This window comes from Phoenix dactylifera, unplaced genomic scaffold (genome assembly GCF_009389715.1).
Source record: "Phoenix dactylifera cultivar Barhee BC4 unplaced genomic scaffold, palm_55x_up_171113_PBpolish2nd_filt_p 000860F, whole genome shotgun sequence".
Taxonomy (NCBI): Eukaryota; Viridiplantae; Streptophyta; class Magnoliopsida; order Arecales; family Arecaceae; genus Phoenix; species Phoenix dactylifera.
The window spans coordinates 37,352-95,260 of record NW_024068223.1 but is presented as its reverse complement, the minus strand read 5'-3'; the positions used below and the strand labels follow the sequence as shown (position 1 = coordinate 95,260).

Below are 57,909 nucleotides of genomic sequence, written 5' to 3'. Positions count from 1 at the left end.
CTTCATGATCCTCCTCCTCATGCGACACTTCTTCTTCATCCTCAGCTTCAACTACATGGACTGGCCGTCGCCTCGGACACTCGTTAGACCGATGCCCAACCTCCTGACATCTGTAACATTTTATAGGCATGGGTCTCTCGTAGGGGTTGCCATTACCTTTTGGGGCCGCCTGCTGCCTGCTGAAATTTCCGGCTCCTCTCGATGTGGATATCGGTGGTGGTTGACTAGAGGTGGCCGCCCCTTCAACAGTCTTCGGCTTTGCTATGGTGGAGCGCGAGGATGATGCTCTATTCATGGGCTGAAATTGGTGTGCCTTTCGTGTCGCCTGCGCCTCGAGTTTTAAGGCCAAACTTGTGGCTTCCGTCAGACTCCACACCGGATATAAATCCACCTGATCTCTGATGGCTGGCTTCAACCCACCAATGTACCTTGCCACTTGCTGATTTTCTGTTTCTGACAAGTTGTTGCGGGCATTGAGGCGGTTGAATTCATCAGTGTATTCGGTCACCGTCCGAGGGCCCTGTCGGCAATTTTGGTATTGATGGTAGAGCGCTTGCTCGTAGTCAGGTGGGAGGAAACGGCCACGCAAATGTTGCTTCATCTTGCGCCAGGTGGTGATCTGCATCTTCCCTTGCCGTAGACGGTTATGTTGCAGTTGATCCCACCATGCAGATGCTCCACCCTTTAATTTATACGCGACCAACTTCACTTTCTTCTGATCTGGGATCTCCATATAATCAAAAAATTTTTCTACTTCGGCCAACCAGTCCAAAAATCCCTCAATGTGGAGATTGCCGTTGAATGCAGGGAGGTCTACTTTCAATCTGAAATCAGGGGAGCCCCTGTCACGAGCGCCACAAGGGAACCTATTTCTCATGGGTTCCATATTTCTCCCTCCTGCATAGGCCCTGTTCATCCGTGGATATGGCTCCTGCACTTCGTCAGCGATTGCATCTTCATCAGGGGGCCAAGCGTCAAAAGCCAAATCTCCACGGTTAAGTCCTCGGTCGAACCCATCACGCCTGCGGCCCACATGACCTTGATTTCCCCAGGGTCGTTGCCCACGGAACTCAGTGGCTTCGCTGAAGACGTCGTCCCCAACCTGGGCTCGCCGGTGGTCGAATGCCTCCGGCCGGTTCCTCCGCGGGCGCTGCCCCTCGCCGCCGTCGTTAGCCGCTCCCCCGTCGGGAAGGCCTCGCTCGAAGGGTCCTCCGGCCCGTTCGCCCCCAACGGAACCGAAGAAGTCACCTGGATGCAGTCGCGGTCCACCAAACGCCCTGTGGACCGCTTCCTCTTCTTCCTCGTCGGACGTCTCCGGAAGAATCCGTTGCCGACGTCGGTGGGGTGGATCCCGTGCCGGCACCGGTGGACCGTGAGGGAGATCCTCACGGGCTTGCAGTCGCTCCCGGTTGATGTCGACGCGCATGCTTTGAAGGGCTTGTTGGATGTCACGGACGGCTCCTTCCAAGCCGCGGACGGCCGCCCACAACGCCGGCATCCCACGATCTTCATCACCGGGAGGAGCACTCGCCACACCGCCATCTGCCATCGAACCAGGGAAAGCCTCGCTCTGATACCAAATGATGCGGGAAGCGTGGGGAAGATGAAGACCCCTGTTCTGCGGCTGAATCCACAACCAAACAGAGGGGAAAACAGGGAGAAGTTGGGCTCAAACAGAGCTTTGTGTTTTTCTTTCAATTCCTGGAAAACAATGAAGAAGAAGGAGGCGGCGCTCCTTCACGACCTTTTATACATAACCACCCCCTAAATCCCTAATCACAATCCTAATCAAACAGACTCCTAATACAACTTAACTCAAACCCTAAACAAGCTTAATTGGAAATTAACTTGATTAAACAAGGACTCAGTTAGACTCAACCTTAACCAGAAATTAAAAAAACAAATCACCTAATCAAAGCTCCATGCTGGGTTTCATAATGGTCCTGCTCTTTTGATTAAAATAAAGGGTTAGGGCCTTACCTCAAGTTAGAAACTAGAGTGTAGAACTAGGTGAGCTTCTTCTTTTTCGGATGATTGTAGCCCCATACAAAACTAGGGTTTGAATATGAAAATAGATTCGTATATAAAGATATATAAGGCCAGCTAGATGACAATGCCCAATTATTCGAATCAGTTAGTCCAACATGACTCGATCGATCTAATTAAGAAATATATATCCAATTAATAAAAAGATAATAAATCAGGGGTTATTGATTATGGGTTCAATGGTAGATGACAATAGTCGAGTGCATACCAGATAAGGTCGACTAGGTAGCAGTGTCCAACGATCCGGGTCAGTCCGCTCTGGCCAATCAAATTAGTCAATTCATGAAACAAGAATCAGACCATGGTATAGGTAACATAATAAAAACTAATGATGATAGAGTCCAACGGTACTTGGCAATAGTTGGGATAAGGCTAGTGTAACAGGTGGTCGCAATAACACTGGTCCAAGACCCTCTACTGGGGTCAACCTGGGTCCACAATAAAAATATCTGGAACCCTCCCGCTAAGTCCATAGAACCATGCAAAGAGAGAGAAACAAAGAAAGAGAAACAAAGAGAGAAAGAAAGAGAGACGAGAAGAGAGAGAAACCTCTCTTCTCTTATTCACGAGGAGAGGAGTTCATTTTCCCTTTTGCCTTCAATCAGAACTAAGGTAGCGAGGTTGGCCCAGCCCCCGATGGCAGCGGTGGCCACCAGCGGCTCCCAGCTGTAGTCATCATCGGCAACGGTGGCTGGCCAACACAAGGAAGAGAGAGGAAGAAAGCGAAGCAAGGGGTGATCAATATTGACCTAGCCCATGGATGATTTCACAGATCAACTGCCACACGTACTTAGTGGTCCTAGGCGGCGGCAAAACTCGGCCAAACCTGGCAGCCGACGGCGGCAAAGCTCGGTGGAAGAAGACCAAAATAGGGGTGCCCTATTTTGGATGAAATTCCGATGATTGCTAGCTTAAATCAAAGTGAACGAAGGCCAAAACACCAGAGAAGAAACAGAAGAAGATGAAGGACTCTTACCTCGGTCCAGTGAGGTTCTGGCGACGTTCGGTGGTCTTGATTTCCAGCAAACACAATAATGGGCAACCGCGAGCTCAACAGAAAGAGGAAAAAGAACGAGAGAGAGAAAAGGAAGATTGTTCGAGGCGGAGGCTTTGGAGGGAGAGAGCTCTCACCCTGAGGTCTCGGCAAGTCTAGAACTCCGACTCCTAGTCAGAAATGCTGGAGGACAAGAAGAAGACTTCAACCAGAGTCTCTTCTCTGCATTGTGCCACATGCATGATTTGCCTTGGGCCTAGCCTATTCGGCCTGCCCACAAGGCCAAAGGTTGGGTTGCTGTATTTTTTCCTCTTAAAATAATTTTGTCCTCGAAATTAATTTATTAAAACTCAACTTTGAAAGTACTCAACTATCATGTCATCCTTGAGCTCTCAAGTAGTCTCTTTCTCAGAGTGCATGCTCACAAGATTTTGACATAAAGAATCATGACGTACAAACTTATGGCATCTTAAAACTTGATCTTTTCCATCTACAATACATAGCATGTTCTTTTGATTCCTTCAAAAGAAGACTAACATCCCAACCTTTGATTAAAACACCATAATCCTTTGCCCAAGAAATTAATTGCTCTTGATAACTTTTCACATAGAAATCAAAATCGACCAATTCTACTCTTAACAAAAATAGAAGAAGGCTTGAGTATTAGACTCACTTCATGATCTACAGCTTTCTTTCTTCTCTTGCTATGCTAATGATTTAACGATTAAACTTTTATTCCAAGAAAACCTTATGCCCTTTCAAATAGATAGATTAATAATGTTAGAGCTAGGAGTAGGAGATCCGTGTCAAAACATTCCGAGTCCAAGCTGAACATTAGAACCATCAATCCATTAATGCTAAATTTGAAATGCCCAAAATTTTTCTAAGAGTTGCCAATAATAGAAGAACCTACTAGTGAAAATTGCAGGGCTACCTTCAGTAGCCAAAGAATCACAATATTCTCCTTCCTTAGGTCTTCCTACCATAATACCTTTTGGATCAAAGAATCAATATTTCTAACCAGTTTTAAAATAACTCAAACCACCACACTTCCGCTACGCACTTTGATTTGACCCAACAAATACTCTAAAGCTGCTAAATGATTTCTAACCAAAAAATTACTTTGTTTCAGGACTAAAAAAAATCCAAATTTCAAAATTTTAAGTAGAACTAGAGCAGAACCTCTAGATAAACTTGTCCTCAATTTATGTAAAGTATACTTAACATAACTAATCCTCAAGCCATTAGTCAAGTTTAAGGTCATTGCATAGTTTTCACAATCTTTTTAGAACCCAAATTATCTAGGTTTTTAAGTGGATTAACATTGGATTCCCTTAGCAATTTGATTAGACAATCTAGATTTATCTTTTTTCCAAAAGAATTTACTCTAAATTCATCTTTGAGCCAATATCACTATAAACAAAATTAATTCTATTAACCTCCAAAATTTTCTTCATCAAGATCTTAATGTCTATCATTAATGCTATATGTGATAACTCATGTAAGCATTTCTATCAATATGACATTTTACAAGTGGCTCTATCAACAACGACAAAAAATCCTTACTTAAATCATAAACCTTTAAGTTTAATTTGACACATCAATAGTCTCCAATAATTATGAGAACGGCCTAGTAGCCTAATCCAAATATGAAAATTCAACTTACTAGAATTCTCCACCAAGATGCATATTCTATGGCCTTAAAAATAAAACTAAATCCACTAATAGAAATACACCTCTCTCTCGTCTCTACCTTTCTCTCTCATTTTTCTCTTTTTCCTTCCTCTCGTACTCTTCTCTTTTCTCTCTCTAATCGATCCAAGTGATTGGTAGAAGGGATTTGAGGGATCTAGTGATAGACCTTTGTTGGACACTTACCGAAGGTCTAAGATGCTCATATCAACTATGTGATTTTTTTTTTTACAATTGGATTTATTTCTATAAGAGAGAAGTCATCTGCACAAGAAGGCTTTAAGCAAGGTACACCATGCCCTGGTTTGTAGATCAAAGTATGGTATTTGTTGGGGGGAAAAATAGACCACCCCACACGTACAATTAAAGCACCCAAATCTGACAACAAGCCTGAGCTCACCATACAGGCCGAGCTCATCATGCAGGCCGAGCTCAGAGAGCCGAGCCGAGCTCATCATGCAGGCCGAGCTCAGAAGCTGCCGAGCTCATCCAGGCCGAGCTCATCCAGGCTGCCGAGCTCAGAAGGCTAAGGCCCAGAAGGCCGAGCACAGAAGCTGCCGAGCTCATCCAGGCCGAGCTCATCTAGGCCGCCGAGCACAGAAGGCCGAACCAGAAGGCTGCCGAGCACAGGAGGCTGCCGAGCTCAGAAGGCCGAGCATAGCAGGCCGAGCACAGAAGGCCGAGCACAGCAGGCCGAGACCAAAAGGCTGAGCTGACCTCAGAAGGCCGACCTCGTCGTCTATATGCTGCGGCCATCCCCTGCAGCAGCCTCACCGCACCATGCTTTACTTGCCGGCCACGCCACGACATATTAATCAGGAACCATACCCTGCTACGACTGTCAACGCCTCACCATTCTCAAGAATGTACTGCACTGCGCGCCACAAGCAAGCTCTGGCTACACGCCATCTCCTCCCATGATGGAAACGGGCCATCCACGGTAACCCATTAATTCGTCTAGTCACATCACAGGTAACCCTGCCACTCTCCCTATAAAAGGGGAGCTTCTCCCTCTAAAAAGGGGGCTGGAGGCTTCTTCCTCCCAAGGGAGGCTTCGGACTTGGAAATACAGTCCCTCTCTCTTCTCCAAAATTAAGCCCCCCTCTGACTTAGGCATCGGAGGGCCGGCGCCGGAAAGCCCGGCCACCGGCTTCTTGCAGGTTCCCCCGGAAGGAGCCGCACGCCGACGATCCACTGCCTGCCGTTCTCGCTCACAGGCCACCTCCCGGAGGACGCCGCCAGACGACGAACCGCCGTCCGCCGATTCTCTCACCGGAGCTCCTCCTCCTCGGTTCGCGGCCGCCCCCGGGTCCAATTTCCAGCAACAGTTGGCGCTAGAGGAAGGGCCCGAGTTGTGGCCATGAAACTAAGGAGCAGAGGAGTCTCTGATACCTCCCGGCATCATGCTCCAAGCTCCGGGCGCTCAGTCCAGAATCCACCACCAAGACCTCCGGCAGATCAAGCTCCACAAGTCCAACCCGAGCACTTCGACGCGCTAGTGCAGCAAGTCCAAGCGCTAGCCATTGCAGCCCAAAGCCTGCAACAAGTGGAGGCTCCTCCTGTGCCGCCTCCACGGGTTCATGTTAAGCAGAGGAAGAAACTTTCTCCCGAGCTATCTCGAATCAGGCATGGCTCCCGCTACAACGACGTACGTGGGGGCAACTAGTGAGAAGTAGTAGCCCAAGTCTCACATCAACGAGTTGGAGGGAAAGAGAAATAAAAGCTGAGGTCTGGAGAAGGAGAGTTATGTACTCCCTCCTCATGGGTGTAAGTCCTTACGACGGCGCTCGTGACGTTGCTCTCCTTCAGAGCGTCGCCATCACCGAAGCCCCGGCCGTGCACAGACGGCTGCCGAGCTCATCCAGGCCGAGCTCATGCAGGCCGAGCCGAGCTCGTCATCCACATGCTGCAGCCACGACCTGCAGCAGTCTCATCCAGGCCGAGCTCATGCAGGCCGAGCTCAGAAGGCCGAGACCAGAAGGCTGCTAAGCTCATAAGCCCGAGCTCAGAAGCCCGAGTGCAGAACACCCCTCCCAGAAAATCGAGCCAAAGAAGGCCGGTGCTGAGCCAAGTCCTGAGGGACTTCGAAGCTCGAGAGCCATCAAAATATCTCCAAAAGGTACAGGATGCCACTTTGGCTTCAAATAATTTTAATATTTCATCTATTTTCAGGTCGGAGAATCCAAAAAATGACCTACGGGTATCCCTATCTCCAACGTCGCCCCGCTCCGAATAAGGGCGCACGATCGCCAACGAAATCCATCTCCTGCATGCATCTCCAATGATGCCCCGACTAAGTTCGGGATGCCCCGACTAAGTTCGGGATGCCCCGAGTGTCGACAGTGCGTGCCCAGACCCCTCGACACTTCGGGAAGACGGGGTAGTACCTTCGCGGCCCTCCGTGGCGCTCAACACCAACAACGGGGTAGTACCTTCGCGGCCCCCGTAGCGCCTCCTCGACTAAGGTCGAGATGCCCCGAGTGTCGACAGTGCGTGCCCAGACCCCTCGACACTTCGGAAAGACGGGGTAGTACCTTCGCGGCCCTCCGTGGCGCTCAACACCAACAACGGGGTAGTACCTTCGCGGCCCCCCGTAGCGCCTCCTCGACTAAGGTCGAGATGCCCCGAGTGTCGATAGTGCGTGCCCAGACCCCTCGACACTTCGGGAAGACGGGGTAGTACCTTCGCGGCCCTCCGTGGCGCTCAACACCAACAACGGGGTAGTACCTTCGCGGCCCCCCGTAGCGCCTCCTCGACTAAGGTCGAGATGCCCCGAGTGTCGACAGTGCGTGCCCAGACCCCTCGACACTTCGGGAAGACGGGGTAGTACCTTCGCGGCCCCCCGTAGCGCCTCCTCGACTAAGGTCGAGATGCCCCGACGAGTCGACAGTGAGCCCGAGCTCCCTCGACCTCGGGATGACGGGGTAGTACCTTTGCGGCCCCCCGAAACGTTCGTGATTGACAACAAAGCACCCTCAAAATGTTCGTGGATAACAACAAAGCAACGCCCACACAGATCTCCAATGCTGGGAGAAGTGCGACGCGGAAGATCTGCCGCATCGTCTCGACGTTCTCGAGAGCTGAGTCGACCACAAGCCAAAGAAGGCTGCTGAGTCGACCTGAAGCACTTGACTCCAACTGCATGAGAGGTACACCCTACTTGGCATGCACATCTCCATATATATTTGGCTATGTCACAGGATGATCAACGACTGGACTACTTCCTTCGTCCGAGCCAAAAAGCAGCTCGAACCCGGAAGTCGGGGGGTAGTGTTGGGGGGAAAAATAGACCACCCCACACGTACAATTAAAGCACCCAAATCTGACAACAAGCCTGAGCTCACCATACAGGCCGAGCTCATCATGCAGGCCGAGCTCAGAGAGCCGAGCCGAGCTCATCATGCAGGCCGAGCTCAGAAGCTGCCGAGCTCATCCAGGCCGAGCTCATCCAGGCTGCCGAGCTCAGAAGGCTAAGGCCCAGAAGGCCGAGCACAGAAGCTGCCGAGCTCATCCAGGCCGAGCTCATCTAGGCCGCCGAGCACAGAAGGCCGAACCAGAAGGCTGCCGAGCACAGGAGGCTGCCGAGCTCAGAAGGCCGAGCATAGCAGGCCGAGCACAGAAGGCCGAGCACAGCAGGCCGAGACCAAAAGGCTGAGCTGACCTCAGAAGGCCGACCTCGTCGTCTATATGCTGCGGCCATCCCCTGCAGCAGCCTCACCGCACCATGCTTTACTTGCCGGCCACGCCACGACATATTAATCAGGAACCATACCCTGCTACGACTGTCAACGCCTCACCATTCTCAAGAATGTACTGCACTGCGCGCCACAAGCAAGCTCTGGCTACACGCCATCTCCTCCCATGATGGAAACGGGCCATCCACGGTAACCCATTAATTCGTCTAGTCACATCACAGGTAACCCTGCCACTCTCCCTATAAAAGGGGAGCTTCTCCCTCTAAAAAGGGGGCTGGAGGCTTCTTCCTCCCAAGGGAGGCTTCGGACTTGGAAATACAGTCCCTCTCTCTTCTCCAAAATTAAGCCCCCCTCTGACTTAGGCATCGGAGGGCCGGCGCCGGAAAGCCCGGCCACCGGCTTCTTGCAGGTTCCCCCGGAAGGAGCCGCACGCCGACGATCCACCGCCTGCCGTTCTCGCTCACAGGCCACCTCCCGGAGGACGCCGCCAGACGACGAACCGCCGTCCGCCGATTCTCTCACCGGAGCTCCTCCTCCTCGGTTCGCGGCCGCCCCCGGGTCCAATTTCCAGCAACAGTATTATACCATTGTGTTGTGCCTATCTTCAGCAAATATAAGAATCCTTATACTTGATCATCAGTATATACTTGTTTATTGATTTGTATACTGGATTTGTATCGTGAGATTTGTATCGATGGAATTGATTTTGCATGAGATAATATGGGTTTTTATATAATGTTCGGTATGAGCATATTTATGTGTTTATTATGTGTGAGTATCCACTATTGAAGATATGGCTATATGAACTATGTTTCTATTTATCTTGAAATTGAAAGAAGTACACTGATTAATTAGAACTGTTTTGATAAGAATAATATATAATAATCAGATAGATAAAAAGTAGTTTGGACTGACCTTGTCATGTATTCCACGAGTTTACGCATGGGATAGCCTCCCCGTAGTTATGCATGGGATGGCCACCACGAGCTTATACGTGGGATAGCTGCCACGGGCTTACACATCATGGAATAGGGCATAATCTTGGTTAGTCCAAAGTCAGAAAATAAAGTATTATGGAATCTGAAATTAATAAGATATGAATTATTGCTGAATAAACAGTTTAACTTGTTGGTATTTATGATATATATTTATTTTGATAAGACGGATATTGATGGCTTATGCAATGTTGTTTTGAACGAGTTTTATGGATATTGTTTTGGTATTTATTTCATTCAATATTATTTATCTGATTATCTTTATCATAAATTTAGTTTATTTATATTGGTGTGGCGATTAGAAATTCTTACTGGGTTGAAAAACACATATCCATTTGTTGCAACTTTATTCTAAAGTCACAAGATGCGTAGTTTCGGATGGGTTAGACATGAAGTTCAAGAATCATAGTTATTAGTTAGTTACTTTATTTTCTGATACTAATAGATAGTTAAAAATTTTGTAATTGAATAAGTTAGGTTATTTGATCACGGTGGATTTATTTAATTTGATTTTTTGATTATTAACTGTTAATTTAAATTTTTGGTGTTATTGGATTTTGTTCATCTTATAGGCTTTGCATGATCCATAGGGCACTATCTTAGGAGTTATGTGGCCGTGTCACATGATTGACCTAGGAGATTGATTCGGAGCGTGACACTTTTAGACTCCATTATTATATTTTATAGTAAAGATAATGTGTTTTTTGCTTTTGTTATATGCTTGTCCTTCAATTTTCAAGATGTTAAAATGGATCTAGATGAAACGGGGTATTTAGGGCTAAAAAAAAAGATTTGAGATTCAAAAAGGTAGAAAGAAGGAGAAAATACAGCATACATAGATTTATGCGGTTTGGTCAAAGGCCTTCATCCATGGGTGAGAATGGAGTAGAGATTCTACTATAATAAAAAAAAGGAAAGCAGAGCTACCTCTTAGCAAAATCTAAATCTCAATGCACCCCGAGGGTCTTTTTTTATTTATTTTTTGGGCTAACATATTCCAATTTGCTATTTGACATCCATAATGCAATAATGTTTATGCTAGCATTTAACTAATTGTCTGTTCAAGGCTAGGCTAGTTTATTCTACAACCAATCCCATATATCATTCTTATCATAAATCTACAAATTGTGGAAACCTAAATATAAATTTATGTAAAACCTTTTTCAAGAATATAACTCTACTCCCCATTCATTCCTCAAGAATCCAATCCATCTTGTGTTACATGTGAATATCTTAATCTACAATCCACACCTAACATATTGTTGGGCACTCGACAACCATGATGGAGAACTCTTTAATTGCATAAACCAATGCTGCCGGCGAAAGAGGCCGGGGAAAGCCACTGTAGGAACCCTCTCCAAATGCAATGTTTTTTATGATAGTTTTGCAGGCCTTTTTCCTTATCTCTCCTCTTCCCAAATTCTTTATATAATGGAGGGAAAAAAAAAAAACCTAACTAGTTATTTGCACATTCTCAAATTATTCATAATTTTTAGCTATCCAAGATCTACTGAATGATGCATGAATTTGGATATCAATCATTCATAACTTACTGAAACAATAGTCAAGATCTAGAAACTAATGATGCAATATGTTGTGGAGGGGTAATAGATTGTGATAATATCTATTTTTGTTGCTATTGTCATGCTTTTTACATGAATAAATAGTCAATCTTTTAACCATAAAAATATTCCAAAACTTATGGCAACTTTTCACCATTTTCTCTTTTTTTTCCAAAAATAATTGTGTATCTTTATCCCTAGCCGATTGTTGGTGAATGTGGAATTTATCAATATGCATCATATCACAAGTTTCATTAGTTTTAATTATCAAATAACTCAAAAGAAAAACAATAATCTCTGAATTGTAAAACAAATGATGTATGAGGAAGAAGCTATTGAACACAAACTAGCTAGATTGTTTGAGGATGAGGCCCAACATGGTCCACCAAGAAGTGGCTCGATCCATAGGGGCCCAACATATATATGGGGCTCATTTAGGTTAACGAACAGAATTCAAATTCTTCAAAGTACATGCCTGCAAAAGCTGTGAATATAATAACATGAAGACTCAAATGGATTGTTCTAAATTGGGGGAAAAGGATGCCTGCCATTATTTGTCTTTCTTTAATTTTGTTGCGGAGGTCTTAATGTGTTAGGTTGAAACCTTAAAGTCCAGACCTGCATAGCTAGCCCAATCAATTTGCTCTTGCAAGCCCTAACCATACAGTCCAAATGCATCCCTCTCAAACTGTAAAATGTAATGTGTTTTCTGGGATTCTATTAGCTTCAATAATGACAATTTACTTAACATGATTTGCATGTTAGCACTATATATAATTTAACTTCTATTTAACAATATTTTTTTTGGCTGATTGAACAGTCTCAAATTTCATATGCCTTGCCAGTACCGGATCACATACCGGTGCCATACTAGCACAGTGTCTGTACGGTATGGTGCAGAGTTTTTTTAACATATCGAGTATCGGTACGCTTCTTATACCAAGTACTGGTATCGAATCGATATAGTACGGTATGACCCATACCATCCGGTTTAGGCTAGTACGGCATATCTTGAGATGGACAAACCACCACACAAGAGTTTAAGACTGCAAATTGTTGATACAAATCTGGCATCCGAAGCAGCTAGCTAGCTGTTTCTAGGAGCAATAGATGAGATGTTGGAATATGACTGTGATAAGTTAATCAGGTTCTTACAAAAGGTAGAATGGGATGGACTTTGCCACATGGTTTCTAAGAACTAGTGAACATGTATGTGCAAATGGCGCATCGATCTTCCATAGTTAAAGTCATTCAAAGTAAATCAGTAAGTGCAAACCAGTTAGGGCAACTGGCCTGCCTTCATGAATCCTTCCTTCTTCTCCAACTTGTAAGGATCTCCACCCTGGGCAATCTCTCCTCTCCAGATGCTTCAAGATTGACCCAAGTCCCTCTCCAAGTGAGGAATCAATAAGTTCTTGCTGCAGAAGGCTGTACCATTACAACAAGTTCTCCATCAATTCATTCACAATTTGTTTACATTTCTAGTTTCAACATATTCAACTTAGCAAACTATTACTTGCAAACTCATCTCATATACCGGAACTCTCTACACTGCTGAGCTATACACCAATTAATGCTTTTGACCTTCATAGTTTTTCCCATTACTTGCAAAGCATGGAACACCCTACAGGGGCTATGGATCCTCTGCAGTGCGAAACTGTAGAGTGCTATGCAGTCCTCGATGGTCGCCATCAGATGATGGACAACAATCAGACAAGATGGTCCATGAGCATGCACTGGTGTCATAGACGGCGTGCAATATTTGATAACCGTCTATCGTCTGATAGCAGCCATCAAGCGCTGCATAGCATGCACGGCAGAGGATCCTGTTTGCCGGTATCAACCCCCGTTGATCTAGTGTACCAATTTTTTTCCTTCAATGGAACCAGCAATATATCATTTTGGCATATCATTAACCACTGCATCTGATGCTGGCAGTAGATGATGTCCTTGGCAAGATAGAGATGGCTAGATTACGGGAAGGGTAAATGTATCAAGGAATGGGACAGTTGCAATACCTTAGCCATTATCCAAAGCCTTGCAAGAAGAACCGTATATATATGCTATAGCTTTTTAGTTAAATCTGAATTTCCATTCGTCTATTAGTTTTATTTTCAGCTTTACCCATTTAATTTTGGTCGAATGCTTTTATTAAAGACATTCTCTTCTCTGTTTCAACCCTTCCAAGTTGAGCATCTGGAAGTGCCAAAATCAAAATCATTTCCTGATCTCTTCCAGTAATATAATTCCAAGAAATAAGCTACCATTGGAGTATCCACAATCCCTGTACAATGAAAAATTAACTAAAGGTTACACAGAAATGATCCTCAAGACTTGATATGAGTTCTGAGTGAATAATGACACATTAGGTGATCTCCAAAATCTTATATATTTGAGACTTGTATAGGTATCTTAATTAGAGGCATATCGAGGGAAATGATTCATCCGTGCATAGGTAATTCATCCTCCGTAAGTATATTAACCAAAATTCGCCATCTCGGTATCGGATTTCATACCAGTGCTGCTGCCATACTAGCATAGTATCAGTATTTTTTTCTCGGTACGCCATCCATACTGGTATCAGTACGGTACGGTATGCTTCGTATCGTCTGGTTCGGACTGGTACGGTATACCATGATATTAACAAAGATTGTATGCCTAAAAATGACAGATCATTAGAGATGTATTGAGGGAAATGATTCATCAGTACATGTAAGTATATTAATACTGATCATATGCCTAAAAAAGAGGTGCTCATACACATACATGAACAATGAATGAAAAAGTGGAAACCTAAAACTAAGCTGAACTTTTCATTAATAAAAAAAACCATATGAATTAAATGGACCTGTGCATGTGCTAAGCAAACAGGTGACAAACTTTGGGCCCAAGTCCCATGGGAGCATCCCAATCTTTCTTCTCAACAAGTAACGGTCCATTTCCTTTTTAAACCTGAACTTCTAATTGCTTTTCATGATATACCACTCTGCTAAATAACAGAGACTTTAGCTATACTACACATACCAAGATCATAGAATTGCTTCTCCACTTCCCAGTAATAAGATGCTACATAATCTGTGCTGACTCTTGTGCTCTGCAGTTACCAATGGAAATAAGTAAGAATAAAAATGTTGTCCAAAGATTTTTATTTAATTAAACTCATCTTAATGAAGAATTCTAGACCTGCTCCAATAACAAGCTCTTAGGGAAGAGATGCCAACTATCTTAGATATGGATGGATTAAACCTTCCAACTTAATGTTTGATGAGGGTATCCATCACAACCTTCAGATTGAGGACAGAATGAACCAGTGAACAAACTACAATATCCTTGCTACAGTTGGGTCAAAAAGGTACTGCTCATCCAAAAGGCAGAAGGCTCTGAAGAAACTATTAAGGTATAAAGCAAAATCATAATAATTTGCACTGCCCCTCAAAAAATACACCACAAACAATCATATGGGAGGAAAAGGCACAGACCATACGATTGTTTCATTCCATGTAAAAGGAAAAGCAATCCGTAATGAACTTTCCTTTGAAATACTGAGATCTGTCAGAAGAACAAATCCCTTAGGTCTGTGCCATATCATAAAATTATAAGTATACTGGACAAAGATATCAAGGGAAATAACAAATGAAACAGGACAAAACTACCAACTTTCTTTCATATCAGTTTCCAAATATGTATGAAAGAAATGCTAAGGAATTCGGCTAGTAACACGCATATCACGCATTAAATTATACAGAAGCTATAAATTTACATACAGAAAGTGGTGAATTTCCAAATAATCTTTGCAGGAAAAATCCAGATCTAACTCTCAACAAAACATAAAAGATAATAGTTTAAAAAAAGAAAAGAAGCAAAGCCACGTCTAATATTATAGAAGAGATACTCAAGTCATGCATGAAAATGTACAAGAACCTACCAGTCGTGGGAAAGATGATGAAAAAAAAAACCTTAATTACAATTAAATATTTTATATGGAATATGAAGTCTAAAGGATTCACTTTGGAGATATAATAATGCCAAATTTATCCTTTGGATGGAGCCTTTTCAAATGGAAAATTCTACTCATCTTATGCTGAAAATTTTACTCCAAAAAGAAAAGGAAGAGTGATTCAATTTATAAGTTCTTGAAGAAGAAGCAGAAGAATACCTTTTTTTTAAAAAAAATAAACATTTTTTGAAGTGAAACTTAAAGGAAAAGGAAAAGAAAGCAAATTTAACATGATATTTACCTAAACATTATATGCTATCATTGAGTTCTATTTAACAAAGCTTTCAGTACAATTTCAGTTTCAACACCCCTGTCAGCCGAAGGGTAGCCAGCTCTCGAGGTCTGCGCCAAGGTGATCCCCTTTCCCCTTACGTGGTTGAATTTGGCTTAGGGGTGACCACGTCGGAGGAAGCCGAGAAGACGCTGGCCAGGATGGAGAAAGAGGGCCACCTCCTGTGCTCTAGGGTATCTGCACAAAGCCTTGGCCGGAAATTCCGGCGAAGGCCCTCCGATGGCTAAGTTAGAGTTGATTTAGAGTTTTTGGCCCCAAAAGTCCCTTGAGTACCTTTTCATGGCCTCTTTTATAGTCCTCACAAGGGTACTTAGGTGGCGAAGGTATGGTCCATCCTCATCATGGGAGGAGATGCTCTTGGCCAAGTGGCATGTGGCCAAAGGCTTGCTTGAGGCACATGGTTTGGGCAGTCCTTGTGCATGGAATGGTGTTGATGGGTGTGGCAGGATATGGCCCTTGGCAGCAAGCATGGTTGGGGCAGCAAGGCATGGTCCTTGGTTGACATGTCTTAGCATGGCCAGCAAGCAAAGTACGGTGCGGTGACGTTGTTACAGGCCATGGCTACAGCATGACTCATGGGGAGGGGCTGACTAGGCTGGAATGTTCGGTCACATGTGCGGGCATGGGTGCGCGCACGGGTGTAACTGCGGGCAAGGTTGGGCAAGCTTGGAGGCCGCAGCACATGTTTGGCGAGGTCGGCTTGGCCTTCAACGGGGGCTGAGGTCAGTTTGGCCTCTGGCCGAGGTCGGCCTAGCTCTTAGCGAGATCGAGGCTTGTTCAGCTCTGACGTTTACTCGGCAGAAATTGGGTGGTTTCATGCTAGAGCAGAACGGTCCATTTTGCCTCCCATCAACTCTCATATGCCAGATGACTTGTATGTATATGCCTTTGTGCTTTTATCGTTGTTCTAGTTTTTTGTCGTTGGGTAAGAAGATGGGCCAACCACCACACAACAATTTCTGACCTCTAAAATGGGCACCCGAAGCAGCTAGCTGTTAACAGAAGAGAGAGGGCAGAGTAAAATTATAATCTGTAAGTTTTTTTTGGATCCTTGCAAGGAATAGGAATGGGATTCGGGCCAGCGATCGGGTCAGAAACGGATTGGATTAGATGCAGATTAGATAAAAAATTCATCAACCCAAATCCGATTTGTTTATTAAATAGGTCAAAATTTCAAATCTAAATTCAACCTATTTATTAAACAGTTAATCTGATTTGACCTACATAATCCATTTATTAAATAGATTAAATAGGTTAAATGAGTTAAACAAATTTTAAACAATAACAATTGATTTAAACAGATTAAATAGATTAAGCGGATTGGATTAAACAGATCAAAATTAGATTAAGCAGGTTTTAAACAAGTTAAACATGTTTTCAACAGGTTAAATATTTTGGGTCATAACTTGATCTAATTATTAAACAGGTTAAAACGGATCAAAAATTTAAATTTGAATCCAACCCATTTAATAAACAGGTTTAGATAGATTTACCCATTTATGACCTAAATCCGTTTATGTCAAACCCAAACCAGTAGGCCGTTCACGGATCGGATTGACGGATCAGATCATAAATTGTCACCTCTAAATTAAAATAACATATATATTATTAAAATTACTTCTATAAAAAATTAATATATTTAATTCTTACTAAATATTCTAATTAAATGCTCTATTAAAGATGTGAGATGTGCAATAAGTTGGTGTCTTCAAATTTATTATACCATCAAATGATAGCAACTCAGCAGCTTTTCCATGTTTGATGGGCATTAATGCTGAATACTGCAGAATAGATCATTGTAACAACTACATGACCCCACGCCCATCCATCTGTTTATGACAGTGAAATCCCAGTTTATCGTTTGGTTGCCTCTCAAGAATCCACCAGAACTACTGAAAACTATCGGATTATCTTGCTTCCTTGCTACTTCTATAGCAGTTTTTCTGCCAATTGCCATCTTTTTACTTCATCAGTCCGCAGTACATCTCAATGCATATTGTATAAATATATCCAATATGAACATCTAAGGGCTTCAACTTCCTTCTGGAAGAACATTAAAGGGCTTCGATGCTAGCAAATAATTTGATGTTGTATAAATACACACAAATGTTTTTTTTTTTTTTTTTGCTTCTTTTCCCACAAACTAAAAGAATACAATTGTACAACACCAAATCTTTGTTCTTGTAAAATTACAACTATATACAAGTACATGACACTTTACACACCAGACAAACTGGGATTTCCCATTAAAGCTTTAACTAAATCAAAACATAACCCACAAACAAAGTAGAGAATGTACCATCAATGCCCTCTTTTCTAGTCAGATCTTAGGCCCCAAAGCACCCGAGGAGCTTCTTCGGAGCAAGCCCTGTGGCACGGTATTTTGCAGCCATTTCCTCTGCCTTCAAGATCTCCTCGCCCCGCTTGGCCTCAACAAAAGCTTTCTTCTCTTCTGCTACTTTGTGAAGCATGGCCACCTTGTTTTTCATTTTTTCTGCATATTCTGCCTTCTTTTTTTCTAATGCTTCCTGTTCACATATTAAAGAAGTATTGGATGCAAGCTCTCTACAGCAGTAGGTAATACAAGTTACATCACCATGCAGATGCTGCAGACCAATTTAAGTTCTTAGATCCATTATGTTTTCTTACCATAGGAAGAAACATACTAGAAACCACGCTGGAGCAAGTTTTTTTTTTTTTGGCTTCTTCATCAGATGTCATTTCTTGATGACAATTTAAAATCTTTGATAGTAATGAAGCATCTAGGTCCAATATTTTTGGAGCAAGACCTAGGTCCACCAATATCACATTCATGTTTAAGACCAGAATTTAGTCGACACTGGATGAGCAATAACATGAGTCAAAGGACGAATGGACACGAGGTGCAATCATAATTCATTTAGTCATGGTCTACATTCGAGGTCATAGTGAGGCATGTCCCTCCAAGTTAACATGAAAAAAGATGCCCTTAAATTTTGAGCACACCAATGGGACCTTGAGAACCAGAACAACCAAACAGAAATCCGAAGCCATGTATTCAGCTTGGCCCATGCGTTTTGAGACTTAGGAATGGCTTCAAGATTGAATGATAAGGATTCCTACTTAAAAGCATGATAATTTTAGGCATGCAGAGATTCAAGCTTTTTCCTGTGAAACGTTTGGTGCATAAAAATTACATTTTTTGAAGGCATTTAATAGATTTTCCAAGCAAAAATAATCAGCCATTTTTCGGAGAGTGATCTAAAGTATTCTTTCTAAAAAAAAAGAATGATTTGAAGTAAGGCTCGCCGTACCGGTACCGAACTCCGTACCAGTGCCACACTAGCATAGCATCGGTATGGTACAGTACGAATTTTTTTTTGGCATACCGAGGGTCAGTACGCCACCTGTACTGGTATCGGTATTGAATTGGTACGCCCAGTACTGTTCGGTTCGGTACGGTACATCATATCCTGATCAGCAGTATAGAAGTAACACTTGCAAAATGCTGAAGATTTTTCTCTAAACCAAGTGTCAACCTTGTTTTGGCAAAGCTGCCATTTTGACTTTACTCTATTTGACTTAAATCCGTTTCTGATACTGTCCACAAACACGTTAGAACACCCAGTATTATTCCATTGTTTCCAGTTCTCTGGGTTCCTCGTTTCTCATCCACTCCATCTTCAAAATGGAGTAAATATTAAGAGACGATTTGGAAATACAACTAATGCTTTCTTTTAACAAGAAAGAAACAAATATTGATTCAACTACTTGGCATCACTTCTAAAATTAATGCCTTCTTGGGGTCAATTTATTTGGCTGACTTGTAGTTAAGTCTGTTTTGTTGTTTTTTCTGCCACTGTTAATTTCTCTGGTGACTACGACTATTTATAAGTTGGGTGGACTGGAAATACAAAGGCTTGAAAGTTTTCTTGTAGGACAGACTGAATGAGAAATCAGTTACCTCTTTTGCTTTCAGCTCAGCTTCCATAGCTGCCTTAGTTGAGTTCTCCCATGCAGTAATAGATGACATCTTTTTAGCAGCCCTGTTTGACATTGTCAGGAAGCCAGATTATAATTTCCAACCTGATATATATTTTGAATAACGATCAATAGTAAAGGCAACAATTGATGTTTCCACAATCATCCACCAATATGAAGAGGTAATGCACTGTTCTAGAAAAACCCTACACCAGTATCATACAAACTTGACAAAATTTTCATCAACCTAGTCTTGAGACAGATGGAAAGCTAAGTGTTGGACAATTAGCTGAAGAAAGAATGAATCTTGGTGGGGAAACCACAAATATTATCACAATTTCATGGCATATGGATTAGCAAATAAAGAAATTCAGTTCTGCAAATATCAGTTTCTAACCATTTGTCACATTATATGTGATAGAAGAGATGGAATTTAATGTGCTTCGTGAATTTTAGCCAGAAATCTGACGAAATATCTAATTCTACATGTAGTGGCTCTAAGCACGGTTCTCAATCATTACTTAACATTGTCTAACCTATTGTATGATACTTATTGATCACTGTGCTTGGAAACATGTTAAACACCACAAGATAACTTTTTTAGCCTATTTTTTAAGGAAAAAATCCTTAGCATAATTAACTAGGCTAGACAGATTCCCATAACTGGCTTCTATTGTATGATACTTTTTATCCCTGTGCTCCGAGACAAATTAAACACCAGAAGATCATTTTCTTTTATCACTATTAGCATGCAGCAAGTGCAAGGATCTCTCTCGGGAACAAGTAGAAATATGCACATTTTCTTTTTTTTCCATATGTAAATATATTTTTTTCTCCTTGTGCTATTGATGGTTTCATCTTGAACTCCTCTCCTGCTTCTTGCTTAACAAACTGCTTGAGAGGCTTGTGAAACCTAGTATGCACTGAACTCGCAGCCATGGCACTTGGAAAATCCAAGAGTCCAGCATGCTGTGCACTCTTAGCGGGAAGGCCCAGAGTCTAACAAGTGTGATGGAGTCCAGGCTTTCCCATTATATAAGTAGAGGTTTTTTGAGAAAAAATTCTTTAGCCTAATTAACTATACAAGTTTCCATAACCGGATTGGCTTTATGAATCTTTATTCACTAATTTATAAGGGCCTCATCCACCAGCACAAACATTTTCACATCCTTGTTCATCAAGGTGGCATGAGGTTGTCCCTCCTCTATAGTTGTTTCAAGACTGATCTTCTAAGTCCTGCTCCCAGTGAGGAATCTTTAACTTCTTGTTACTATACCTTTTTTTTTTTTTAGGGGAGAAATGAAAACCACCCAATTTATTGAAGAAAAAGTATTTACAAGAGAAGATAGAAGGAATGGAAAAAAAAGAGAAAATGGCAAAGCAAGAATAAACTACCTAAGGAAGGATCACTAATATTGAAGCCCACAACTTAGAATGAGCTTGCTGAATCTTAGATTGCCAAGGCAAGCTGGATCTTTGAAAATACGCAAAGTTTGTATAGTAAATGACTAAGCCGATTTGTTGTTTCTTCATAAATTTTTCTTGCTGTGCAGACAATGATATAGCTAATATTACTATATTAGCTTGTCCCAAGCCAATCTGATGGATATGTTAATTCTTTTCTTTCTCCAAAAGGTCTGTAATGTAAAGAAGGTGGATAACTTCTAAATATCATAACCCTTTCTATCAAGGTCCGCCATACCGATACCGATCGGTATACCGGTGACGGCCCGGACCGATCTTGTACCGATTCCGTACCGGTTCCGTACCGGTTCGTACCGGTCTGTACCGGCTCCAGACCGGACCGGTATGGCAGACCATGCTTTCGATGCTCTTACAGACTTGCTTAGCAAAAAGCAGTATAGTAGTAAAGGACTGATAGTTTTCCGCTGGTCTTCCACAAAAGTTCTCCACCAATTCATCCACAATTGGTTTACATTTTCCTGAATGTTGCATCCACACTAGTTCCTAGTTTGAACACACAGAACTTAACAAGCTCTTTTTTGTGATACTCATTCCATATACTGCCAAACTATCTGAATTAACATCATTGGTCTTTACAGTTTTTTCCATTAGTTGCAAAGCATGCTAGAAGCATGGAACACCCTAATCAAACTCTTCCATATCAACCAACAAAACTAAACCTATGTTCATGTCATTGGCCCATGGCATACCCTTCTTTTCTGAAAATAATCTGCAGTATGTCATTTTCAAATATCATCAAGCACTGCATCTCCTTGAAGCTGGCAGTAGACGTTGTCCCTGACACAACAGAGAGGGCTAACTTACAGGAAGGGCAACTGTAGTAAGGAATGGGATGGGTTGGTGGAGAGAGGTGGGACTCACTAGCATTTAGTGGGGGAGAGAAAAGAGTACAGAGCATTTTTAAAACAGGATGGAACTATTTTAGTTGGAGGTCAAGGTCTGGCCTGGCCAGCCTGTTAACTTTTTGGAATGGGATGCTTACTCTCAATTTCATCCAAAACCAGCATAGCACAGTAGCTAACCTAATATGACAAACTGGCATAAATCATAACCAAGACATTCTGCATTCCTGCTAATAGCAACTTTGTCAATATTTCATAATGCTATTTGGAAAGGCTAAAGTGTAGCTATAGTGTAGCCTTTTATCTATTGATTTAATTCGTAAGAAGTTAATGAAGCTATAGTATAGCTATTTTATAAAGACTTACAAGAAGCATCGCATATATGTTACACCTTTTGGTTATCTAGATTTCCAACGAAAGAGGCATCTGTTGTTCGATGCTGAACAAGTCAATGGAGAATATTTTATAACCACTTGAAAGGTAAAATATTAATAACTTACTTATTTTCAGCTTTAGCCTTTTCATTTTCCTCCCATGCCCTTATTAAAGACATTCTCTTCTCTGTTTCAACCCTTGCAAGTTGAGCATCTGAAAGTGCCAAAATTAGATGTACTTTCCTGTTCTTTTTTATGTATATAATACACAACAAATAAACTAGAAATTCAATTTAATATTTCTCAAATAGTTACCTCTCTCAGTCGAACCCCCCGTGCTTTTCTCTGTCAAAACATCTGCAACCTCTATACAAAGAAAAATTATTCAAAGTTTACAGATATGATCCTTACAAGTTTGAAGTGGGTTATGTCGCTAAAATGTATTATAGAGTGACGCATTGATAATTGCATATTAGGTGATCTCAAATATCTAATATTCTGAAGTCTCGTATAGTTATGCTGATTAAAGGCATCTTCAGGGAAATGATCAACTGGTACATAAGTAACCCATCACCCTACAATTATATTAAGACAGATCATATGCAGAAAGAATGAGTACACATACAGACATGCAAGGACAATATTTGTAGACACAAAACCACATACATTAAATGGTAAAACTAGAAATTTATACTATTCATTGGTAAAAATTCATCTCTCTCTCTCTCTCTCTCTCTCTCTCTCTCACACACACACACACACACACAGAGTAGGTGGAAAACAAACCTGGGTTTGAACCAGGGACCTCCCCTTAGTGCATGTGCTAAGGAAAGGTGTTCCAACTATTGGACCCAAGACCGAGGCAGCTTGCCCATCTTTCTTCACAAAATATAACGGTCCATTTCCTTTATCACCTAAAGCTGATTCTTCCCACATTTTCATATCCAAAAATTATAAAGTAAATAGTATAAAAAGTGAAATCCATTGACCACTTTTTCTTAAATGAATGGTTCAAGAATAAAAACTACCGTAATAGGCCTCGAAATATAGATTGCAATTTTAAACCTGGACTCTTAATTGCTTTTCATGATATACCACTCTATTATGGACTTCAGTTATGCTGTGCAAAGTCTGTGTTGACTCTCATGCAGAGAATTCTCTTCATATGCCCATGGAAATAGCTAAGAAAGAATATCAAATAAAAGTCTTGTTCAGAGATTTTATTTAATTAGACTCATCTCAGAGGTGGATGAATTAACATCTTCCAACATAATGATCGATGAGCGTATCACAACCTTTAGATCGGGGACTAAATAAACTAATAAACAAAGTAAAATATCCTTGTTGATCATATGCACAGTTTCGTCAAAAAGGAACTTCTCATGCAAAAAGCAGAAGGCTCTGAACAAACTATAAATCTATAAAGCAAACACAATCATAATAGTTTGCACTATCCCTCAAAATATACCATATACAATCATATGTAATGAAAAGGAGACAATATGATTCTTTCATCCTACGTAAAAGTAAAAGCAAGAAGTTTCCTTAGACTACCAAAGAAATTACAAGAAAGAAACTCTTCTTACTTAAATTAAAAACTGAAATCTGACAGAAGAACAAATCCCTCAGCTCACAGAATATCACTAAATTGAAACAGGACAAAACTAACAATCGATTTTCATATCAATTTACAGATCCGAAAGAAATTCTAAAGAAATCGTGTAGCAATACACATATCACGCATCAAATTATCCAGATTCTACACAGAAAATGGTGAATTTAGAAACAAGCTTTGCAGAAAGAATCCAGATCTAACTCCCACTAAAACATCACCAGGAATTTAAGATAATAAAAATAACAAAGGAAACAGCGAAGCCGCACCTAATGTTCTAAAGGAGTTACTCAAGTCAGGCATGAAAGTGTACCAGAACCTACCAGTGGTAGGGAAGAAGGGGGGAAATAAGCCTCAACAACATTTAATATCTAAAGAATACAATCAAGCGACATAATAATGTCAAAATTATCCTCTGGATGAAGGCCTTCTGATATGGAAAATTCTATTCATCTTTTTTGGAAGGAAAATAGAAAGATCTACTCAGATTGTGGTTAAGATTTTAATCAATTCATAAGTTCTTGAATAAGAGTCCTTTACCCAATTATATAAAAGAATACCTTTTAAAGAAAAAAAAAGAGCAAATTTTCGAGTAAAGCAGAAAGGAAAAAAGAAAATTTAATTCCAGGCCTCAACTAACATTATCCCCATGAAAAAAAAAGGACAAATTATCAGAAAGCGGAGCAAACAGCTTCTTCAGACTGTCACCCGACGAATAATTTAAAACAACGTTTCTCTAACACAACAACAACAACAAAAAAAAGTAGAAATTTCACCAAAATTCACAGAATTTTCCAAAACTAAAGCTTCACTCAAAAACCACATGCAAACGCGCGCGCGCGCACACACAGAGAGGAGAAGTCATACTCTCGACGACGGCCAGAGCCTTGGAATCGTCAGGCTTCTCCTCCGACGGCGGCGGGATCACCACCTTCTCCTCAGCAACGTCCTTGGTGGGTTCCGGCGGCGGAGCGGTCACTGACGAGCCCTCTACCGCCACCTTCTTCGACTCCTCTTTCGCCATCCCTCCTCCTTTAACACCACCAACTAAACCAAACACCGACAGCTAGAGCTCGCTCCGACTCCACCAAACCAAGCAAGCACACGAACAGCACCACCCGGAGTCCTCCAACCGCCGCTAAATAGAGAGAGAAGTTGCGTTGGCTCTTCGCCGGCCGAAAGATTTAAAGAAAAATCTTTAACGGATTCTAACGCTTTTCTAAATTAACTTATTATTTTTATTCGTATCTAAAGCAAGATTTTTTTATAAAAAATATATACATATATATAATATATAAAGGAAAAGATTATAGGTAGAATTATGCAACTGTCCGCATGGGGTCCTGAGGACCACGTTGGAGCTGCTGGATTTATGGATTCACATGCCTCCGCCACCAAATGTCGATCTGGACCACGCAATCGATGGACCCCAGCGGCTATGATTTGAACGTTCTTTTCTACGATTTGATGGACAAGTCCAGCGAACGTTGTGCGATCGCTAGGGTGGCATTCACGATGAGATCTCCATATTGGTCGGCTGCGATCGGTGGACCACCGAGTCCATAGCTTCAGTTGCGTACGGAAGCGTCCGGGCCGTTTGATGCTGATCAGAAGGTGGTATTGGACTCATGATGTTGTAAGCTTTTGTTGAGATTTTATCGGTGACGTAGCAATCCACGTGGGCGTTGTCACCTTATCCGATTTTTTTTTTTTATGAGACGAAAGCCAGATTCCTACCACGACGCGGGTTGGTGAGCCACTTGAATCTCGTGGCTCCTGTCCTTCGGAGCCCAACTAAGGATACCAAAGCGCCACACCTGCAACGCGTCATGTTCCCATTTGTTCCTTTCTAGAATTCCACCAATTACTGCATGCCATATGGCATGGAGACCTTGCTCGGTTGTTGTGTGTTGGGCTTGGCAGAGTGCAAGGTGGGGTCGGGTAATAAGTGCGGGGGCGGTGAGTTAGGCGCAGGATGACCGGGGGCGCCGAGTAAGGGTGAACGGCCGTTAGGGGTCTCTTCCGACAAACGGCGGTGGCGGGGTCGCTTGCATGAAACGTACAGTTTGCCAGCTAATCTTTCGCTTGGACTGGGGTTAATTAACGGGTCCGTTAGTGCTGGTGGTTTTGGAATCCGGACAGGTTGTAAGGAGTTTGCTTACAAGCCATCGGCTTGATGGACGTGTGGCCCAAGGTATCTCTCCAAATGGTAATTAAAAAAAAAAGAAATGGAGAAAAGATCCGTAGCGGCATATGGGCGGTAGATCTTCGACTCGTCAGTAGTGTGCATCGAGCTTCGAGCTGTCTGAAAAGGTATCTCCTTTGCAAGGTGGATACTGGACGCAGACCGAGACTCCTCGAGAGAGACTCGGCCACGGTGATCGAGTAAATCCGGAATCAAGACCGCTTTAGTCAAGGATCGATAAATTATTGAGAGAGTGCACATTCCATTAGGCTATGCACGTATATCGAAAGATGAACAATGCAGTAGACTGGGTAGCTTTTTTTACGGCTTACTATTCTAGAGGCTTCGTCTAGGCAGACTATGGACCGATGTCAGATTTTTTATATAGTATTTTATTTTCTGATTTTATTAGCCGTATTTGCATATCCCTTGTTTGAGCTACTGTACCAAAAAAGGAAAAAAAAAAAAAATAGAAGGGTCAGCTGTCAACTGGATGGCTCAGCTTCCGTGCACAAACGATTTTGAGTGCAACATTTAACACCCCACTTAGGTCTCTAGCGTGTAGTGCTAAGCCACTTACGTCTGTGTTTTTATTTAATTTATTATTTATAATTTTATTCCTTCCAATGAAGTTTACGTTAGTTAGCAAGTGGTTGGTCGCCTAAATGTTAATGAAAAATCAAGAAACTCCACAAGTCAGAGATTGGCTCTCTAAGATTATATTGGAGGAGAGTTTCGGGACAAATTAAGAGAAAAAGAAAAAATTATAGGTATGAAGCTGCTATATTAGATAACACGAGCATCAAGTTTTCAAATCATAGAAAATTATAAGATCAAGATTGGAGTCTTAGATAGCATTTCCTATAAGATTTCACCGTAAACATAGCTAATTTTTTTGCATAAAAATCTTAGGTCGACGTGACCAACTTCGATATTTATTGAATCCTCTAAAATTTAGGGAGCAAGGTTGAGTATCAAGTTTGCTAATCATGATCAACAGCAAACATGAGAATTAAGTTTTGCTGTTTTACAATCTTTGTGAAATACTCGAACGGCTATGTTTGGCAAAGAAAATAGACTATTGTATATAAAATTTTAATTAATTGACTAATAATAATAATAATAATAATAATAATAATAATAATAATAATAGTAGGAAAGTAATTATAAAGAAGATAGTGCTGAACAGTATACCGCAGACGAGCACCAAACATGATGGCGACATGTGCACTATTGAGCAGGTGTGATGGGACCCTTGCTCTCTCTTCGGAAGGTTATTGCTTGGATTTAGGTTTTACATTGCTTTTGATGAAGGAAGTGCAAAAGACTACAAGATTTTTTTTTTTTGGCTAATGAAGTGAGAAGTGAAAAGCCTCATTTTTTGAGAAATAATATCTATAATTTTCAAATTTGATATTTTAATATTATGAGGTTTCGTATAGATATAGATATATATATTTAATCTTATGTCGGTAATGCACTGGATGAATCTTAAGTACTTGTGCAGAACCGAAGAGCATAAATAATACCTTTCGACTATTTTTTTTAGATAAGATCTTGGGGTGTAACAATGGTAACAGACGAATCTATATTATATCTATGTGGACTAGAGAACACTACAGTATGAATATATTGGGATTGGCCAAAAGTCGACTATGTTGCTTATGATTAGATTTAAATGACTTTCAATCCTTAGTTTGATGAGAACGCTAAAGCTTAAACGGAAAGAATATATAAGAATCCGTGCAGACATATTTTTAGTCCACATCGACTATGTGTTATGTGCTATGTAAATTTTGAGTATTTATATAGGATCAAAAAATTCAAATAATATCTTCCAACTAATTTTTTTAAACAATCGTAAAGTGATAATTTTGGAAAGAACAATGTATCTTATTGATTTCTCAAAAGAACACAATCGAGATGTTGTGGTTTGCTTCAGGCAGCATGAGCTAATATGGATATGTACTTGCAATTTTATTATGATTGAATTGGTTTTCAAAGTTTTTCTCACGCTCTATTGTCCGTTTATATGATAGTTGCTTTGGCGTTTTGCATTAATTGTTCATCAATGAAGTGGGACTATGTGATTTAAGAGCCCCTTTCATATTTGATGATTTGGCAGAACCAAGTTGGCTTTCATGTCAACACGTCAAGTGGATTAAATGGAACAATGGATAAGTATTTCATGACTCTTTTTTAAGTAGCCCTCGCATCTAATATGTGCAAGAACCCATAAATCAAGGAGGATTTTGTTTTCTCAAGGCCCACCCACAACATTTTCCAAACAAGAGTTAGGTAAATTTTGGGAAGAAAAAAAAACATTTTAAGAGGATTGGCCTCATGTTCTAACACCCAAATGCCACATTTTTAGTACCACATACACTTGATCTTAGCCCATGCTATGTATGTGATTATTTTCATGACATTCTTAGCAGTTGCGATGCACATAAGAGACTAATATGTTAATTTTTTATTTATAGAATTCAATATATATGCTTCTAATTTTTGGAGGTAAACTTATTTAATATAGAAGTAATTGTAGCAATGTGGAAACATGTAAACCAATAAATAGATGGCGATAATACGTGGAGTTTTGGTTTCATGGTATAATAGATATACAAATACTTTTAATGGAGATACCACCTTATTTGCCTAATTCCTCTTTTTGACTAGGTAGTTTAAAATAAAGTAATAATTAATAACAACAATTGCTGTTAGTGAATAAAAAAGTAGCAAAATAATGGCTTTATTTTGGGAAAACCACTATTCAAACATTATATATATTATTTTGATTACCGCTTCTCTCTCCCTCTATGTAATAGAATTTGTATTATTCTCATTATCAGTATAAATTACCACATGTTTGGCTTTTTTTGAATGAATTTCATGATCTTCCGTCGATTTTTTCTCATTTTCTTCCTCCTATTCTTCAATTTATATGACCATCTAGAACCTTTTTACTGGTTTCTTCTATTCTAGTAGATCTATTTCTAGTTGTTGTTTGATTATTTGGATCAATTGTAATTATATCGAATATAAATTTCAAAAACTTTGCTCAACTTTCTGAATCAATTTTTCTTAAAATTAATTAATTATTTTATATATAGTCAAAAAAAGAACACCATCACTCCCATTGTGTAATGGCTAATAGAGCATAATAAATTAAATAATGTTCATCATTTGAGTATTCATTATCCCTTTGTATGTTACATATAAAAAGAGGCTTTCTAAAGTGCTATATCATCCATTATTATGATCTTACAGTGGTCATTATCTTTAAACAATCAGGACCCATGTGTCTACGAAAAGATTGCACGATTGGGTTTTGAGACATTTAGATATACTAAGTGCTTTGGAAAAAAACAAAGAAAAAAATAAGAAGCTAATACCAATAAGGTGGTAGCCCAGTGGGAGCGTGACCTTACTTCCAATCAAGTGGTTCCAAGTTCGAAACGCACGGATGTCGATTAAATTGTGGAGACCGGATGCTCCTTGCTCGAACACGGCCCTTGGAAGGGCGTATGCTCTGCTGATAGCCTTAGTGGTGTCAGGTGTGACGTACTCACATGTGGTTTCGTGCCGGAGCCCAAAAAGATAATCGAGCCGGGCCCACGAGTGGAAAGGGTATGAGTAAAACCGGCCGGGGTGCCCAACACATGATCATTTCTGCCCGCATCGAACATTCTCCTGGCGGGATAGGGACCAATGGGGGCTATTACGCGGGGGTTGGGCTTGTCCCTTCCTCCACCCTTTTCTTTTTTTTTAAGCAAAAAAAAAAAGAAGAGAAGCTAATGTCTAGTTTTTTGTTTTTTTTTTTAAAAGGAAAAGAAAAGGGAACAAGCCAATGTAGACCTAAACAGCATCTGGTTTTCACAAGACTGTAGGCCCTAGCTCTAGGGGCATGAACAGTCGGAAAACAACGCCCTTGCCTTCGCTTTGCCGTTTCTAAAGCCTGGCTTTGCATTATATTCGGAATACGGAATCCAAAGTTTTTTTAATGTCGGTAGCCCAACTTTTACTTTTGTCCTCTCTCTTCCCATCCTTCTCTTTGCTGTAGTTTTTCTTTGGCATCTCCATCCTGGCTTAGGTAAGTTGTCTTGGGAGTTAAATTTCAGCTACTAGTCCCATTCAGAGTATGTTCAAGCTGAGACCACAATCTTTGGCTGGTCTTCTATGTAGGTTGGCTTTCTTTTGTCTATGTGTGTCTATGGTATATAATGCCACTGAAAATTGGCCTGACCAAAATGTCGAGCTGGCTGAGTTACTAAAATGCTCGGATGATCAGTTGCTCAGACTGTAATAGTCGGTTGAAGATCACGATGTATGTTCAAGATGGCAATATGGTGGCAGCTAAGAAAATATAAATATATAAATAAATCTACCTCATCCTATCAGCTTAAGCTATTGGGACAAATGGTGATTTCAACATGGTATCAGAGCAGAGGTTCTAAGTTTGAACCCTGTCTTTGCACTCTTTAACCCCATTATTAAAAAAATTTCACATGTTGGGCTCACTCTTTAAAAAGAAAGTCCGGCCCACATGTGAGGGGAGTGTAAGAAAACATAAATATATAAATAAATCTACCTCATCCTATCAGCTTAAGCTTTTGGGACAAATGGTAATTTCAGCAGCGGCTATGTTAGGATGGCGAGGGCTCTAATAGTGGTCGCTCCCAATGTGGTATTAGGAGGACAAGATCATGCTTGAACTTTCATTCTGATGCCGACTCTGATCTGAAACAGCAAAGACAAAAAAGTCTTCTTGTCGGAGAGTATCCGGCGGAAGATCCTCCAATGCTAAAGTCAAACAGATTTTTACGGAACAACGAAGATGTTGTAAAAACCGCAGAGTGACAGCACAAGGGCATAAGAGGACTTACTTAGAGAGCCCCCTAGGAAAAGTTTATATAGACGAGGATCAGTGCTCGTCGCCGAAGAGTTCCATAGTGCTGAACAATTGTGTTTGGTAACCGATTGCATGTTCGGAAGATCATGCATGGGCATTTCGCTCATGCATCATGCTCCGCACATCTCATTCATTCGTCATATGGTTATGAAAATTATTTGCGATCATGGTTGAGATATTGCCAGCTAGGGAGAGTTTAAAATTTAAAGGACTCTCCGTACGTCTTTAGAGTCGGCCACATGGCGAGCTTTGATTAATTAGTTGGAGACTTCATAGAAAGTTCTGATTGGTTGACGTACCATGATATATTATACATGAATGTATAAATATATTTATAGAAATCAGAAAATAAAATATTCAACAGGAAGATTTGTTGCAGAGTCTTGTAATATAGCCTCAATGTGGTTAATATTATATGAGTTGGCTTAAAAATGCTCCACCTTGGATCTACCTATTTTTATTATTATCATCACCCTCTCCTTGTCCAATCATCTTTTTTTATATCAGACAAGAGTTAGGTTCAAGATTCCACCAACTAAGAGACCCTTTCAAAGATTCGATCTTCTGAGATTTTGCACAATGGGTAGATGAAGTGAAGCCGTCTCCGCTTGAATTCGAAAAAGACATTGGATATTAGATATTGGCAGGTGTTAGAAACTGATGCACAAACTCAACTAATTGGTAGTAGAACCAAACAAAGGAGAATAGTAGTGGGTGACCAACACCGGAAGAATTAAGAATTCAAATTCGTGCTGCTCTATATAGATTATGGATCGGGTCTGTTTTGATATCATTTATAACAATTTATAATCTCATCCAAAATAGTTATCCAAAAGATATTTTTTAAGTTTTTTGGTGCTGTATAAGTACTCAAGATCTCCTCAATGAATAACCGATGTGATATTAGTTCAACTCTCTGTCGGAACAAAGAAAGCAACTTAATAACTGTATGCGGCAAATTGCACATAAGACATTTGGATTTTGGGAACATGCAATTAATCTACACACTGCTGCTTTCTTTGTGGGGCCTCATGACCCAACCTAGCCCAGGGGCGCCTAGCCTCTTGATGCGACAAAATTGGTTAAACATTTGACCTAGCAAGAATTGTACACATCTGTGTCATTGGAGTCATGCATCTCACCTAGCTATCTTGTTATTAGAAAAGTGTGCCTAGGCTTCACGTCTGTTAAGCTACCAACATTGGTTAATTGGGCATGGGAGAGGAAGCCATCTATCCAAAATTTATCAAAAGTTCAAAAAAAAATCAGAAAAAAAACATGTCCCTCTTCGTGTCCATATCATTGCTTCTTTTTTTTTTTTTGGTAAAAAATAGGAGGGGAGGGGGAGGGGCAGAACTCCACCCATGTAGGGGCCCCCACTGAGCCCCTCTTCCACTGAAAAATATTCGATGTGGGTCGCAAGTTTCTGTGTGCCCTCTCCAACCGGTGAAAAACCCCACTGGGCCATCCACGCATGGGGCATGCGGTCTCCCGATTTAATCGACGCCCGTGCATTTCGAACCTGGACAACTCGGATAGATTCTAAGCCCCTTTACCACTAGGCTACCACCTTGGTGGCGTATCATTGCTTTTTCAATATCCCATTAAATTTAGATAAATAAAAGGACTATATTTCTAGTATAATGCTCTTCCAAATGGCTATACTTTATTGTGAAACAGCGACAAGGAGTAGATAAGATCATGAGTACATATAAGAAACTTTGGAAGAGAATCATTATAGTTATACCAAAGATACATAAATTAGTTGATGCAATCATGGAGATCTATGTTAAATAGCATAGGACCTAAAATGTTCTATAAACAATTAACCATGTAATAATTGGAGAGTTTTATAGATTCAATATTCCACTGCCAAATGGTATCTGTGATTTGCTGAGCTTACCACCATTTTTTTTTCTATATTTTCTTTTAAAGTGTTCATTGCTGGCCCAAATTGTAAGACTGCTTTCAAATCTACACTAAAGTAGCACTTTTAAAAAAATATTGTGATTAAGTTAGATAAGAGATTCTCCTTGTTTCCATGCTCTTTGAACGGTAGGTAGACTACTTTATGGCTGTAGGAAGATACGTGTTTTATTTAAGTACTTATTTCTCGTTCTAAGAAAAAGTATGTTCGCTTATTCTAAGAAAAAATCTTATTTTTGAGTTTTAAGGGTCCCATATAGTATGAGTGCAGCCTTTTTCTTTGTTCGATGGACCTCACCAGGCGTCGACCGGATTGTATCTTTCGCGCGCGAAATCATCGTTGATCACCTACCCCACAGATCTTAAAGCACTTTGAAGTCTCAACACAAATCTCAAAGGGGGAACCTAATGATCAACGTATGTTCTTTTTCTTTTTCTTTTAGTGAGGCTTTTTGTGCTCCTTTGAACTCGCAACTCCTCACCATGCCAAGAAAAAAAGATGCTTGAATGTTTATAGAAACATAGGACACCCAAATTCATAGAGGCAACGTATGTTCTTATTAAAATATTTTACAGTATGTATGTATATATGTGTGTACGTGCACGCTTTTCACCAACTTTGAAGATGTTTATACGATTGTTTTCTAAAAACAGACTCCATACACAAGAAGGTTAGAAAAAAAAAAGACCGATCAATTAGCTGAATTATTATTATTATTATTATTATTATTATTATTTGCAGACGAAAAGACTAATAGTGCAATATTCACATGTGAGTTAATTTGCATGAAGAATCTGATGGTCCTTGAATAAGCTGTTGAAGAATAAAGGTCGCTGTAAGAAGTTACCTCCACTAATTTGGACTTCTTGATAAAGCAAACAGTGTAATGAAGAGTCTGAGGTATATATTATTCTGAGACCAACTTTCATTAGGAATCAAAGGACATAGACTACGTCGTTCTACATAGGATCTTTTCTTAATTTTTCAGAATGGAAGGTTTTCATAATGAATTCTCCTGTGGAACTTGGCTCTCCCATCTCGTTCAAACAAAATCATATTATTTATCCAGTAATGAATGCTCTGTTTTAAATGAAACAAGTTCAACAGTTGACAATTGGCATAGTAACAATGAAGGGAGGGAGGAAAAGAAAGTAATCCATGTCATCTCTTCTATGGTTGCATCATCATGATGGTGGATCTATTTCTATTTTATACCACCTTGGATCATTCTAGCATGCAAGCTGAGGCTTTGATGGAGGTAGGTACAATGTGAAATCATCCATGCATATCGAAGGATTTGAGGGTTTATAATGATTAAGGCCATAAGGTTGTTGTTTTGATAACACTAACAAATCTATAAAATTATATTTCATGTGATGTTGGTGGGCTTCCTAGGAAGACTCCAAGTTATCGTAAACAAGAAATCACAATAAAATCTAAAAGTTACTCAACATGAAAGCGCATGAATAACATGGAAGAAACTAGGATCAGCATTCAAAAACTATTGCCTAAAAAGAGGTCCATGACCGAAGCCTGTAGCGCCGAACCCTTAACCTAATTTCTTATGGTTTTTTTTTTTGTTTTATGTTGGTCTAGCATTTTTCTTTGATGATATGCCTAAAATTAACAAGTCATGTTTAGAATTCTAGCAAGCATGAAATAGAATGTAGCATGTGTCCAAGATTTGCGCATACATATTGAGGGCCTCTCATAAAGATAATGCTCATGTTCTTCGTTCTCATCTTTCAGCACATTTTAGTACAGGAGAGTACTCCATCCCTTATTAAATTTAGGACTCGTTTAGTTTGCGATTTTTTTTACTAAAATATTTTTTACAGAAAGTTGATGCATAGGTATATGATACTTGAAAAAATATTTTTTTACATGTTTAGTCGACCATCGAAAAATGACACATTTCAGAATGCTTTTTGTTTGGTTAAGCATCTATTTTCTTGTTATACTCTTAATAAAGAGACAGAGTTTTTAGTGCGTGGAAAAGTGACTTTTTCATGTCTCATTAGAGTTTTTCTTTTATATAAACTATGAAAACTTTATTTTCATAGAAAAGCTATTTTTTCGTCTCTTTTTTTTTTTTTTTTGCAAAACTTCAAGAAAATATGAAGCACTTTCTTTATTTTCTGTTGATTTTTTTTTTTTTTTTGTGCAAACCAAACAAGTTTTTAAGAAGCAGTACATGTTTCAAAGTATCTATGGCCATGTATAAAAATAAAAATCAACAAACTTCCATCCATTATATATATTTTGAACATCTCGAGGCAAGACAAGGACTTCGATCCCCCTACCGAAAGAAAGCAGCACTGTTCCTAGCAAAAAAAAAAAAAAAAGAAAGCAGCACTGTCATGCAATACCACCATAGGACCCTTAGTTACTCAGAAACTTCTTTTCGCATGACCCAAAGCATTAGAGTATATAATCCCACGCTGTTCCCCACCTGGTTACATCCATTCCCCCCTCCCGCCCGCCGTAAAAAAGCCCACTGTTTGCTCCAATCAAGCAGGAAACTCCTTGATCTCCAATATTGTACTAAACCTCAAGCTTAATGCCCTAAGAAACAATAAACCCAAGTGGAAGGCATCCTCCTCCTAAAACCAGGGGCCCAAAATTGTGGTCTCTGTGATGTGGATTTACACCCTCCTTTTTTTGACTTGGATGTCTACTTACTAATCTTCAGTCAACTTAAAAAAAACCTCTTCCTAATTCTTCCATTCTTTTTATTAAAGTTTATGGCCTATGCCAAAACAATGGGCCAGCTCCATATGTACCTTCACTTGCCATTTCTTGCAATCTTTGTGCATGCTTGCCACACTCAGGATTACAAATCACAAACTTCAAACAAATAAAATTATATTCTTGTTTTCTTCTTAACCTCAAGCAGAGTTGCAATGGTGTGGTCGGTTTACAGCACCACTGCCCAACGTATTCCATAGCTAAAAGATACAAAAGCCTGTTACTTTTGTTTTCCCTTTACCACTGCCTACGTTCCATGCATGAGAACAGCTGCTACTTGGACACGTGGCGGCCACGTATGTTGCCAGCCACCCCAGCCCAAAGGCCATGAAGGCATTTGGAAGGACCCAACGCCACCTTTTTGGTGAATACTTTCCATTCCATTCCATTCTCTACTAGAAACAGCAGGAGAGAAACTGGGACTGGTGCCCACTGGATTCCTACCACCTCCAATTACTACGTCGCCATAAATACCACCCCACCTTCACAGCTTCGCCAATCTCTTCTCCGAAGCCATACCCCACATTGCTACCAGCTGCAGAGCCCTCCCTAACTTTGCCTGCTTAGCTATAGCAAGAGCTATAACAGGCACCAGGGGAGGGCATTGTGGGTAATTCAAATCGGCGATGGACGTGTACATCTCGGAGGAATACGTGATCAAACGGCGGAGAGAGAGGCAGATGCGGGTGGCCGCCGACGATGGGAAACGGCGGGAGGTGGTCTCGGAATCGGCCGGCGAGGAGAAGAAGCCGACGAACGCTTGGATGGCCGGGTTCGGGAGGGAGAAGGGTGGCAAGTTGGTGGGGGCCGGGACAAAGGAGGATATCGTTTTCAGCTGCTTCTCGGCTTAGAGAGTGTGGAGATTCTTTGGAGGTGCCATGGTTTAGCCTATTCCCATTTAGTTTAGGATATCTCCTCCCCTTTGTTCGGGATAGCGCAGCATGGCCAATTTATTGTAGTTTTACATCAACGTCGTAAAAGTTTACTTTACCAGTGCATATTCTTATTAATTCACACGTTTTGAGGGTTAGCATCTTAATATATTACTAAACCTGGATGATATAGAAGAGACAATTTAATCTTCAAAACGAGAAAAATATAAAATATATAATATTACTAACCTTCTCTAGTTCAATATCCATGCGTCTCAATCTATTCTATTCCCCCCTTTGCGTAGTGAAATGGGGAAAGATTAGCTACTTGTATGAAGCTTTGGCAATCAATCTTCAACAGGTTCTCCTCCTTCTCGGAAAGTTATTAACATGAAGATATTATTAGCTTTGTCTCGAGTCAAGTTTCGAGTCCAAATAATTTGAATTGAGTCCAGCGCGAGCTTTTAACTATTCGGCTCAGCTCGGCTCGATTGCAGCCCTACTAGTAATTTAAGGCCAAGCACCACCACCCTCACCATATCTCATGATCCTATAAAGAGTCGGAAGAGCTCGATAATCTTCATAAATGAAAATAGGAAAAAGTACCGGCCATTTCTATTCTATGATAACAGTGTAGTTCTAACTATTCTTGTTTCTTCAGAAATTCCTGAAGTAAAAGTGACATTATTTAGGATTTGCAGATAACAGGGTAATATTTGATGTTCTACAAAGAGGCACAACTTTGCTTTCATGCTCATACTTTTTGCCCTTTTTCCCTTTTTCTTTTCCCCTTTTCAGGTTGGGAAGGTCAGGTTCAGTAGGCAAGGGAAAAATATGGTCAGACTAGGTCGGGACAGGATTAGGCCTATTGGATTTGGTTGGATTGGTCTTAGATTTAGGACCTGAATGAAATGCCCAGAATTAATTGCTCCTTATTAACATCCCCAATCAAGATGTTTATGTAGCATGGTTGTTATTTGCCTTGACTTAAAGTTCTTTATATTTTTCTTTTCCTTTTTAATTATTTTTTTCCCTACCGTTTCTTTTTCAAACTTTGTTTTGTGAGGAAGTAGGATACAGTGCCCAAAGAATTGAAATTTATCATATAATGGAATATAAACCATTTCTCTGATTGTTCCCCATGATGGAGATAAGGAGTCATAGATTCCATGTCACCTAAAAGTTTCCAGAAGAGTAAACAATATATCTCATATCATAAACAAGTTTTCAATTTACAACAAAACTAACCATTAGATCTGCCTACAATGATTTCTGAACTTCTGTAATTAAGGTTGGCCTGCTGTTTCTGACGATTAAGTTGATGAGCTTAAGCCATAAGCTTTTGTAAAGGGGGCCTTTCAGAATTCCCAATCTGAAGTGGTAATATCATTTTTTCCTTGTACTCTTCTAATATTGCTTATCTAAAATTTTTCATGACTTTATTTCTCCTCTTGCCATTATAACACTTTTTCCCCACTTGCCAGTGTCAACACTAATTAACAGTGAATATATCTGGCATCAGATTTCCCCATAAAAGAATATATGAACATAAATTCCTTATCAACTTTGTCGGCAGTATGTCAGCTTCAGCCAAGGAAACGAATACAGGTTTAGACAATGCCATTTCAAGCAACAACAGCATCATCATATGCGAAGACAAATACTAATATGTTTTTATTCCCTTGATTTTTAAGCCATTATCCATTAAATGATATCTTCAATAGCTCATTAAAATTTTTAATTACAAAATAAAATTAGCATGAAAGCAAAAGAAAAATTAAGTTTCCACAACCAAGTAACCTTTGCATAGTTTAAACATGCAGTCACAAATATTAATACCACTAGAAAAGAAGTTACAATGTTCAAAATATTTTAAATATGATTTAAGTTCCACTGAAAGGCAACGTAGAAGAAAAGATAATTAATTAAAGACAATACAGATTGCAAAAGCAAGTGATTCAATTAGATGTTTGCTTTTCTCAGCAGGATAGAAACTTTGCATACAAAAGAGCCCATACAAATCCCTCTTTCAAAGATCCATTCAACCAACAAATTACTCAAGAGGGGGTCATGCAAGCCTAATATAGAAGGATATGCAGAGGTAAATATATGTAGAAGTGATAATGTTTCGATAAGAGAGAATCATGGTCATCAGAGAATTTTTAAAATATACTAATTTTCTGATATTGCAGTATAACTATGGGGATCTTCAATGTGGGCAGGAGCAATAGCAGATATCACAACAGAGACTCCCAACAATATCACAACAAGAGCTGTGAAATTTACGAGGAAGGCTTCTGAACCATACTTGGCGAGGCCTGTGCTCTGTAGGAAAGTGAGCTTCTCCAGAAAGCCTAATTCTGCACTGGCCAAGGCCAATATGTAGACGAAGAGCCCAAAAAATACATGCCAAGGAAGAGCATCACGACGGAGAGTTGGGGCAGCACCAGGAAAGAAAAAGGTGACAAAGCCAAAAATCCACTGAAAAAATAAAAGCAGAAGAAAAGCTGAAATAAATACCAAATATTGATGCAGAAAAGCTCCATAAACAGAGTGCATGAGGAGAAATTAAAACAATACAATGATAACATGTGCGTGTAGCAAATCATTTTGAAATGCAACTAATCCTTCTCTTTTTCCAAAAAATAATTAGAAAAAAGATATAATTATGCTGCTGACTGCTGATCTACCATGATGGCCCCAAAAATACTTGTGTAATTCTAATAACATCATGAAATTCTCTTTTTCATTTGTCTTATTTAAAAAATTTTCACCTCTTCACCAGTTTATTCAATATTTTAAGTTTCATAGTTTCCGAGCTGCCATCTATATTTTCAGGTCTCCCTCATTTCATACAACTCGATGGATTTAATCGAACCCTCTCCTATTTGAAACTTCTCAGTCTTCAAAGCTAATAGCCAAAAACATCTAAGACAATTCTTCATAATCTTTATTATAGTTATGAAAATTCAGGCTTCTAGATATGAAAAGTTCAAATTCTATACTTAGAACTAACACCCTCCTTGACTTAATAACTAAAACTCCAAACTGCTCAAGTAGTACTAATATTCATGGGTTTTATCAAGAAATGATAAGCAATAATGGCAGTGAATATTAACTCATAAAAATGTTTGGAAGACGATATAGTTACAAATGTTATGATAATAAGATAGGATGAATACAGTGCATGAAGATCACCAGGATAGATGCTGTTTTGTGTTGCTTAAAATGCATCTTGTGAGTGATGCTGACATAAGTGTTGCCACTTTGAATGTTATTGTAAGCAACAAGTAGAGAAATATCTTTTTTGAGGAATTGCCACTTCTGTTAATGCAATATCTGCTGCTTGTCTTGCTGTTTTTCACACTGCTACTGTTACTTGTCATCAACAAAGTCTTTCTTATTTTCAGTTGTAAATTTGTAATCATAAATCCATGTCTATGAAGCATCAAATATATATATAAGATTGGGACAATGATACAATAAAACACTGAAAGGTTTTAAATATTGCTGTGAGTTTGCTAGACACCCTCCAACATAGTATGTACCATGCCATGCTAAGCCCCACACTATCAACAAGGTCTTTCTTATTTTCAGTTGTAAATTTGTAATCATTAATCCATGTCTATGAGCATCAATATGGATATAGGATTGTGATAATGATACAATAGAACACCATAAGGTTTTAAATATTGATGCAAGTATGCTAGACACCCTCCAACATAGTATGTGCTATGCCATGCTAAGCCCCACACTTTGCTAGAACATACTATTTTTTAATTAAAATTATTAAAAAAGTTAGGTGAGTGCTGTGCTGACCCATGCTAGGTACTGGTACTGGTTTTGCATAGAATGTGCCAACCAGCATGGTCAGCACTTGAGATCATGTATAATACAAATATATCAATATGACAAATGTTGAAAAAAATTTGGATATGATACAATTGCGATATAACAAAAATAAGCACACGTTATATATATATATATGCAAGAAAAAAAAGTTTCTATAGTGTAGTGGCTTTTGTCACAATAACATAGTTCTTACTCCATTCAACAATATCAACATCTACAAACTGCACGGCCATCCACAAGCTATGTGACCATACATGACCATACATACATATCATCATTCAAATGAACAGACCATAGTCCACACTCCATATACTCATATCAATCTATAGTATTCGTCGTTAAACACTCATCCAAAAGAAAGACATCAGCACCTCTCTATGTCAAACCAAAACATATTCAATAAGTATCCTAAATGTATCTGAAGTCTTTTGTTATATCCTAGCCATATCTAACACCATGCTGCTATCTGATACAATTGCGCTGCTTTTTGATACAATTGCGCATGCAGTTTGCAGCATCTGTCTTTTGTCGATTCACATGCTAACAGAGTATGTGTCTATGACTTAGAAATGCACGACATGCATTCTCATAAGGATTCATTTCTAATATGCATAACAACTTAAACTAGTTTGTCAGAGCATTACAGTGTAGATTGTTGTAATTCACCTGAATGCCATATAAGCAGATAGTACCAAGCCCAACCCAGGAATGCAAGCTGTACAAATTAGCAATTCCACTTTCGTTATGAAACTTGAATGCACAATAGATTCCCACAGCTCCAAGTACAAGAGCAATTGCATGAAGAACCAAATGAACCACTTTACGTACTTCATGACTCCAGGGGAAAGCTTTGTAACTCATTATAGCTGCATATCAGTTTGAAAAAAAGAAACGATATATCCATTATAAAACATACAAGGCTAATGATCAATGTCCTTCAGCTTGCTTACCTTCACTTCCCATGATAATGAATCCAATTGTCATAAGAACCGGATGAACCTGCAACAGTAAAAAATTACAAAAACCAATCGTGAATGTTTAAGCAATAAGAAATTATTCCATATTTTCCCATTTCATCAAATCTATCTCTTCTGACAAGTAAAACAACATCAATAGTTTCATCTTTAGAAAACAAAAGAAACAAAACAACAGATTATGTGGAAAAGATGATAATTGCAGTTGGAATGAAGTTCTCTAATGCAATCTAGATTATAATTCAACAAAGTGGCAGTCTGAGCGATGGGGAAAAATGATCGACTTTCATGCCCCCCCAAAAAAAGTTGTGTCAAATCAGCAACTAGAACAAAAGCAATTAAGATCAAACATGGGAGCAATCTTAAATTTTGTAAGTTCAAATTTAACCAAATTTTAATGTGTTTAGTCACAGTCCTCGCGATATCAGTTATACAGTATGTGTTAAACACTGGGCGTCTAATAACATATAAACTTGCTATTGAGAATAGTGGTGAACCACTGAACTTGCTATTGAGATCATAGAAAAGAAATTAACATTCAAAATTCATTGGTTTGATAATCTCCAGTAAAGATGGATTCTCCTCGTTATGACAGACCATTGGTCAGATCTCACCAAACAAGAAGCATGTGTCATTTAATATGATCAATATTCTTTAGGTATCAAACTTATTTAGAAGGACTTTTTAAGCTGAAAACCAAAAGTTCTTTGAGCATCGAAATTATTTAAAAGAGCTATTTTGAGCTGAAAAACAGAAGAAGGATGTTCTTTAAAAGGAGCCATTTTTGTTTGACAGAGCAAGAGGCGCATCCTGCGTCCATTAAAAATTGTCCAAAAACATCTATAAAAGCATAAAAATATAGAAAATTCACAAATATTAGAGGGCATCAATCATCTCCAATCCAAAAAATAAAACAAGAAAAACACAAACACCGCAACTTCCAATAAAAGTAACAATCACACTACATGGAACACCCAATCAAAACCATCAGACCCACTCCACTCACGTATGTCGTACCACAAGGTTATATTAAACTAAAGAAAACACCAATCATGTCACCTTCCAACTCCAACACCACCCCCCCCCCCCCCCCCCCCCCCACCCAAAAAAAAAGAGGAGTAATTTAATGCACAACATAAATTTTCTCTCATAAAATCCCAAGAAGATGAAATAAAGAACAGCAAAGGATGAAGCATAACAAACAAGGAAATCGAAGATAACGCACATTAAAGATGAGATTTTTGTTGGTGGACTCGAAGGCGAGCCCTCCCCGGAAATGGATGTTCCACACGAGCACCATCGCCGCCGCCGCCGCCGCCAGCACGTGCGACGCGAACGTGAACGGCAACGCCCTCACCCCCGGCAATCCTCCCATCTCTTCTCCTCTCCTCTGCTCTCTTCTGTTCTCCTTACTTCTCAGACGAGCGATCCCGGAAGGCATTTGTCTTTACCTTGGGCGATAATTATGAATTATTACTTTGGAACCGGATGCCGCGAGATCCGGGCCGTCCGATTTCCATCAGTTTCGGAAGCACATACGTCATGGGTGGGTCCCTCTGTTTGGGCGCATGTTCCAGACATTGACGGGCGAAGTTGGTGGGAAGGCGGAAGAAGATTTCTACCAAAAAAAAACAAAAAAAAAAGGCGGAAGAAGATCGAACATGAAATCTATCTTTGTATTTTGAAGAACATTTGTATCTGTCTGGTTGGTCCGCGGTGATGTAATGGAGCGAGGTAAGAGGCGAGAAATTTCTAGATGAATATGGTCCACCGTGGACATGTGGACACGTAAAAAAAGAAGGGAGAGAAGAAAAAATAGATCAAAGTATCTTCTATCAGACTGCGGTAGGTGCTGCGGTCACGGCCCAGCAGGAGAATATCTTCTATGATCGCGGACTATGTTGTCTTGAAAAGAGACTCAACCATGTTAATCGAGTAGATCCGAGATTCGAGTCTTATGGCGGATGAGCTGCGGCTGCTACATGACATCCGTAGTCTTTTGAGGAAGTGTCCCCCACCAAGCTGCCCATATTTTTCGTGAGACAAATAGCACGGCAGACTGTGTGGCATCCTTTACATCTCATCAATCAGAAGATTTTGTTTGGGATAACTACGTCTTGGTTTCGTTTTTTTATGTATTTTCTGCTTCTTTTTTATTTTATGGGCTGCATCCACCTCCGTTGTATGTGAATATCTCAGAGTATTTGATAATTAGAATCAAAGTTTTAAACTAGTGGCGGCTCTCCTGCTATCTCGTTTTTTATATATAATAAAAAAAATCCGGAGTAGGGGTAGGATTTCAACAAGTTGGAGAAAGAGGAGAAAAAAAAAATAAGGACAAAAAAAAAGGAAAGAAGAAAAAAAAAAAGGAAGAAAACAAAATGAAAGAAATAAAAGAAGAGAAAAAAAAGAAATAAAAGCAGAAAAAGAAAAAACAAAAAAAGGGGAAAAAAGGAAATAAAATGAAAAAATAAAGAAAAAAAAGAAAGAGAAAATGATAGAATGCATCTACATGAATGATCAATGGAATGATGTCCCATTCTATAAAAAAAATAAATATTTTTATTCTTTTTAAAATCTTAATGAAAACACTATAGATTTGGTATATGCATTAGATTCTACGACAAATCCAACCGAATTATCTTAAAATGTATGTATTGAGTATTTTTATTTTGTTTAGCAATCAATTTAATATTATCAATAATTGTTAGCAAAGTTAATTGGTATCTTATTTCTAAATACTTGCTCTTCTACCATGTCCAGATTCAAAGCCAATATATTGTTTAAAATAATTAATTTGATATTTATTTGAGTGATCTGTTCTATTGTCCATTTTAAGCATGAACCCTCCATTGAAACTATAGCCTTAAAAAAAATCAGGACAAGCATCCAAGATTGTTGTTCATAGAGAAACACTATCTAATTATCCAATTCCTAAAAAGGTACTATCAAAGTTGCTAAGGATATCTGGATTCAAGCCTTGTTCTCCTAGCATAGGACTTTCATTCCTTCCACTTTCTTTTTTCTGTAAAGAAAATAAAAGGGAAAAGTCAGGTGCCCATCAGATTGTTAATTATAAGAAGTCTAGCAACCAACCATGCGGTCCTTTACCACCAAAATATAGCTAATACTCTTCTTTTTTGAATGAAAAAATTTTATTTAGAACAAGATAATTGAGCACTTCCTAGCCAAATCTTCTTTTTGGGCAATTCCCAGTTTATAGGCCAGCGCAAAGGAATGTATCCATCTTGGTAAGGTCGTGCACTCGTGCTCCATCCATAATTTCAGCCATAAGAGGATTTGAATTTCTGGTACTAGAGGTAGCAATCAGGTTGAGTTGGGTCGGATCGGGTCAGATACGAGTTGGCTTAGATGCTGGTTGGATAAAAAATTCATCAATCCAAACTTGATCTATTTATTAAACAAGTCAAAATTTTAAATCTGAATCCAACTTATTTATTAAACAGGTATCCTGTTTGGCCCATATAACTAATTTATCAACTGCTAAATGGGTTAAATGGGCCAGACAGATTTTTAATGGGTTAAATGGATTTAAACAGGTTAAATAGGTTAAGCAGGTCAAGTTAAACAGGTCAGAAACATGTTAAATATGTTAAAATATATTTTAAATAGGATAAACGAATCGGATCATAATCTGACTCAATTATTAAATAGGTCAAAATGAGATAAATAGATCAAAGGTTTAAATCTGAGCCAAACTTATTTAATAAATAGATTTAGACAAGCAGTTCTATCTAAATCAGTTTATATTAAACCCAAACATAAAGTTGGACGTTGGGCTGATGGATTAGATCATAAATTGATATTTTTAATTTTTAACTTGGTGGCCCCCTCAATGGCATATGAATCAGTCGGCAGGTTAGGATGAATCCCTGGGGTGTTTGTCTAGCATTCAGGATGAGTACGACCCACTTTCCATGAGTCAACGTCAATTCTGAAACCAGGAGACTTTGGTATTAAATAACTAGAAGATTATACAATACTTAAGTTGGCTCCACTTAGTAACACATAGGATGACAGGCTAAGCTTTGAAATGGTGAGGATGGATTTATTTTTGTATTGCATGTGATATAAGGGGTTGATACATCATGTAGAAGTTAAGAAAGGCAAGAATGATAGGCTGAGCATTGAAATCATGAAGAGCAACTTATTTTATATAGCATGCAAAAAAAGCTGATCATAGATCAGAACTCGAGCTTAAACTCTATTCATTTTTAATCGGTTAAATTTATATAAAATTTGGTATTTGTTGTGCTCAAGTTCGATCAATAATTAGTATATGCTGATGGCCTATCCATCTACTAGACGTTAAAAAAAGGCACAGTGTGCAGTTTTATAATATTTTTAGTAGACGGTATGTCTCCATCTCAATGATTGTTAGTTCACAAATATAAGTTCTGTACTTTTAACTAATGATAATTGCAAGAAACAACAAAACTTTAGATAAAAAGTAAATTATGGTGGATTCAAGCTGTGCGAATCAAGATATTTTATCAATTGGAACATGTTATGCCGGTTTGATCAGATGAATAGTTGAATTAAAAGCTAATAATGATAGCTATAATATTGGGAAAAAATAGAATCGGATTATATCGACGTGGCATTACAATAATCAATTAAAATGTTTAAATAAAGTATTAATTCAATTCAGCTAGAGAAAGCAAAAGTGTACTCCAACCAAAGCAGCCAAGCAAAGCCAACTTAATTATATGGCATAAATTTCATACTAAATTAAAACACAAAGAAACAAACGATTGTTTTGTGTATATGCCGTTACAAAAATAGATTATTGCATATTTATCTCTTAAAAGTCATTATTTGCACATGTTGAGATCGAAGTTTCTCCGATCTTAGACCTTAGCCTCCACCGAACTCGAACTGGAAAAGAAAACTGCATCCCCACCGAAGATATTATCCACTTTGGGAATCGGTGGTTCCGGGCCCAGTGGGCTAGTTGGAGGGCGCCACCCCTCACGGTTTTGTCCTTTAAAAGGTGCCTCCTGAGGGAAGGGTAATCGAGCCCTTCATTTAAGGCACAGACATTTTCGCTATTCAGTCGATGTGGGACTAAGTCCGAGACCCTTTATTCTCACAACACAGCCCTCTAGCGGAAAGGTCTATGCCGAGGTCAAGGGCTCTTACCCGACGTGCCATTGTTGAGGTCGGAGGAAACACAACCCCCCAGCGGAAAGGTCTATGCCGAGGTCAAGGGCCCTTACCCGGCATGCCATTGTTGAGGTCGAAGTTCCTCCAACCTCAGACCTTAGCCCCTACTGAACTGGAACAGGAAAAGAAAACTGCGTCCCCATAGAAGGTATTGTCCGCTTTGGGGATCGGTGACTCCGGGCCCAGTGGGCTCGCTGGAGGGCGCCACCCCTTACAGTTTTGTCCTTTAAAATGTGCCTCATGAGGGAAGGGTAATCAAGCCCTCCATTTAAGGCACAGATCTTTTCGCTATTCAGTCGATGTGGGATTAAGTCTGAGACCCTTTATTTCCACAATACAGCCCCCAGCGGAAAGGTCTATACGGCTCAAATCATTATACTTTTGCAACCATGCTCCTCCTAATTAGACTTTTTTTGGTTGACAGGAGGCCCGAGCATGCATTGAGACGAGTTGTGCCTGGGTCTAATATCAACAATATTATTTTGGGCCCGAGCCCAGCTTGGCAAAGCCCAAGTCTTGCTCAATGCACAGCTTCAAGGTTTGGGTCCTACCCGGGGTCTTGAACAAACCCAGGTCTAAGCAAAATTTAAAATTTGAAATCTAAGTGTCAAAGGAAGCTAGAATAATTTTATACAAGTTTGCAATTTAGTATGAACTGAGGATATTATTGCTCATAAATATGGAGGTTGTCAATAGTTCTTTTAGGCCTTGCATATTATCTTGGGCCTGCCTTAGGGTGTGTGTTGCCATGTCACATGGTCGATTTGGGTGTCGGGTTCGGACCATAATAATAATAGTATATAATATTATATTCTAGTAATTATTTAGTACTATTACTAATGATAATAAGAAATAAATAAATAAATAAATACATAATTTTTTTAATAATTTCAAAATATATGACCAATATTTTCTAAAAAAAATATAAGATCAAACTAAATTTTTTAATCGCTTAACCCGTTTAACTCGATACAATCCATTATATGTCGGCTTAATTTATTTGTTTAATAAAATGGTCAGACTCGAATCTGGATTCTTAATCTGTTTAAAAAACATATTAGGTTTAGATTGATAAACTTTTAATTTATTTTATATCTGATCCAATTTGTATCTGATCCAATCCAACCTGATTGCAGGAATGTTAGGTTCCGCTAGTAATATGCAAGCAAGCAAACCTGTGGAAACTTACTTCCTTCCAAAAGAAGCCCAGAAATTTTGGTTCCTAACATTTGCATGCTTCTATATGTCCAATTTGGATTTCTGCCACTGTCCAATGATAATGATGGCAAAATAATTACTGCAACAAAGGTTATCTCTTTATGATCTAAGCTTTGAACTCCTGATGAACTTGCAAAAAGACAGGAAAAGCAGATCTAATGATGAGTTACGTGAAAAAGGAGGCCAACAGACATGATCTAAGTTTGGGTCCACGTAATTAAAGCAGGGAAAGATGGAGGAATTGATTCCATTGCCTTTGTTCACCAAATGTTGGATCCGTTCTAGCTATCTGATCTACCAAGCTTTGTGGAACTTTCTCTTTTTCTTTCATCAAATGCTTTGGTAAATACTATGCTCTTACTTTTATCCATTCAACTAAGAGCCAACCTAAAACCAATTTTAAGATATGGTGCATTGGTTAGTACTTTTAAACAAATTTACATATGAAGCAGGATTACCATAGAGCTAACATGCAGTCGGATGTTGAGGGAATTACCCTAATGTCATGCCCGATCGATCACAGACATGAACCTAGAGCCATTTTAACACTTTGTCCCTTCAAATGTTAGTGGTATTTTGCATTCATTATATTTCTATAATCTTCTTTTGAGGGATGATACATCAAGGTAACTTCACCATGTCCAAATATTTGGAAATATGCTATTCCTAATTCGTACTTAATTGGCTTTCCACAATTTGATTCCTATAATTTCCACAGATCTGGGCATTTGGTTTGCAATTTAAGATGTTGGTAAAATTATTTCTATTTCATCTTCGCTGCGAAGGAGCTCCTCGGCAAAACCCCATAGTGGCCAGATTTGGCCCATGGGCTGTCTAACCAGATCGGTTTAGCCTGGAGATAAAATAGGCACAGGCCCAGCTCGAGTCTTCTATTTTTCTTTCTTTTGTTTTTGGTATAAAGGGATCAAAGATCATAATCGAAGATAAGCAACTTGACGAAATATGAATGACCTTGTGATAGCACAAAAGAGTAAGAACTTTAATTAGCGCTCAATAAATGTAGTAATCCAAATATCTTTTTTTTATAGAACAACTTATCATCATTTTCTTTAGTTTTTTGTCCGAAGACAATAAGGCATGTCTTTGTTCAAGCTAGATGTATAACAGATTCAACTAAAGAGAACTGCCTACAGAGATAATCAGCGCTTAATCAAGTTTCTTATGGCCCTTATCGATGATTTCAATTCCTATTGAAATCCCATTAATGAGGAATCTACATCCCCTGGAATAGTCAAAGCCTTTTCAGATAGCTCCATTAAACTCTTCCATGGAGCAGGATTCACTACAAGAAGGGCTAGATATGTATTTTTCATGTTTTTTTTGAATGATTTCTTCGGCACCTCCTGCAAATTTTAGAAGATGCATTTGCTTTAGAGCTTTTTAGTGCTTTTCTTAAAACCTGTCAGGACTCGTGCGATTGTGTATTTAGTTCCACATCGGTTACTCGCTGGGTAGATCTTAAAAACGTATATAGAATTAAGAAACTCAAATAATATCTATCGGCTAGCAATTTTGGATAAGGTATTGGCTTGTTGTTATAAATAGTATCAAAGCGGATCTGGCCTATAATCTATAAGGCCTACGGGACATTGCAGCATAGATCTATTGAAGTTAACTACGGATCGATCATGGTGCTTGTGATTAGATTTGAATGGATTTAAACCTTTAGTCTGACGAAGACGTCGGAGCTTAAACAGATAGATTATGTAAAGATCCGTACAGACGTGTGTTTAGTTCTACATCGATTTCTTGTCGGATATCGGCTAGTATTTTTGGATGAGGTCATAGGTTGTTATAAGACCAACAGTCTCTTTAACTATGTTGAGCAAGCCTCATGATTTACCTCGAGAACTGGAGGATTTGGATTTAATAACTCCAAATCATCCTTAGAATTTGGAGAGGTCAAAGCAAGTAAGGCTCCTAACAATCTACTCAGTTTTAAAACCATAAAGCTTTTAAGACATGGGTCAAACAATATATATCAAATGTGATGGGCATAAAAAAAATCTAGCTAATTTCAATTTGTTTGCTTTCCTAATGCCATATGTGCATTCTTGATCTTCACAACTAGTAAACTAACAACTATTTTCCGATGAAAATATAGATTTTATTAGTTTATTAGTTTTCTAACCATTTACGTCTCGGTGGATAAAAGTAAAATATCCTCTATTGATTCAATTTGTTTAGATGAAGAGCAAAAGAAAGCAGGGAGGGAGGGAGGGAGAGAGGGAGAGAGAGAGAGAGAGAGAGAGAGAGAGAGAGCAAGGAACCTAGAGAGACAATGGAATAGAGATAAAGGGAGAGAGACTGAAAATGAGATAAAGCTAGAGAGAGAGAGATAACACAATAGAGATAAGAGAAAGCGTGAGAGAACAAGAGAGATAGAGGAGGGGGAGAGAGAGAGAGAGAGAGAGAGAGAGAGGGAGGGAGGGAGGGAGGAAGAAAAATGATAGGGAGAGTGTACTGACAGAAACAGAGAGTAATGAAAGAAATGAGATAGAGCGATGGTGAGAGAGAGAAAGAAACAGAGACATAGTGTCATAACCCAGAATCTCATCTAAAATATATAGCTGGAATGTATTATTTGGATTCTTTGATCCTGTATAAGTACCTAAGATCTACCCAATGAATAATTGATGTGAGACTAAATACACGTCCGCACAGATCCTGACATACTCCTCCCATTTAAGCCATGACGTAGTCGTCAGACTAAGGGTCACAACTAATCACAAGCATCATGATTGGCCTATGGTCAGCCCCAATGGATCCGTGATGCAGTGTCCTCTAGTCCACATAATTTATGAGCTGGATCCGCTCTGATACTATTTGTCACAACTCAAGATCTCACCTAATGGCTAGCCGGAAGGTATTAGTATTATTTGGATTCTTGGATCCTGTATACGTACTTAAGATCTATCCAGCGAATAACTGATATGAAACTAATCACACGCCCGCACAGATCCTCACACCAAGAAAGAAAATAGCTAGAGAGAGAACTCTTTCATGCATGTGAAAAGAAAGGCGGATTTGAGTATGTTGGCACGGAATGGCCATTCTACGAGAACAGTATATCATAAGGATCATATTGTTCTATTATTTTCCAATCTAATTGATGAACAGTATAGCATAGAGACATGCTAAAGTTACATAGAAGTCCAACAAGTATTTTGTTTACACCTAATTGATCCGAGGCACTGCACATGCTAAAGTAACATACTTTAGAATCTAACCAGCATTTTACATGCAAGAATTAGGTTTGTGTGGCAGAAAAAAAAGGCTTCTATGGATGATGATCCACCCAGGGGAGCCACAATTTGCCTATCTTCCAATGAATACCAGTGAGACATCACTTTCTTAGGCTGCACCAACTCACACTTTAATTCCAGTCCTCTCAGATCCATCCCATTATTTCCTGTCCACAGGAGGAGCCTGGCAGGGTTAAAGGACTTCATGCCCAAAGGCATGACCACCAGCTTTAAAGGCAAGTAAAAGGAACCCAGCAACCCCTGCACCCAACCTGACCCATTGAGGCCCCACCACGAGCTCTCTCCACCTGCAATGCCCACCCTTTACTTGCCAGACTTCACAATTAGACCTCTCTAATAAAACCAGTTACTACTTCCATGAGTTTTTCATTGATTTTTTTTAGGTGGAACAGGGGATTGCATGGGACTAAACAATCTATTGCTTGTTTGTTATTTTATTCAGGAGTCCTCCATAGATTATAATGTCAGATCTGGACTTGGAGCGCAAACCACGCTATGCAATCATTCTTTTTGTAACTCCAAGAAGTTTGTTGTTAACAATTAGGGGAGCCATGTACAGTACCTAAACAAAGTAACTTGGATAACATGTTCCTGATAAGCATCAATTAAATAATAAAGTAGAAAAATGGTTTCATTAAAAATGGTTACAATTTAAATTTTGATTGCTTGGAGCTTTAGAATACATGATTTCCTGAACACTTCTTTTCTTTTGTATGTTAAGTCACATAGCTGCACTCTCTTTATCCCTAGTACACAAACTCATCGTTAGATAGACATGCAAGAAGTGGCAAGTTCTTGTCTCATGGGTTGGAGAGAGGGAGTTGCCTAGAGTGCTCCGTGACTTGCTGTTTTTTGACTTTTTTGGATATATCTGTACTACAACTGTATGAATCATTTGACAAACCTTGAGATTAGACTTGCTGCGAGTTTGAGATCTGAGTATCTAATACAAGTTTGAGATCTTGCACTCCCCCTATCCAAGTCATCTATTTGGCACATTATGAAATTATCCTTGTTTAATATAACAAATGGCTCAAGAACCAACATGTGCTCCATATATATGTTATTAGCCAAGTTGGTATGCCACCGCCCCAATGTATATTGCAATGACCCCATGATTGCACCAATCCCCTTCTACCATGCAGTATCCAAGGTTTGGGCCTTCCTAGCCATTACCCTTCTTGGTCTTGCTCTTCTTATTTTATTTTAGTTTATTTTAGTTTATTTACTGTGAGATCTCATTTTCATGAGTCTTCTTGTCCATCCTTTGAGAATCCTACCAACATCACTGACTACCATTCAATTAGATTAGCATTAATGTCTATTACTTCACATCTAACATGGGGTCCTTCTGAGGAGCCGACACATTCAGACCATGTAAATGCTAGATAAAGCCAGTGGGGTCTTCTTCTTCCCCTTTCTTAAAGAGAGGAAAAAAAAAAGAAAAGGGAAAAAAATACAATATACCTATAAGATAAAAGAATCACTGAAGTTAAAAGAAAAAGTAAATGCCATTAATTAAGACCACATGGCAAAAGTTAATGGCCTAAATCAAGCAAAATAGAGTATGTTTTACTTTTCAGAAGAGCACTGATCGAAGTGTGTTAAGTACTGTGTGTGAGTTGTTTTAGAGAAGAAATGGTCAAAAATTGAGACAAGAAAGAGATTGAAAGCTCATTCAAGTAAGTGGAAGAGGAATCCACCATTAATGAAGTTCATATTTGATGTCATAGGTAGCAGTCAAACAACAGACATTTGGTAAGATATAACAACCACTAACAAGGCTGAACAAAGGTGGGGTAAGCTATAACTACTTTAATGTAATGATGATGGATATGGCTTCAAAATAGCTCTTTGAAAAGGTAAATGAATACCTTAGGTTACTTCAATCATGAGCTGAAAGCTAACAAAGATATGACATTGAGTGGATTAGATGTGGGATTGTAAAACATCAACATTTCAGATTAAGCATAAAAAGTTCTGAACAAAAGCAGGACCGCAGAGAAGATCAGCATTGAAGCTTTCCTTCGAAAAAGCGGAGCAACAATCGCATCCTTCAGAATAGGAACGAAATAGAGCATCCTAGAAAGGTATGCAGCTAAAAGAATTTAAGACTTGTTAAAGATAAGAGATGCATGATTAAGGGATGTACCCCAGTCTTTTATTCAAGAATTAAAAGGTTAAAAGCCTGATAAAGTATGTTTAAGATGTCCTTAAAAAAGTGTGATGAAATTATTCACACTGTACCCTAGTATGATCAAAGGGGAAAAATGAGAAAAGAAGTCCCTAAATAGTACTAGAGTCATTGTATGATCAAAGAACTGGACTTTGTTGGCAAGAAGCAATATATCGAAAGAAGCAGAAAAAATCGATTATAGAGATCACCAAAAGTTTATGAAAAAGAACCTCATACCAAGCTAATATGTAAGTACATTTAAAAAAGGGGGCTGAAGAATTATCATATAAAATGCGAATTCAAGATTTTCCAGTTTTTAGCTGAAGCATGAATCAAAATAAAGAAAAGGAAACAAAGTGCAAAGAAGCTCAAGAAAGAAATGAAAAGCATACACAGAAATATCCATGCCAAGGAAGGCTTTTGATGATGGTCTACACAAGCAGTGCTAAGGTTGGTCCTCCCTCAGAAACCCTAAATTCTCTCTTCCCCAAGTGAAGGCACAAATCAATTTAAGCCACTTGGTAAGAACCTTCAAAGCAAGGCAAGACTTGGACCTGGTTCCCAAACATGCAAGTGGTTTCCTTTGTTATTTGAGCAGGAAATGCTAAGGATTTGTCCAAGACAAAGTGGAGGATTGAGCACCATAAATCTATTTATACCAACCTCTGGGAGATGGTATTATGGATAAGAACAAATTGTTCATCCATATTACAAAATTGAGCCACCAAGCTTGCCATTAGAAGCTTACAAAATTGTTCTCCCTAAGCCCATCAACCTTTTATTTGCACATTACTCTAGTGGTCCAGGAAGTGAAAGTGTTGTCCATTGAGGTAAAGACAACTAAATCATTGCGTGTGCTTATGGAAGAAGAACTTGAAGGGGGAGCCAAATTTGGTCAGAGAGACCAGGCTTCTTTGTAGTTGTTACACTTTGTGACAGAAGAGCTAGAGGCTGATGGCACGTAGGATATTTAATCATTAGGGCAAAAAAGAAGGGTTCTTGATGCCATGGGTCCATTTAGTCCACCTAATGGGAATTATTAATCATGATGGAAGTAGATCTACAACATGAAATGCATCTGCTTGGCTATGTGAAATAGTGGTATGCAAGTTGAAAAGAAATGTAGAATCTAGAACAAAGAGGGTTCTAATCAAATTAGTGAAGACCAAGACAAAGCAAAGCCTTGTCTTTTTTTTCTTCTTTCTTCTTTCCTTTTTATTTTAATTAAAACTATGATAGCGTAACTTTAGAGATCGCATAACAATCTGTATCAGCTCATAATATTTTTTATTATTAGCGTGATTCTATATCGATCAATATTATTTTTCTTTGTTAGTATTATTTAGTTAGAGTGATTTTAGGAATCGTATTACAATTTATATCAGCAAGTAATATTATTTTTTTGTTAGTATGATCCTATATCAGCCTATATTATTTTTCTTTTATGTAGTCTGTACACGAGTATATATAACTTTTGATATGTACCGAATATGATGGAAGAGAGAAATAAAATCACTTTTCTCTCTCTCTTTTTCTCTTGTTTTCCACTTCTTCTGCAATTTTTTTAACAAATTAGCACTATGATTCATGGAAGCGAAAATATGATTGTTCTAAGGCCCATTGACATCCCATGCCAAATAGTTATACTGACACAACTAGCTCGCACCCTTGACAAAGCAAAGTTGGCCGAGGTATCATGTTTTTGTTGGATGATGGAACCTGAGAAAATTCTGAAAAATTGAGATAATACAAGATCTCATATCATATATAAAGTGACCAACATATGTAAATATCTAGCATGACATATTAGTGTCAAAATTAAAGTACATTTTATGGTTCATTCTACATATATTTATTTGTTAAAAACTCAATTAATTAAGATAGGAATAGAAAAACAGAAAAGCCTCGCTCGTCTTAACTGCTATAATCATCAAAAGATATATCAATTTGCAAGGACTAAGATTTTAAATATATTGGCAAAGATATTAAAATTGGCATTGAGGGAAAGGACTTCAGGATTAAAAGTGAGATAAGCCCAGGAGCGAGGTCAGTTATGATGTTGATATCGAACTTAGTTAAAGGAATCATTCATTTAAATGATGCACCCATTTCCTATCATATTAAAATGCATTATTATACAAATATTTGGATTATATTTGATTATTTTTTGGTTAAGAGACCCACTTTCCTATATCCATGTAGACCTGTTTCTGTTACCTAAGAGAATGAGAATTCACTTAATAAATAGAAGAATTTAGTTTCCTATCTTCTCTCAAGAAAAAGGTGAAGAAGAAAATAAAGAATGAAAATTAATTGTTCAGAATCAACATCATATTAGGATTTATGTAGGAATCCAGATAAGTTGTTATAAAGAACAAATCAAATTCATAAGTATACATGATTCGAATTATGAAAAAGACTCATCATATTAACTCCATGCAATCCAAGAACTACTAAGAATGACATGAAATCTGGATTGGGCATGGTATCGGTGCTATATCAACCGTTATAATAGCCATCATTATGGTTTTTTGACCACCCTTCATTACGTTAGCAGGATGAATAATGTAGAAAAATATAAAAATCATTACTTTTCCATTATTTCTCATTATTTTTCATTATAACGGATTACTATGACATAAATAATGGATGTTATTTTTTCTTGTACCTTCTTTTAAATAAACTACTGGTGCAAAATTCAAATTGTTTTGCCTGAGATTTTTTTCTCTAAAAGCATTGTGCTGTCAAAAAATTAAACTTATTTAACAAAATGTGATAAAGAATACTGCCATTATTTTTTCGCTATTATCTATTATTTTTCATTATAATACTGTTAAATTTTAGCGAATAACTTATTATTGTAAAATTCGAAATATATTTTTTGGGATAAATAACATCTATTATAATTATTGTAACAGTCAATAATGGGGTGGGGGACTATTAATTATAATTATTATAACAGCCAATAATGAGGTTGGGGGCTATCATCATAGGATCATGTGTTATTTAAAACTTTGGGATTAGGGCAAAAGGTTTGGTAGAAAATCATGGGAAGGTCATGATAAACTTTAGAAAATAAAACACGAATCTGGGGTTGTTGATTTTTACAATCAACCTGCTTGGGGTTGTTGCAGCATTGAGATGGAATTAACTTTAGGTAAGATGTTAGGTAAAAATTTGTAGGAAAGAAATGTGGATGCACTTTAGGGCTTGAGTAGAATATCGAATTCTGAGTTGGACATTGCAAATAATGGAAAGATAACGAGTAACTTCTAGTTTCGGACCTTAGGTACAATCAACATTAGAAATGAGTTTTTAAGACTAAACAACATTATATAGCAATTCAAGTTAATATGTCTTTTTTTTTTTTTTTCCTTCGGTCAGTCGCTCATTCAAATTTAGTTACTTGTAGAAGTTCTGCACCGATTTTAAAATCTATCTAGTACATAGCCGATATGAGACTAAATATAGGTCCACATGGGTCACTAAAAGCTAAAGCAAATTAGGAACTCTGTGTAAATTAGGAACTTTCTTAATGCTCTCCAGATGTAACTTATATTATTTTTCTCACATGTCTTTCTTTTGGTATGTTATCTTGCATATCTTTCCAAAGCCAAGAAATTGATAAACTTTTCAAGTAATTGATAATTGATAAATATCAATTAACAACATTTATGGATTTATAGTTGAAAAAAGAAACTTACAAAGTATAAACACCAATCCAACCGAGCAGCTAGTATAAACTTACCATAAAGTGCAGGCAGCATCTAATGGACCACAAGCCAATCTAGCCAAATGCAGTAGAATAAGCTAATGATGTGGCAATTTGCCAAGACTAAGGCCCACTGAAAGATGATTCATGGTAACTTCTTGGTGGAGATTGAGAGGGCTGACAACCATGACGGATCCAAAAGCTGATATTTGGGTCCCTCAGTGGGTTATGTGCATCATCTTGCTGTAGGGCCAAGTTTGGTTAATATTAAATCCGGGCAGCCATCCATGTGAAGCCATAAATGATGGAGAATAGTAGCAGCTAATTTGTTCTGCAAGTATAACATAACATACAAGGAATGGGGAGAGATCATCACATCAATAAGATTTCTAAGCATGACAACATAAGGTGGATTTTGGCAGCAAGTTCTGATGGCTTTTCTTCCTCTTTTGTTGCTTGTCAAACCAACGGCTATAAATAGCATCAGACTTTGCCATGTCCTTGGTAGTAAGCTACAATCCACTTTTAATTAACTTTATAAAAGTAATGCACCAAAAAAAGTTGTAAAAAATTATTTTTTTTCCCGTGATCTTACTAAGTTTATTTCATTCAGAATAGGGGTTGTATCTCCCATGAAAAAGAAAAATTCACTTTCTATCTTACGAATCTACCGCTGGATCACCTATTGCATAGATTTCAAAATGACTAGTAGAAAATTCATGTGAAAGAAGATACTTCTCTTTTTTTCATTCAGGATGATGCCTTGAATATTATGCCTCCAAGCTAAAATATATATTTTAATCTTAACTAAATGATATAATAGCAAACACAAGCATTAGAACACATGTATACGTTAAGTACAAAATAATATGTTCTCGTAAGAGTCATGATAAACAGAGCATAATGATCTAATAATGTTCGAAATGGATCCGTGAAAAAAATATATAACGTGATCCATCGCTACAAAATTGGAAACAAAATGGCTTTTTTTGATAAAAGTTCATTTAAATTATATTTTAACAGGAAAAATTTTCTAAAATAACATGGAAGCATGAGTAAACAAATCACTTAATGGGACAAAAGGATCAATAAAACAAATGCTGATCATTCACAGGCATAATAGTTATTTAACAAAATGATACTTAAACAATGTCCATTATTTGAATTTGTCACCATTTTTATATAACTGCACAAATAGGAGTCAAAACTATTATAATGGCTATTATTTTAAACCATGAAAACGAAAGGTTGAAATCATGTAACTTCTTGTTAACATTATCTCTGAAAACGAAAGAAATTTTTTTTTTTTCAGGTAA

At 38.8% G+C, this 57,909-nt stretch overlaps 2 protein-coding genes across 3 annotated transcripts; both read right to left on the bottom strand.

Annotated features, from left to right (window-relative positions):
* Positions 1–17,380: 17,380 nt before the first annotated feature.
* On the bottom strand, positions 17,381–24,717 carry LOC120107425 (remorin-like). 2 transcript variants are annotated; one of them, XM_039120697.1, is made up of 5 exons: positions 24,414–24,717; positions 22,250–22,291; positions 22,061–22,148; positions 19,217–19,298; positions 17,381–17,801 (listed from the first exon to the last, which is right to left on the bottom strand). In XM_039120697.1, the coding sequence occupies exons 1-5, from the start codon at positions 24,568–24,570 to the stop codon at positions 17,601–17,603; spliced, it is 570 nt and encodes a 189-aa protein (XP_038976625.1). In that variant the 5' UTR covers positions 24,571–24,717; the 3' UTR covers positions 17,381–17,600. The 2 variants fall into 2 exon arrangements, with proteins under 2 accessions (XP_038976625.1, XP_038976624.1); XM_039120696.1 differs by having other exon boundaries at positions 22,250–22,300; positions 24,414–24,713.
* A 13,323-nt stretch (positions 24,718–38,040) lies between these two features.
* LOC103710552 (probable ascorbate-specific transmembrane electron transporter 1) lies at positions 38,041–42,462 on the bottom strand. The gene is made up of 4 exons (XM_008796321.4): positions 42,239–42,462; positions 40,990–41,038; positions 40,706–40,905; positions 38,041–38,668 (listed from the first exon to the last, which is right to left on the bottom strand). The coding sequence occupies exons 1-4, from the start codon at positions 42,452–42,454 to the stop codon at positions 38,360–38,362; spliced, it is 774 nt and encodes a 257-aa protein (XP_008794543.1). The 5' UTR covers positions 42,455–42,462; the 3' UTR covers positions 38,041–38,359.
* Between the last annotated feature and the right edge of the window lie 15,447 nt (positions 42,463–57,909).

Excerpts from the sequence above, each read along its gene's own strand:
- LOC103710552 (XM_008796321.4), bottom strand. The coding sequence starts at position 42,454 with ATGCCTTCCGGGATCGCTCGTCTGAGAAGTAAGGAGAACAGAAGAGAG. Across the intron at positions 40,906-40,989 it reads CATTATCATGGGAAGTGAAG|CTATAATGAGTTACAAAGCT; the intron begins GTAAGCAAGCTG and ends ACTGATATGCAG. Across the intron at positions 38,669-40,705 it reads TCTGCTTATATGGCATTCAG|TGGATTTTTGGCTTTGTCAC; the intron begins GTGAATTACAAC and ends TTATTTTTTCAG.
- LOC120107425 (XM_039120696.1), bottom strand. The coding sequence starts at position 24,570 with ATGGCGAAAGAGGAGTCGAAGAAGGTGGCGGTAGAGGGCTCGTCAGTG. Across the intron at positions 22,301-24,413 it reads GGCTCTGGCCGTCGTCGAGA|AGGTTGCAGATGTTTTGACA; the intron begins GTATGACTTCTC and ends TTCTTTGTATAG. Across the intron at positions 19,299-22,060 it reads AAGGCTAAAGCTGAAAATAA|GGCTGCTAAAAAGATGTCAT; the intron begins GTAAGTTATTAA and ends AATGTCAAACAG.